This window comes from Pyrus communis, chromosome 12, assembly GCF_041283825.1.
Source record: "Pyrus communis isolate YQ-2024b chromosome 12, ASM4128382v1, whole genome shotgun sequence".
Taxonomy (NCBI): Eukaryota; Viridiplantae; Streptophyta; class Magnoliopsida; order Rosales; family Rosaceae; genus Pyrus; species Pyrus communis.
Genome location: NC_142576.1, coordinates 13,463,444 through 13,535,532, shown reverse-complemented (window position 1 = coordinate 13,535,532; position 72,089 = coordinate 13,463,444). Strand labels below are relative to the sequence as shown.

General features: G+C 36.0%; 6 protein-coding genes and 1 pseudogene across 13 annotated transcripts; 3 read left to right on the top strand and 4 right to left on the bottom strand.

Moving 5' to 3' along the window:
- Positions 1-13,957: 13,957 nt before the first annotated feature.
- On the bottom strand, positions 13,958-15,421 carry LOC148692370 (uncharacterized). The gene has a single exon (XM_088680922.1). The coding sequence runs from the start codon at positions 15,419-15,421 to the stop codon at positions 13,958-13,960; it is 1,464 nt and encodes a 487-aa protein (XP_088537048.1).
- A 1,040-nt stretch (positions 15,422-16,461) lies between these two features.
- Positions 16,462-18,473, bottom strand: LOC148692369 (uncharacterized; annotated as a pseudogene).
- Positions 18,474-24,944: 6,471 nt separating this feature from the next.
- LOC137746177 (putative protein S-acyltransferase 1) lies at positions 24,945-28,702 on the top strand. Its single transcript, XM_068486256.2, has 6 exons — positions 24,945-25,349; positions 25,950-26,129; positions 26,267-26,575; positions 26,762-26,983; positions 27,085-27,735; positions 28,512-28,702. Exons 1-5 carry the CDS (start codon positions 25,239-25,241, stop codon positions 27,664-27,666), a joined length of 1,404 nt encoding a protein of 467 aa, XP_068342357.2. The 5' UTR covers positions 24,945-25,238; the 3' UTR covers positions 27,667-27,735; positions 28,512-28,702.
- Positions 28,703-34,933: 6,231 nt separating this feature from the next.
- Positions 34,934-36,115, bottom strand: LOC137744423 (uncharacterized; the record flags this gene model as incomplete). The annotated part of the gene is made up of 5 exons (XM_088680921.1): positions 34,934-35,025; positions 35,224-35,278; positions 35,397-35,553; positions 35,649-35,920; positions 36,002-36,115. Coding segments are annotated over 5 exons (690 nt in total), but the record flags the coding sequence as incomplete, so codon positions are not given.
- A 3,610-nt stretch (positions 36,116-39,725) lies between these two features.
- On the top strand, positions 39,726-44,181 carry LOC137745917 (histone-lysine N-methyltransferase, H3 lysine-9 specific SUVH1). 3 transcript variants are annotated; one of them, XM_088681367.1, is made up of 4 exons: positions 39,734-39,877; positions 40,020-40,042; positions 40,482-42,841; positions 43,897-44,181. In XM_088681367.1, exon 3 carries the CDS (start codon positions 40,676-40,678, stop codon positions 42,788-42,790), a length of 2,115 nt encoding a protein of 704 aa, XP_088537493.1. In that variant the 5' UTR covers positions 39,734-39,877; positions 40,020-40,042; positions 40,482-40,675; the 3' UTR covers positions 42,791-42,841; positions 43,897-44,181. The 3 variants fall into 3 exon arrangements, with proteins under 3 accessions (XP_068342051.2, XP_088537493.1, XP_068342050.2); XM_068485950.2 differs by lacking the exon at positions 40,020-40,042 and having other exon boundaries at positions 39,726-39,877; XM_068485949.2 differs by having other exon boundaries at positions 39,747-40,042.
- Positions 44,182-46,579: 2,398 nt separating this feature from the next.
- Positions 46,580-56,265, top strand: LOC137744708 (alpha-L-arabinofuranosidase 1). 6 transcript variants are annotated; one of them, XM_068484493.2, is made up of 18 exons: positions 46,580-46,989; positions 47,432-47,638; positions 47,729-47,783; positions 48,536-48,747; positions 49,189-49,310; positions 49,417-49,570; positions 50,365-50,434; positions 51,223-51,368; positions 51,465-51,510; positions 51,603-51,655; positions 52,218-52,362; positions 52,605-52,723; positions 52,859-52,930; positions 53,010-53,113; positions 54,502-54,558; positions 54,695-54,893; positions 55,626-55,772; positions 55,913-56,265. In XM_068484493.2, exons 2-18 carry the CDS (start codon positions 47,465-47,467, stop codon positions 56,063-56,065), a joined length of 2,028 nt encoding a protein of 675 aa, XP_068340594.2. In that variant the 5' UTR covers positions 46,580-46,989; positions 47,432-47,464; the 3' UTR covers positions 56,066-56,265. The 6 variants fall into 6 exon arrangements, with proteins under 6 accessions (XP_068340594.2, XP_088537311.1, XP_088537309.1 ...); XM_088681185.1 differs by having other exon boundaries at positions 46,583-46,989; positions 55,844-56,265; XM_068484492.2 differs by having other exon boundaries at positions 46,585-46,989; positions 47,394-47,638.
- LOC137744709 (aladin) lies at positions 56,196-64,166 on the bottom strand. The gene is made up of 14 exons (XM_068484494.2): positions 63,981-64,166; positions 63,848-63,903; positions 63,536-63,697; positions 62,801-62,915; positions 62,610-62,709; positions 62,322-62,501; positions 61,918-61,976; positions 59,788-59,875; positions 59,612-59,687; positions 59,086-59,185; positions 57,869-57,920; positions 56,897-57,034; positions 56,635-56,722; positions 56,196-56,487 (listed from the first exon to the last, which is right to left on the bottom strand). Exons 1-14 carry the CDS (start codon positions 64,036-64,038, stop codon positions 56,425-56,427), a joined length of 1,335 nt encoding a protein of 444 aa, XP_068340595.1. The 5' UTR covers positions 64,039-64,166; the 3' UTR covers positions 56,196-56,424.
- Positions 64,167-72,089: the final 7,923 nt, after the last annotated feature.

Genomic DNA, 72,089 nt, shown 5'->3' with positions numbered 1-72,089 from the left:
AACTTCTTGTAATAACTTCTCATACATTGCTCAAATTGGACAATTGAATATACCAACGTGACCTACACAACCTCAGGATCACACACATATTTTTAGAAAAAATTTTGGACCACGCACGCGCCGGCCAAGGCACGGCCCTACGCGCCCCCACGCGCGGCCACGTGCACTGCACACTGACGGTGTCAACAGACGCCGTCAGGAATATTCCGTTAAATCTAACCAGATTCCGTCACTGCCGTTAGGAATATTCCGTTAGACTTAACGGAATATTCCCCTGTCTTCTCCGGCGAGACGCCGGCGCCGGAAAACTGGGAATTTTTCAAACCTTGTTTTCTCCTTCGTTTTTCAACCAAATTTCACGTTCTTTATACCAAAATGAAGCCTAGGACTAGTAGAACAACGTTAGACTAGTTTTAAGGCCTAAAAATTAAGGAATCTCACCTGTCTTCAAGGTCAAAACTCGGCCAACTTTGCACAGGACGATCGTGACGTCCAATTTCACCCAACGAACTACTCCGAGGCTCCTTGGGACCTCACAAACACATCTACAAGCTTAGAAATTCCAAAAACAAGCTAGATTAGGTTTGCATGAACAGTGCATAATTCGGCCATTGTTGAAACGACGTGAAAACGTTCGAATTCTTACCTGGAATTGGTATGGTTGTGCTCCTCACAACCTCACGAGTTCAATGGTATAATTGGTTTCTTGTTTGGTGAAGATTTGATTAGGTTTGTACGTGTGTCCGTGTGTTTGTATGAAGAAGAAGAGGAATAATGGAGCTCGGGGAGGGAGAGAGAAAGAGAAAGAGAAAGAGAAAGAGAAAGAGAGAGACAGAGTGAGGGAATGAGGGAGAGAATCCTAGGAGAAAAGTGAAGATATGAGTGTGTGAGTGTGTGTGTGGTCCTACAACACCACACTACACAAAACTACACGTACGTTTAACGAACTAGGGGGTAAAATCGTAAATTCACACGTACGTTAAAATGAAATTTGGGACGGGATGTTACAAGTGGAAATTGGCAAATTGATGAGAAAATATTAATACATGAAAGGCAGGAGAAAAGTTTTTCGGTTTGAATGACTAAACAAGAGCGCATTTGCTAATATAATATTTAATATGAAGTAGAAGTAGTATGAAGGTATACTTGAAATTAGATACATATTTTTTTTTTTTTAAAGATAACGCGTGTATATATATTGCAGTCTTCAACTTAACAAACGAATAAACTGACTGGGGGCATATGTCCTCAGTGTGCCTTTATTGGCTCCGTTCATATTTGTAAGTGTAACCATTGTATACTCGTGGAGGAAAGATGCAATCACGAGTGTTTATATATTCTTACACATTTTTCACACTTGGAAATTTGTCTTTTTGGCTATACTAATACTATACTAGTTGACTTTAATTTTGGACAAGAGGTCAAGTAAAATTTATCCTCATAACGATAATAAGAAACTCTCGTAATAAAAATAAATAAATAAATAAAAATTAATTTTTTTAACTTATATAGAATAATAATATAATAATACATATTTAATATACAATATATACACAATGACTATTGCATTTTATAATAAGTTTTTTTTTTTTTAGTAAATAAACTTTTTAAAATTATCAAAATAAATTTTTCTTAACAGGTCGAAACTGGGTTACCCACGGATTTCTTGTGTACCCATTAAGAACCCGTCATTAAATAGTTCTTAATGGGTCACCGAATAACGACCTGATTAGTTATCGTGTTCCCCCGAACCTTGTTATTTTCGTGTTGTGTAAGAAATTGACAGGTCTACCTCAATGCACCTTAAGTGATAAGGTGCTCCACCCAATCCTTAACATGTTATAAGATTGAGCGAGTTCAAGCAATACTTGAACTTCTCTGTTGTTACCGGTTTTATCAAGTAATATGAAACATTCTTCGCTATATGAACCTTCTCGATTGTAACTTCCTTTAATTCTACTCAGTCCTTAATCCGGTGATAATGAGCTACAATATGCTTTCATTTCCCATGAAACACTTGATTCTTTGCTAAGTAGATAACACTCTAACTGACACATCTAATCACCATGGAACTTTGAGCAATTCCAAACTCTCTTTTTAAACTATTAAGCCAAACTGCTTTCTTTCCAGCTTCTACTAGTGCGATATACTTATCTTCAGTAATAGACAATGTCCTCACCCCCCGTTCATCATTGGCCTCGAGTTGTTCCCCACAACTCGCACCCTGACTTCTTTACCACCAACCACCATAGTCCCCGCCATGGATGCGAATCCAAGAGGGTGAGCCGACTAAGGCGAGTGACACCCATGCCACCTCGGTTGTCCCTCCTCAAAGCGTACAAGGCGACGCTTTACCAACGATGAGTCCAATAACAATCGCACCACCACCTAGCTCTACCGTGGCCACCACGTTTGCAGTTGGACAGATTTAATCCGCAAGGATAATAACTTATCTTCAACTTGGCAGTGCAGCTAGGGGTCCCCAAACCTTAACTCACGATGTTTTGCCCTTCATAGGTTTCACCACTTTCGTCCCATCTAATTTGGAAATCCTAAGAGCTTTGGGCCAACCCTCTCGAGGCCTCGTCGACCCCAAGGCATAGACACTCATACCAACTGCTAACGGCAGAACATATGCAAAGCCTTAAGCTTGAACCCATAACACTTTCCAACCCCCTGGTATCTGAAAATAATTGAGATTCCACCATAAAACCAATTGGTAATATGGGGAGTAGCCTAACTTACTTATAAGCATATGCAAGGTCCTTCCTCTCATCAATGTAGGATTCATTCTCAACATGCCCCCTCATGTGTGGCGAATTTTCAAGCCCAACATATAGACAACACAACTCGGGTGACGTGGACCACATTGTGGCCGTTGGGTTTTATACATGGGATAACCTGCTATGATACCATGAAGAAAGTTAAGGTTCCACTATAAATTAATTGGCAATATGGGGAGTAGCCCAACTTACTTATAAGCACATGCAAGGTCCCTCCTCTCATCAATGTGAGATTCATTCTCAACAATATCACGGAAAACATCGATGTGCATGACATGTATTTGAGGGCAAAGGCTGATATGCAATCCACCATGATCAATCACCTCGTTAGCCAGTTCACATGCAAGAGCTCAATTTCGTGCGCACTCAGACACTTTTTGCAATGCCCGCCAAAGGCAATCCGCACACACAGGCCAACGCTTGTCGGCTTGCTGCTAACGTACATTCCCATCTAGGATTAAGGGCCAACACCTTTGAGAGATTTGAGCCTCCAAGAAGCATCTATTCCAGGCTTAGGGAACCCTGAAGCTTTCACTCGAGACTCGGTGCTCAAGTTAGCCATCGTTCCACCACAACCCCTCGCAATAGCATACTGTTTGAACCCAAAATTACACCATTGGCTCGAGCAATCGAGGTTGTTGGATGAGTAGAGTTTTAGACCGTTCGATGACAAAGTGGTTGAGATGATTTTCAATTATTATTGAGGAATAATATTGTGGTTTTAATCATGATATTATCTCTTAATTATATGTTGAATTATCTAAACCTAATATGGTCTATATCCTAGTTGGTGGTTTGTGATGCGAACTAAGTAAGCACACAAATTAAAACCCTCTTGTGACAATTGTAGTATATGAATAAGTAGGGATCGTTCTTAACCGGGGATTAGGAGGGATTGCAAAATCACTTGGAAACTGACTCAAAAACGTAAAACAAACGTTAAAAACACTAAACTAGACTCAAAGAATGCAAAACTAAACAATAAAACACTAAAACAAATCAAAAGACTCAAAGAATACAAAACACTTATAAACACAAACTAAGACACTTTCAACTAAATTAGACACTAAAGTAAAGGGGGATTGAGGTTTTGACGAAATTAAACTAAATGCAACGATTGTAATTTAAAGGCAGAATGTAAATATGAATGTGATGAAAATATGGATGAATGCTAGCTAGAAGGTTCTTCTCCACACATGTCACACTTGCATACAATTTGATTTTCAGTTGGTCTTTCGATAAATTATGAAACTCAACACCCCGGGTTAATTAGGTCCGCTTAAATTAACCGTCAAGTTTTCCTTAAGTTACTGAATTGGATGGGTTAGCGCAACGCAATTCAAAACATTCTCCAAAAGTCCTTTACATGAAAAGCACAATATAGATACAATCAAAGATCATTAAGCATCATGAAAACTATAAGTGTTGACGAGGCATTCGTTACTATGATGAGCATGAAACTAGTGCCAAGAATTCATTTAACGCGATTGTTTATAAGCAACCTCCACTACTTGTGAATATAAGTTCATAACTATTAGGTGAAATTCACTAATATTCTAGCGTCATATTCATGCATGAAAATTAAGCGTGCACTCTCAATCAACATACATAAATAAGTTATCGATCAAGCAGTTAAACAAATTGAATTCACCATTCATGAAATTCCAACCAAAAGTAATCAAATCATATTGCAAGCATAAACATGGTTTCGAATCACCCCCTAGCTAAATAGGAATTTAGCCTTTCATGTTCACAACAAGAAAAATAAAATTGAATTTAAACATAAAGCACAAAGGATTGATTACACCTAGAACGCCCAACGAATCCACTTGAATTTCTGCGCGTCTAAGTCCCTCTTTCTTCTTCTCCTTGCTGCGGCAGTGAGGTTTAGGGAATTTCTGGATGTTATTTTGGGTTGTGGATGGATTTAGGGTGGTAAAGATGTGCGGCAAGATTGTGGAGTGATGGAGGAAGGTGTGTAAGGTGGCTGTAATGGTGGAGGAAGGGTAGAGTGGTTGCGGCAAGGCTTGGAAGTGGCTGGAATGGGGGAGGAAGGCTGCGGCTGTTGGGAGAATATGGGATGGTGGCAGCACGGCAAAGGGAAAAATGGGAGAGAATGATGGCTATAGGTTGCTGCTGTTAAGAATATTAAAGAGTGAATGAGGAATGGGGACCACGGCTAGAAGAATAATAAAAAAATGGGATATGTTGCTGCGGCAGCAGGGATTTTATTAGGTTTTTATGCGGCTGCATGATATGGTTTTTGTGAATGATAGGATGCACGGGTTTTTTGGGAGAATATGGATGGAATGGCCACGGCTTAGGGTGGAAAGTAATATGGAAGGCTGGCTGCAGCTGTGATGTAAAATTAGTGGCTGAAAAATAAGAAGAATAAAAAAATATGGTGCGGCTGCATGGGAAAATAGGGTGATTAGGGTGAGTGATGAATGTGGCAGCTTGAGAAGTGAATGAAGAATCCCCCAAAGTTAGGAAAAAGGTGCGGCTTTATGGTTTTGTGAATGAAATATATGTTTAAACCTAGGGTGCGGCTAAATGGTGGAAACCCTAAGGTTTTAGAAATTCAAACCCAAGTTTATTTTTATTAACTAAAATTCACATAAAGGCTGCTAGAATTAGGGAATAAAATCAGAAATTAAGAGGGAATAATTAAAGGGTGCGGCTAGGGTTAGGTTAGGAGAGGGAAATAGGGTTTAATTGCACAACATTGGACAAAAGTGCCCCCCTTGCACGGCAAGGTTGTGTAATTGGGCTAGGGCCTTGATTTTGTGTCCTAAAGTGCCTACAAGGCCTTCAAAGTGGCTAGAAAATACGGATGTTTAAGTTTAGGAAAGGTTACCAAAACGGGAAACCTAGGGTTAACTTTCCTACTTCAAGTAGGAAACCTTGTTTGAATAGGAATTCTCGTTTTGGTAGGAATTCATCGTTGGAGTAGGAATTCATCGTTTCTTCAAGTCTTCACTCGTTCATTCCTCTTTCGCTCCAAAAGACTCCAATTTGCATCTTCTTGCACACTTTGGCCTTATAATCTGAAAATACACAAAAGAGGCCTTAAACACTAAAATAGCTAAGTAAACACAACATAAATGCACGAGAACAAGCTAATTAAGTCGCATGAATATGCTCCTATCAGTTTGAAGATGAGATGGTATTGCAATTAAACTGCAATTGGGATAAAGAGCAAACAAGATCAGTATTTAACTCAAGTTGGATTGTTATGTGGCATATTCTCCTATCCATACAATCCTTTTTTTTTTTTGCTAGTAGATGAATGATGACGCATTTGATTGATGTGGTTTATTTTGTATGGGATTCCATGCATGCAACGTGCAAGGTGTGGGTCAACAGATTATAACTCAACACATATCTTTATCATCTACGAAATCAGAGGTTTAGACTTGCTGACTACAGGTTTGGAGTATAGTTTGAGATGAACATGGTCTCTTTTGGGGCATGCAAAAGATAAGAATTGAGAATAATTAAATGATGATATCTCCAGTGATATTGCAATTAAATTGAAATTTGCCTTGTGTGCATATGGACATATGTGGTGGAAGAAGAAAGTTTATAGTTGCATTAGGAGTCTTGACTTTGAGTGACAATTTTGGATGGGATAAGGTAAGACTTCTGATGGGATTAGTATGCAAAGTCTTCACGAGGTCTTCAATAGCATGGAATAATCTCCACTTGTCATTCAAGCATGTGGTCTCGATTTCGCAAACAAATTCAAGAGGATGGCAATCCCTAAGGTTATTAAAGATAATATTCTGAGGAATACTATTTTTGATTGCTTTGGTGCCGCGACAAATAATCTTTCATCATGATCAGCAAGCAAATAGTGCTATCAATACATGAGGTTGTGCAACGTGAAGTTTCTCTTCAAATCAACACACAAATTGCCATGCGTAAAGCTTTTCAACAACCTTGAGATTTTTTCCTTTCCTCCTTTCTTCTCGCCAACACATTTTCAATTTGGATAGATAGCATTGTGAAGGCAATCGGTGACATCTTCAGTTTGGCTAAACAGCACTGGAGCTGTAGAATCAGCTGACCGAGAAGCACCTTCAGTTTGGATAGACAACACTGCTTCGAGACCGACTGGTTATTTATCCAAGTCTCAGTTAACAAAGATTTCTAAGTCCTTGTTAGTAGAGGTCATCTCATTAGCTTTCTCGACAAAGTGAGTGGTTACCAGGTTACTAAGCTTGGCACATTGAAAGCCGAGTTTTATTTTATGATTGGATATTCGCAAGTACATTTTAGAGTTCGGCATTTCAATGGTCGAACCACATTTACAGTCAAGAAATTTATCTCTTTCGAGTATTTGTGTCCGTACAATCTAGTACCAGTTCGGTGTACTTATACTCTCACAAATATAATTACCGAGATGGAACCCGGCGTCGACGATTTGTGAACTTCGAAGAAACTAGTAGCCTTGTCTTCATGCTCTAGAACTCGAAGGCTGAGACGTGTTCCTTCCTCGGCCGCAGTCGCCAGATCAAGAAGTTAGCAGCGCGCCCAACATCACATCAGCATATTTTACTCCCCTGCCGAACTCGACCAACAAGTTGCCACGCCCCGCACACAACCGAATGACGTAGTTAGCTTATTAGTTACTCGGCATACGCGCCACGTAGGCTTGGTAGTTTTTGGTGTCAACACATACAATCAAGGCTTCGTTAGCTGGGTGCTCCTCGCCAACCTGAACATCGTGCTGAGCCCACCAGACAAGAATAAGATGACCATTCTAAGGAAAACTCCTCTTATCCTGCCCCATATGAATAAACACATAATGTGCTACTAGGACCATAAGAATGAGTACTCAAACAATCAAAAGCCTAATGGGTGTCAAAAGTACCTAGTTTTTCTATTTGGAGTGTATTTAGACAGATTTCGACATTCATGAGATCAAATGAGCGGGCGTCTAACACCCTTTGGAACTTAAGCAAATAAACACATATAATGCACTACTAGGACCATAAGAATGAGTACTCAAAAGATAAAAACTTATTGGGTGTCAAAAGTGCACAGTTTTTCTTATAGAGTGTATTTGGACTGTTTTCGGCATTCATGGGATAAAACAGCCATGTGTTTGACACCTCTTGGAACTTGAGCAAATAAACACATATAAATCATAGTAGGACCATAAGAATGAGAACTCAAAAGATTAAAAGCTTATTAGGCTTCAAAAGTACACAGTTTTTCTATTTGGAGTATATTTGGACTATTTTCGACATTCATGGGATCGAAAGATCGTGCGAATTTATTTTCCAGCTCAATTAAGGATTCTAAAAAGGATGCAATCTCCATCTTAACTTGGGAATCATGATAGAGATCAATTTACTCAATCTTATTAAAAGGAAGATCAATTTCCTGATATTTTCATATTTGCACCTCCTTGGGATTCTTACGTCATGCCAAGAAGCTGTGGAGCATTTGTTAGGGCATAAATTTTGAAATTGTAGAGCATGCCATGTGTATTATCATTATTATCAGCTCAATTGACTGTTTTTCCTTTGGCAGACCGTGCTAACGTTATCCATCCCTTAATGGGCTTACGAGCCTCTATTTCATAGAACGACCAAGAAGCCTGATGCGAGATTTATACGCACACAAATTAAACCCTCTTTTTGTCGATTTGTAGTATAAGTATAAGTAGGGATCGTTCTGGACCGGGGATTAGGAGGGATTGCAAATCTCTTGGAAACTGACTCAAAAACGTAAAATAAAGTTTAAAACACTAAGACAAACCAAAAACTCAAAATGCTTTAAAAACACAAACTAAATTGAATTCTAACTAAAATGAACATTAAAGCAAAAGGGGGATTGAGGTTTTTACGAAAATTGAAATAACGAAACAAGTTAATAAACTAGACAGAATGTAAATATGAAATTTATGGATGAATGCTAGCTAAGGGGTTCATCTCCATACATGTTACACTTGCATACAAGATTGATTCTCAGTTGGTCTTTCGATAAATTATGAAACTCAACGCCCCGGGTTAATTAGGTCCGCTTAAATTAACCGTCAAGTTTTCCTTAAGTTAATGAATTGGATGGGTTAGCGCAACGCAATTCACCACATTCTCCAAAAGTCCTTTACGTGAACAGCACAATAAAGATACGATCAAAGATCATTAAGCATTATGAAAACTATAAGTGTTGACGAGGCATTCGTTACTATGATGAGCATGAAACTCGTGCCAAGAATTCGTTTAACGCGATTGTTTATAAGCAACCTCCACTACTTGTGAATATAAGTTCATAACGATTAGGTGAAATTCACTTATATTCTAGCGTCATATTTATGCATGAAAATTAAGCGCGCATTCTTAATAAACATTCATAAATAAATTATCAATCAAACGGTTAAACAAATTGAATTCAAAACTTATGAAATTCCAACGAAAGGTAATCAAATCAAAATGCAAGTATAAACATTTATTTCGAATCACCCCCTAGCTAAAGGGGGGTTTATTTCCTCATAACTTTGAAATTAAAGAAACACCTAAACATTCCAACAACTCAAACTTGAATTGTATGAACGTTTAGGCACTCTTCTCTTCCATTCCTTATACGTACAAAACAAAGAGAATTAAAATGAAACATTGAAATCAAAGAATCGCCTAAACATTCCAACAACTCAAACTTGAATTGTATGAACGTTTAGGTCCTCTTCTCTTCCTCGTTGTTGTAGCATATGGTTCTAAGGATAGTTGGTTTGGGGGAATGGAAGTGTGGAATGGAGTGAGGAGTGATGGAAATGGAAAGATGGTTTTTGGATTACAAGGGAACTCACGGCAAAGAGAAAGAATGGAAGTGTTTGTGGTGTGTTGTGTATGAAAATGAGATGTCTTGAATGATGGGAATGCAAGGGTATTTATAGGAGGAGTGGAGATGTATATGGCTATTTGTTTAAGGTGTTTGTGTGGAGGAATGATGGAGAATTGCATGTGGAATGGCTGCAATGATGAAGAATGAAAGCTGGAAAATAAAAGGGAAAGCTGGAAATCTGAAAATGCAAATGGGAATCCTGAAATGCAAAGGTGGCCACGGTTTTGATTGTGTTTTGTGTTGGAAATGCATGTGAATGCATGTGAATGTTGTTTGTGTGAAGTGTGTGTGGGTTAAAGAGTGAATGGTGGTGTAATGATGAAGTGTGATGGCTGAAAATGTCAAGGGAAATGCATGTGATTGCATGGCAAAGAATTGATTATGGATGCATGTGTTGAATGATTTCTTGGTGAGGGATGTGGAGTGGTTGAATGTGGTGCAATGATAATGTTTTGTGGCTGAATTGGTGGTGGAATTATGATGGGAGTGCATATGATTAAAGAGTGGGAGTACATGTGGGTGAATGTGAAGGGAATGCATGTGTTGATGACTAGGTTAGTGGGTGGAAATCTGAAAATGGCATAAGGGAATGGGAGCTCACGGTTTTGAGTTGTTTGTTTGTGTGAAGTGTGTGTGAATGCATGTGAAGATGCTAATAAATAATGCATGTAGGGTTAGGAAATAAAATCATAACTTAAAGGGAGATGATTAAAGGGTGTTGAAAGGTTTGAAATGCATGTGTTGAATTGGTGGTTGAATGATGAAAGAATAAGTGAATGATTATGATAAGTGATAAGTGAATGATTATGATAAGTGTATGATATGTTAAGTGATAAATGAATGATATGTTAAGTGATAAATGAATGATATGTGGTGATAAATGAATGATATGTGGTGAGTGATAAGTGAATGGAAGTGATAAGTGATAAGTGAATGGAAGTGATAAGTGAATGATATGATAAATGAATGCTTTAAGTGTTTAAAATAGGGAACAAAGCCCTTCCTTGCATGGCAAGGAAGGGAGACACAAGGAAACACACGACAATGTCCTAAGGTTGCAAGGAATGTTGTTTTTGTGTTCTAAAATGCGTAGGAGTCTTCAATGATGCTTAAACATGAGGTCTTTTAGGATTTAACTTTCCTACTTCAAGTCTTTAATTTCGTCCATCCTCTTGGCTCCAAGCATATGATATCCATTCCAATCTCTAATTTGCTCCAAAAGGCATCCTTTTGCATACCTTGCCCTTAGAACCTGAAAACACACAAGAGAAGCATAAAGGACTAAAATAACTAGAGAAACATAACGTAAATGCACGAGAACAAGCCATTTAAGTCGCATGAATATGCTCCTATCAAAGCCCACAATAATCAGGCATCAATGCCTATCTCGCCTCCGAACTACCTTAATGTGAGTGACCTTGATAAACTATCGGTCCATCTGTCAATCCATGCACTTGATAGGAACCGCCGAAGCGTATCCAAGAAGTTTGCGGGGGAGCATCCTCTGCAACAACCTAGCAAAAAGCTTACAGGTATCTCGTCAATTCAACCGCACTGGAAATTTGCACAAAAAAATTGAATTATTCATTGAGAGTTTGGAAATAATCTGGATTTGCTCTTCCTTTGAGCCAAATTTCAAATCCCCAATTTCATTTTATAGGGAAATTAGCCATTATAGAAGGAAAGCAATAGGCTTTTGCTGAACTAGAAATTTTTTTTTTCCCACCTTGCTACTATAGAATTTAGAGGGTGCGAAAAGACGTAAGATACCATACTTATAAGCCATCATAGAGCAATTTTCCTTAAATTCGTCTCTTGCTTTCCTCTCTATGTGATTCACTTCTCATCTATGCTTCTTGTTTATTTATGGAATTCGTCCCTGCTTCTGAATTTTTTTTTGTCTCTATGGAGAGCCCAGGTTGATTGAAAGTCCAAAGTCATTTTTTTCTTTGGTTTCCTTCATTTGTATTATTGTTGTTCTAAAATAAAGAACTGATTTCTTATTATCACCTCATGTTGAAGCAGGGCCGTTCCGAGCTTTTTGAGGCCTTGAGCAACACTGAAAAATATGTCATATCATAACTTCACGTAAAATAATTATTTGTCTTAGCATCGTACTAGCCTCCATGCACGCGCTTACGTGTGTGCAGAAGACATTTTTTGCATCACGGTGTGCTACGCACGATTTACATGTTTTAAATGTATTTATTAATGTAGATGGAAATGAATAATAAATACATTTAATAAAAGCGGTCTTTTAACTAATCAAGGCAACTGAATCCATATTAATAAAAGCGGTCTTTCAATTTCCATCTGCATTTTATTGAATTTACACTAAAAAATAATATTTAGTATAGATAAAATCGTTTGTTAAAAAAAAAAAAAATGATCATTTGACAACTAATTCAATCACATTATTATGCGCGTGCGAGAGACTTTTTTATAATTGGCACTACGCACCTCTTAAGTGTTTAAAAATTGAGAAATAATACTTAATAAACAACCGCGTGCAAAAGGCATTTTTTTGAATCACAACGCGCTATGTGGGACTTAGATATTTTTAATGTATTTATAAGCGTGAATTGCTTCAATATTTTTTTTTCTTTTTTTCTTTTTTTATCACCAGCGATACGCGCCTCGTAAGATGTTTTGAACACAATATTCATGATTTTTCTTATTTTTTATTTTATTTGTCTTCCCCATCACGTGGGTACCATCAACTTTGTCATTTGTTTTTTTTTTCTCTCTCCCCATTTATATTTATATTATATTCTATGATGACCAAATTACTAAATTACCCTTGCATGATTTGATATATTATACTGGGTTGCTTTTGAATTTTTTTGGCTGATGGGCAATTTGGTTCTAATATTTTTGTTGAAGCTATGACACCAAAACAGCCTTCCAGCTTTATATATAATAGATGTAGTACATCAAATATTAAAGAAAATGTTTTTTTTTTCACATTATGGACCTTTTTGACAAATGATAGGATAATCTACACTAAACTCATCAAAACTACGGTGAGAAAATTCGAACACGAGACCTTGAGTGCAAAGGTGAACACTCTTAACTAACCGATATACAAGGCACTGCACATTAGAAACTTCTGAAATGAATTTTCATATTTAAAATCTCTAATTTTAATACGTAAGCAATAAATGAAAACGAAAATTGCTACTACCAAAAGCCACATATAGTAATTCAACTACTATTTGTTTGTTTGTTTTTTTTTTTTTTTCTTTTTTATTTTTTATTTTTTTTTTTTGAGCTTTCATTAAAGGTTGCGGTTCATTCCAAATATATAAAATCACAAGGGAAAAATTATACAAAAAAGTGTAGGATGATATTTTTTGGAATGTCAACGAAAAAATTTTATTCTATGAAAAAAAAATAACAACACTTTATTACTAACACATGAAAAAATTATCAATAGATTAAAAAAACAAAAAAAAAAGGAAAACTAAAGAAAGAAGCTTGAAAACTTTGAGTTTTAACGATAAAGACAAAATAAAGGGTAAAGTGAATAATATCAGGATTGACTTTTTAGTGTAAAAATGTGGTTTTTCGTTAAAGTTCCCTTAAAAAAACCCTGATATATATTTAGCTAAACTTGTGCACGATTTTGCAAATAAATTTAAATTGAAAACAAAAAACCACTACTAGAAATGCCACATTTTATAATCTAACTAGCCTCTCCGCACGCACGTTCATTTTTGCATAACGGGCGCTACGCGCCCCTAAAGGTGTATTGTGTTAGTTTTTCCCATTGTAATTGTCAAGATATACTTTAAATGTATTGTGCAAAGATGAACTTTTTTTTTTTTTTTTTATCATGCACGTCCTAAAAATTTGTCATGTTTTTCGTTTTTACTTTGTGTAAAGTAATGATTTAAATGTTATTCATGCACTTATCAAACAACATACGATTTTAGATGCAAGTTCCTACCTAAAGCCCATGAACAATAGCAAGTATATGTAAATAAAAAAAAAGAAGTAGATGACAACAGTAAGTACTCGTAGCAAAATACAAAACAATTTAAATGTCAAAATATAAATCCTACATAACAATATGTACATTATTCACAATACTCATAGAGTCTATATGTCACTGTTTCTTTTGAAAAGAAAGTTTACATATTGACATCAATGCTACAATTTCCACCCATTTGTTCATGATTGATGCTTCAAATTTTCATTGCCAATCTATAAACGATAGTGAGAAAATTAAAAATCAAATAAAAAGAGTTAATTGATAAGTGAGAAATGCATACTGAAAGGTTATCGTTAATAAAGTTGTTACCTATTAGGAATCACCATAATTAGCTGGAATGAAGCAAGACTTCTTTGTATACTACATTCCGTGTAAATACACCTTGTTGGCCTACTATGGAGCCACTTTTTACTAACACGGTTGTGGTTGACTTTGAGACCCCGCTCGATAAAGCCACATATAATTGTCCATGGATGAAGACATGATCTGGAAGGTAAACGCCTACATGTGGTATTGTCTGACCTTGAGATTTGTTTATAGTGATAGAGAAACTTAGTTTCACTTGAAACTTCTTTCTTGTAAGTTCAAATGGAAACCCAGCAGTATCAGTACTTTTGAGAGGGATTCTTGGTAAGCAAACTCTGGATCCGGCAAATTGTCCGGTTAGAATTTCAGCATCAATAAGATTTCGGTAAGAACCACGACACAATAATCTTGTACCATTACACAATCCCAATTTCGGATCAATATTCCTTAAAAGCATAATTGGAGCACCTTTTTTCAGAGTTAACTTGTGCGGAGGCAAACCACCAAGTGAGATTGAATTCAAGAACTCTGGGTGATACAAATTCCTTGCGTCATCCTCAACTGAATCAAATGAATACATTGTCTCTTCTAAACCCGGAAACATATTGATTATCTTTTCATTCAACATATCAACGTCTTCATTTGTAGAAGTTACCACTACCCTTTCCACCATGTAGGTTGCATCATTTATATGATCCTCTAAGTCAGGGAAGATTTTGGCAATTAATTGATTAATGGAATGCTCACTCTCCCATGGTATTACCATGCATTCAGGTAGTTTTACCATATCATCCATAATAACATCTTCATTCCCATCACCAACACGAAGTAAAAATTCTGAAAATTCACAATCATTTATGGATCTCATGTTTTGTTTGAGTTTTAAAATCTTTACTTGTGACCAAAATGATGCCTTAACAACACTTGCTTGGATTAGTTCGGACTTGGTTCCTTTTCGGATAACAGGAAGAACTTGTCGAAAATCTCCCCCAAATATCATTATCTTCCCCCCAAATGGTAAGTCAATATCTATTAAGTCTCTGAACATTCGATCGAGTGCTTTAAATGCATGACGATGCGTCATTGTTGCTTCGTCCCAAATAATTGCCTTTGTCTTTTGTATTAGCTTTGCTAAATCAGATTGTTTACCGATCGAACACATCGATGATGCATCAAGACTAAGTGGTATCTTGAATTTAGAATGTGTTGTCCTGCCACCAAGCAATATTGTAGCTGTTATTCCAGATGATGCTGTTGCTAATACTATGTGCCCCAACCTTCTCAAGCTTGCTAACAATGCGCGATATAAGTAAGTTTTTCCAGTTCCACCGGGACCATCCACAAAAAAAGTTGCATTATCCGATTGTTGAACTGCACCCATTATTATGTTAAACGCATTTTTTTGGTCATCATTTAAGCGTTCAATTGCATCAAGATCTTGTTGTGGAATATGTATGGATATTTCATCTTCAATACATCCTGTCATTCCTGAACTTGATTCATTTCCTCTTGTCATTTGGGGCAAATCAAACTCGTTTATACTCTTATTAAATTGAACCAAAAGTATGTTCAACTCACGCAAGAGTATGTTGGTAGCAAGTGTGGGAGTTACGTTAGTCATGGAAACATAATCTTCGATCATGAATGGATAAAACTCATCCCATAACTCTCGAACACCAATTGGTGCACAATATACCAATATGGTGACGAATAATCTTCTTAAAGCCGACGGCATCTGAATTGTGGAGGCCTCTAACAAACATTGTCGAATACTGTCATCTCTTTCCAACAAACCTCGTTGTTCTGCTGCTTGCTTAAATGTTGGATGCAAAACCCCATTAATTGTTCTCAAGTTTGTGAAGGATGTTGGTCCTCTAACATGATTAAGAAGAATCCGAAGGTAAAATTTTTCGCCTTCAGCAGGTGAAACTGCATATATTCACCCAATAACCTTGTTACGATTCATTCTTTTAGACCACTTTCTTTGAGCTTGAATCCATCTGTAATGTGATGGTATCTCCATGTATAAATAATGTCGCGCTTCTGCATCCACATGATTAAGTGTAAAACATTCAGTCAACATTGTCTTTCTTGTACTCTCATCATGTAGAATATTTGTTATGCTCTCATCGGCACGAAACTGAACTTGGTGCATATTAGGAAGATGTATTTGCATTCGCTCAATAGATGGGTAAATTCGATTAATAATGAACTTGAATATCTTCCATAATGCCTCTGGTGCGCAAACCCATCGTGCATCCTGAAACTGCTTTATTCATCGTATTGAGGGTCTGATTGCACTTCAACTGTCACTCTGTCTGGGCCTTTGTAAACATACTTATATAAGTACTTGACACTTTTTATGCTTGCACAAATTTCAATATTGATGTGACAATCATACCTTAACAGCAACCATGGATTATATGGAATGACCCAACTATTATCAACCATTATGTTTCCTTGTCGATTAAGTGAGACGGGCAATCGATTTCCTCGCCTTTGATAAATTGGATATGAATCATTCCCTTAAACGGTGACTGGTGCAAATGGTTTGAGAAACTTTCTCTTACAACTCCCATTTTTCATACATGGAGATTGAGGATTATGAATCCCGCACGGGCCATGAATCATATGCTTTAACACCATATTATAAAGTTGAGGCTCTACTTCTTCATTTGGTAATTCTGCTTTAACAATTCGGTCATACTTATCTGGGTTATTGATCTTATCATTTTCATCTAACACCACCACCACCATATGCACATGTGGAAGACCACGTTTCTGAAACTCTGTATGCGTAAGCAACAACACTGCCCAATACCCCATTTTCAATGATGTCTTCTTTTAGTTGCTCAAGTTTTGCAGGAAATACTCTAGTGAGTAAGTCAGGGCGATCTTATGGAGTTTGTCCAGCGAGTAATTCGCTTTTGATTTCTTCCCAACTTGGGTTACATGTCATGGTAATAAAAAGATCTGGCTTTCCGAATCTTTGAACCAAAGTCATTGCGTCTTGATATCGTTGGTACATGTCACGTGGGCTTCCAACAAATGATGATGGTAAAATAATTCTACGCCCGATGCTACCTAATAATTTTTTATTTTCAATTAGCTATATATATTGTACACAGTTTAAACAAAGTTATATTTCTAAATAACGATGACTAAAATGATATATATACCTGCATTATGTTGACCTGCATTTAGAGAGTCTTCAAGTCCTTTGTAGAGATCCGCTCTAACTGTGGCTTGATTAGAATGCAACCATCTAAGTTTTTGTGATTCAATTTTAATGTAGTTATCTACAGCATATTGTTGCAAGAGACGTCCACCTCAAAGCAAAAGTGATGATCCATTATGGCGTATCTGCAAAAGCAAATTTCATATATTGCTTTTAATATAGGAATCATCATTCATCTATATATACCGGGAAATAAATTATGTTATTAGTACAAACCTGTAACATATAAGCATAATAGTCGCAACATGTTATTGCTCTTCCACCATCATCACGACTGTTAACATCCCATCCATATGTACCGTAAGGTATCAATAGTGGATATTGTAAGGGATCATAAAATCCAAAATAGTCTCGGACGTGAGAAAGTCTTCCACTAATTGTCTCCACCATGATATCCCTTCCATTTGCAATTGTGGCATTATCTCCATCTATTATAATTGCCGCAACTTGTGATGCTAATGGTAGAGTATACTGACGCCGATCTATTGGTTGTTCTTTTAGGATCAACTTGCAATTCGGCAAATCTTGGCATTGTCCGAGGCTTCGCAATGTATGAACAAAAGGATTATGGTTGTTCAACATATGTTGTATCTTTTCAACCACACGTTTATCTAAAACTTCACTTTCACACATTCGGTTTTCAACTTCATGCTCAGTGTCATATATATAAGCTTGTAAAAATCACGGTATGTTCCCTTCATTTGGTAAAAGTCCACCAATCTTATGATATAATGCACCTTGAGCACGAAATGTGTAAATCCCACGACCACCAATATTAATTCTTTCATCCACGTGTACTCCCATTGAAGTGAATGCAAATGCATGATTGTAAGCTCGAATATTTTGCCTGAAGTGTCTACCTTCATTTGTTTGGTCAGAGAAAAGAGCAACCATTTCTGGTGGGGACTGTATTGGGGGTAAAGCAATTCTTCCTTTCAAGCAACATATATTCAAAGTTTCTCGAGCAAACAATTGTGCATAGCAGTACGGACATATGGTTGGAGCAGATAATTGGCAGCCTAGGATACCCCGATTCTCATTATAATTTCTAGCACAATTGTGGTTTCTTCTTCCTCTGGTTTGGCGCACATGACAATTGGTTCTATTTGCATGTTCTTCTTCTGATATTTTTACATGAATATCCAACATTCAATATAAGAATTTTCTTTGTAACTAATCATATATGTATATAAAGATAGAATTATATACTAAGCTCACCATTGGGGGGAGGAATTGAGAGCATCCCATAAGATATTTGTGACCTATTTGAATGTGCCAACTGTCCCATATGAGTACGCATTCTAGTAGAAGTTTGGTCATCACGATTTATGATATTTGACAAAACCCTTGAATTCGCGCTTTCATGCTCAATTTGTTCTAATAAATAGACCACATTATAATACGATTAGTTAAAATTTTTGTGTTTAATAATTAATATATTTAGTTGTGAGTCTAATATTTCGTAAGACTACCACTAAAAATAACTACAACATTGAGATCAATATGAGAGTATTGAACAAAAGAATAAAATGAGATTTCAATTCACAAAATTTTGTTCTTAAAAAATTACCTAATTTTTTAAGTGTGAAACAAATACAAATAAAGAAATTGAAATAAATACCAGGAATTTGTTGTTCTATATTACTGGGGTCAACCTCAACATCATAGTTAGCCAACTAAACTTGTTCTTGTATATTACTGGGACCTACTTGTTGCATAGTTAAAAGAAAAATTACAAATTAGATTTTTTTTATTTGTTTGCATTAGTATGGGTTAAAGAAAAAGGAATATGAAATAAATACCAGGAATTTCTTGTTGTATGTTACTGGGGGATGTCAGAGTATGACCATCATATAGAGTTGGAATTTATTGTCTTTTTTCTTGTGCTATTAGACGTCGTCGAGCTAGATATCTTTGATGTTCTTCAGGACTCAATGATTGACGCCATTGTCTTGCACGACTTTGACCACGCTCCATGGAAAAATTTATCTATAAAATTTAAAAAAATAAATGAACCTAAATTGAATACAAATTCTGTGACATTCCATAAATACGAAAAAGTCTACATATATGTCTATGAGCAGAAGAAGAAAAAACATTTATCTACACATCACTATAATACAAAAGAACAAAATAAAATGATCACAAAATACTTTTGAAGCGTAATAATTATTAGTGCAAGGAAATGACGGGCCTATATACACTTCTCAGTTGGTGTTAGGACTTGGATATGATTTAGCTTTCATGTTTTTTTTTTTTATATAAATTAGCATCGTTTATAGAGTTTTAATTTTTATGTCAGCTGGATGAGTAGAATTTTAAACTTTTTTAATACCCCTAAACCCTATCATAAATGACGGATGTGGGCTGGACATAATATAAAAAGTTTTTAGAAATGTGTAACCCGTAATAAGAGGCTAAAAAGACTGCCACATGACAAAGAAGAATTTGTATTCAATGTAGGTTCATTATATTTATTAGTTTGCTCTAATAACTCAACAATGCACATATAAGCTCTAAAATGTTATGATATCCTTAAAATTTTAGTAATTTTGGTCTCTTAGTTATTATGTTTATTAGTAATTTTGGTTCATTAGTTTAAGGATATGATCTTCAATAATTTGTGATCAACACATGTTAAGAAATTTTGGGGTCCTTTGTTGGTCGTTGGGGTGCGGGATGGGGATGGGATGATTCGGTTCAAATGGATAAAAAAAAAAAACAATGTATGTACGCAAGGTTCCTTAACAAAATCATAATTATGAATAACTGTTATGATATTCAAAATTCTTCTCGAACCCCGCTGGTGTTTAGAGATGATATTGGACTACATGGATATTTGAGATTATGAAGAAGATTATGAATAAATAAACATGGGTCAAAATTTTATTTGTTAGAGGACAGCAATTGTTCATAATTGGTTTGATCTTGGACATAATAACAGGTACGAATTTTTGTTTTCTTCATAACTGAAATGTTGATCACATTATCTTCTCGAATTGGGGTTGAACATTAGAAGTTCTTTTGTCAAGTCTCAACATTCAGCAAAATGAAGAAAACAAAAGGCCAAAAGCAAAAAGCCACCTCTTCCGCTGTTATCACCTTCCCTTTTCTTCAATGCTCACTGCCAACAGAAAATCTATGGCAAGAATACACTTTCCCCCCCTTTCTTTTTCTTCGAGCCTCAACAAATGGGTCTACAACCAAAACAAAGTAAAGGGAGAGAGCTCCGATTCCAAAACAGAATTTTTTAGGGCTTCCACTTTGTAGTCCCAATCTTGTTCATGAATCTGCAAGGAACAAAGAAAATGAAAAAGTGAACAATCAGAACTGCAATTGGGGATTTTCCCTACCTAAATATCATAAACCATATTCTGCAACCAAAGGAATGGAGTCCAAAATTTTATACTTTGGGTCACAAATGAGTGTCATAAAGAAATCCAGTAAAAGACCACGAAAATCAAAGGGCAGCATTCTTTTTTCTTCACTAAAGCACAAAACTACCATACACTTTAATACATTAGATAAACCGAAATCCGCCAAAACTTTCCTATGTACATATAATTTATTTTCCAAAAGAATTACCACTGTGTTTTGGTTTGCTTCTAAATTCCAAGCATGTAGCACCTAATTAGAGCAGTAAACAATCTCCAATTTTCTTAGCACCAAAATGTAATTGACTTACACGTTCAACCTATCGAAACTAATTTCCGAAATCATAACCAAGTACAATATCGCTTTCCGTCATTGTTACTACGAGATTACCAAAACTTAAACAAATTTGAGCTTCATATAATCAATGTAAATGCGCACAAATACAAAATTTGATTACCTGAGTGAGTGTTGTCAGTTTGCAACCAGTGCCGAAAGCCTCAGTATTTGATAATTCAATGAGCATCGAGATTTTAGATGATGAACAACAGTACCACACCAAGTATGGACATGTAGAAACACCAAAAAAGAAAATCATTGTTAATGCAATACAAACAATGTTGACATAGTTTTAAGTATTTAACACAACAAAAAGATATCAACTTCCAAAAATTTCAGTAGACACAATGTAATTAAATTTACTTCCTGCATCTACTCCAAAACCACAGATGAAAGGCGCATTTCTGTCAATGTGGGTGGGACCCAATAAGTACAAAACAATCAAATTTATTTGCCAGCCAGTAACCCAATTTTCCCAGCAACCAAACAATAATTATAAAATATCAACAAATTGCTTTTTGGGAAAAGAGAATAATAAAAAATAATTCACATTTTTTACCTTTTACTTTTGCTTGCCTTTCCGATCTCCTCCTCTACTTCTTAGTCTTTGATTTTCCGATCTCCTCCCCTACAATAAACTCAAAACCCATTAAAAATTGGAACAAACCAAAAAAACCAAGGAAAGCACATAAAATATGAGAGTGAGTATTAGAGAAAATGCTTACCAGATCGTCCTTGAAAGTTAGAATTTATGGGTTTTTAGTCTAAAAGAATGTGTGTATTCTTCATCAATGCAATGTTTGTGTGTGAGAGAGAGAGAGAGAGAGAGTGATGGAAGGTACCTAAGGCCACAGAACGAAAAATTGAAAAAATAGTGTGCAAATGATGGGACAACAACAAAACGGAAATTGAATAAAGAGGGGGAAATACTCACCAATTTGTGTGAATCCTAGCGTTTATTTTCTAGATTGCCAGTTTCAGATGAAGAAATCATACAGAAAAGGCGTGGAGGAGGGGGTTTTGTAGGGAAGGCAAAAGTGAGTTTGAGAAAATCATCCAATTTTCCCTTTTGTATGCTCTGTGGGGATCGAGAACGTGCGATAAATGGCAATTCCATGTCCGGTCTATCAACCGCTGCAACTACGGCTCTGAATGTGCGATAGATGGTTTCCCTCTTTCTATTTGGAGTGTTTCTTCAGATAGGATGTGATGTAGCAGTTGTGGAATAATTGATCTAAAGGGTGGAAATGAATTTTAAGTGTGAGTATGATGTGAAATATTCTAACACTCAAATTAAAACCCTATGATTGTAGTATATGAAAGTAGGGATCGTTTTAGGCCGGGGATTAGAAGGGATGCTAATCAACACAATTAAGACTCAAAAACACTAAACTAGACTCTATAGACTCTAAACTAACTTAAAACACTCAAAACAGCGACAAACACTCAAAAAGACTCAATTTTAGACCTAACATGTTTTGGACGAAAATAGGACTTGACTTGACTCAAAAGACTCAAGGAAAACAAGTTTTGACTCAAATATGAAGACTAAATAACATGGGGATTGTTTTTGACGAATTTTAGACTCAAAACCAAAACTTTGTAGAAAACACTTTTGAAAAACGAATTTAAGTAAAATAAATGGGTGGAAGGCTAGTTAGAGGGTCCTTCTCCACACATGATATATGTATACGAACCAATTTCCAGTTATTATTCCTTTAGACTATGAATGACAACGCCCCAAGTTAGTTGCATCGCACAACTAACCATCAGATTTTCCTTATTTCATTGAATTAGATGGAATACGCATCTAAACCAAATTATCTTTCTCAAGTTCCCTATATGAAACGCATGATAGAGATACATGTCAAAAGTCATTAAGTTCTATGAAAATCATAAGCATTGACAAGGCATTCATCACTATGAAACGCATGAGACTCATACCAAGGATTTACTTAACACGATTGTGACTAGCAACCTCCACTACTTGTGAATATAAGTGAATAACTCTTACGTGAAACCCCCTTATACTCTAGCATCAAATCCATGCATGCAAATTAAGTGTCGACCCCCAACCCACATACATAAACAAGTTTTAATAACTTAGATAAGCAAATCACGTTCATGCCTTAAGAAACAATAACTGGACGTAATCAATTCATATAAAACATATAATCATAGCTTCGAATTCACCTCTAACTAAAAAGAAGTTAGTTCCACATGTTCACAAAACAAAGATAACTAAACTTAAACATTAAAAACAAAGATAGAATACAAAGATAGAATACACCTAGAAACACTCCAGGTGGCTCCTCCTTCCTTCCTTGCTACCAACAATGGGGATTTGTGTGAATTTAGGCTCTTGAGGTGTGGTGGATGGTGTGGTGTGAATTTGTGGTAGAGGGTGGTGGTTTTTGAGTGTTGTGGCATCAAGTATTTATAGGGTGAAGGGGAGGCACGAATTTGGGCTGAAAATGAGAGGAATTAGGACTCCAAATCACCAAAGAACAAGGATACTTTCAATTAGATTCCAAGGAGGACAAGGAATGGTCCTTGTGGCAGATTCTAGAACTTCTAGAAGGGTTACAGGTGGCATAAACTTAATGCACGAAAATAGGGCTTCTAGAACTTGATATTTAGGTGATTTAATGTGAAAAGGAGTCCTCTTTGAAGTTGGAATTAAGGTAGGAAAAGATTAGGATAGGATAAGATAAGATAAGGTTGGATGAGGTTTGGATAAGATAAGGAAATTTGGATAAGGTTCCTCATTTCTTGCTATTTCCTTATCTTCTTTGCATTTGGACTTCTTTCTTCATATTTGTAGCCTTTCCTAGCTCGCCTTGACTTCAATTTCGTCCATCCACATTGCTCCATAGTTAAGCTATCCAATACATGCCCAAAACTGCTCCAAATAGCCTCAAAATGCATTTTCTTGCTCCTTTTGCCATTAGGACCTTAAAACATACGAAAATAGCTTAAAAGACTAAAATAGATAGTAATTAAGTAACTAAATGCAAGGAAACAACATAACTAAGTAGCATAAATATGCTCCTATCAGAGTATCTTATCCAACGGTTGTGAATTAATGTCATTGAGAATTCGGGATTATTACGTTTTTAACCCTATTTTTTTGACAGTTTTTTTTTTTTGTTTTTTGTGTACGAAGTGAGGGCTTTGTTGGCATTTCTGAATGCTTCACCAAACTGGGATTCTCACTTTATATATATAGATTACTGTTTCTTTGTTATTTAAAGTAGACATGACAAAAAATGAAAAAAAAAAAACAAAAATTACCATCTTTGTGGTGAGAGAAGGAATTGAACCTGGGTGGGAAAGGAAACAAAAATCAAACAAAACCATGCTGGCAACTCATATATACTATTATGTATTATGAACATTTATTATGTATCTAAGCAAAACAAAACCATATGTATGTATGTATGTATGTATGTATGAACCAACGCAATTTTTTTGGGTACCCCTCATTTTTTTGGGCCCCGAGCAGTTGCAGCGGGTTAGGACCGGCCCTGGTTGAAGTCACATTAAGCATGCACCAAACCCTCTTGATAGGTGCGTAGCAAACCACAATTGCTTCTCATATAAAAAACAATATCGTGAATAAATATACAACATAGAGACAATATACTCACATTATAGTACATATCGTATAAACAATACCTACATCAGCTCAATACAATATATGCAGTATTTCAACATTATTGATATTGTAACAAATTTATCTCAATACAATATGGTTAAAGAATCCTATCAATACGTTATAATTGGCATCTATATTTCTATTTTTGCTAAACACCTTTGAAATCAGTGTATGATGACTAATTTCCCTATATTATATACATAGGTGCAGTTGAATGAATGAAGGGTAGGTGCAAGCGCAAAAGTAATGTTGGTTTTGGGCGCGAAAAAAGCGGTAGGGTTGGGAAGCCAGCAAGTTTGTTGGAGAGGGGTTGTAAGACAGGTGCGGGTGAGAAAATTGTGAATACGGGGGAGCACCGGCACAGGCAGCTGTGCTTTGACCCAAAACAGGTAATAAAATCATAAACTTTCAAATTAAAACAAATAAATAAATAAATAAAAAGGAAACAGAGAGAGAGAGAGAGAGAGAGAGAGAGGGAGGAAGCCACAAGCCTAACCCAGATGATAATGTAAAGAGAGCATCCTCCTGCAACCCCAGCTGTGTTTTTAATCTCATTTCATTCGCTTATTACCCAGCAGATCAAAAAATGGTTCTATCGATATCATTTTGATGCGGGTATATATGCGAATAAAGGGAGATTATTTGTTGAAGAAACCATAAAAAATCAAAACTAAAATTAAAAGAAAAAAACAAGAAATGAGCAGGAGAAAGAACCAAGTCTGGGATGCTCCCTCCGACGACACAGCCGCGGCGGCCCCTCCTCCCCCTGAAAGAGAAAGGCTATACCTTGTGTGGCAGGGTAACAATGTACGTATGATTATTATCTCTTATCTTGTGCTTGTTTTAATTAATCTGTTGCTCTCATAGGATAGAACCTTGTAGTTAGCTAGAGAGAGATCTTGTTTATGCAGACCGAATCATTCGTTTGGTTTTTGTAACAAACTGATCCCCTTTTGATGCCTCTTCTTATGATTAATTTCATCAACTATTTACCCATTTGGATGTATGATTTTACGAATTTATATATGATCGAGGTGATAAACTGGAATTAATTAATAATTTTGTCTTCCTAATGACCTGCAAAAAGCAGTACTAATCAAGGATGAATATAAATATGTTATTCTGAGGCACGTACAATGATTATCAATCATTTCTTTTTCATGCAATATTGTTCTTTCAAACTACTATAAAGGCAACTAAAGCTAACTTCAAAATTAATTGTACAATGTAGTTCATGGATATCGATGTCAAAAGTTTGTGCATACCTAGCTGCGTACAAGTACGTACGTAGAATAAACAAATGAAGTCATTAATAAATTTCACACTTGATTGTCATATATATACATATATAATTATATATATATATATATGGACTAACACTAGTGGAAAACTTGAACGTGTTGTCAGAAATTTTTGTGCGGTGGAAGAATTGTGTTTGGTCATGACGCTGCATCGCTGTTTCTAACAAGCTTTTTGATTGGATGTCCTGCACTAGCATTCTGCATAAGAATGCTTGTAATGATGAGACGACAAGATGGACACTATGACTATCCCGTACTAATTGGGGGAATAATCCTCACTGTTTTGGTTGGTAAATTGTAATTTAATTTATTTAGTTAATTCCTCCTAGATTATTTTATAAATGAAGGAAATTAATCTAGCAAATTAACCCAATCTGAATTGGTTCAAGGAAGGTTTTATATTATATATTCTTATGCATGCAGGATTTCATTTTTCTATACTTGACATCCGGTAGAGATCCTGGTATTATTCCGCGGAACGCACGACCACCAGAATCAAACGAGGCATATGACGGTCCTACCCCTTCAATGGAGTGGGTCAGTAGCAAATCCTCCAGTTTGAGAATACCCCGAATAAAGGATGTAATGGTCAATGGCCATACAGTGAAGGTCAAATTTTGTGACACTTGTTTGCTGTATCGTCCACCACGTGCCTCTCATTGTTCCATCTGCAACAACTGTGTTCAGAAATTTGATCACCATTGTCCATGGGTGGGCCAGTGTATTGGATTAGTAAGTCTACTACTTGTGTCTAGCACCACTACTAGTTACTATACTCTCGTCTGCATGCATGCATATGTGCGTGTACATGCTAATCAAATGTTAATTTTTTTAATAAAAACATTATTTTTACTCTAAACTATACTAAGTGATATCACCTAATTTTGTTGTAACTCGACTTGTTTGGGTTGTTTGCAGCGTAACTATCCGTTTTTCATTTGTTTTATTTCGTCCTCAACGTTGCTGTGCATATATGTGTTTGTGTTTTCGTGGATCAACCTTGTTCGACAAGGAGGCAATCTATGGAGGGCCATGGCGCGTGACATCGTATCAGTTATTCTAATAGTGTACTGCTTTGTAGCAGTCTGGTTTGTTGGTGGCCTTACAGTTTTCCATATCTATCTGATTTGCACAAACCAGGTATTTCTTGTTCTTTGTGTTCTTGGATCCCCAGTTCTTAATCTGTGTGTATATATTCTAACCACTAGCTAGCTGCTTGGTTTAATTTCTGATTTAAACAGACAACATATGAGAATTTCCGATACCGCTACGATAAGAACGAAAACCCCTACACAAAGGGACTGCCGGGAAACCTGAAAGAAGTGTTCTGCTCAAGGATTCCTCCCTCGATGGTTAACTTCAGAGAATGGGTTTCGGTTAAGGACATCAACGACGTCGACATAGGAATGGCATCCATCGCTTCAGAGAGCAATAGAGGCTTCATCGCCTCCAAAGAGAAATTTGACATAGAAAAGGGAAATAAGTTTGGAAAGGATCCTGGCGGCAATATCATTGTTCCAAGTATTCTGCAGAAATTGGACTACAGTGGCATTGATGATGGTAACATGAAGAAGAAAAGGAACAATAATAATTTGAGTGGCGGTGGCTTTAACGATAATAATCTAAAGAAAGAGACGGCAGCAGAAGACGGTGATGTTGGACCTGCTGCTGCTGGATTCAAACCTTTTTTGTTTCCTAATAACAATACCGGTCAAGAAGAAAAAACAAATTTAGATGATCATCGGGGGATGAAGAGTAGTTCCGACCTAGGATCAGTTAATTCATCTACTAATGGTAATGAAAAGAGGACTACTCATCAGTAGTAGTTCCAATGCAATTGGACTCCATCCATCCATCAATCACTAGCATGCTTGTTTTCCAGACAAATTAAGGTAGTGTTTCTCGATCTTTTTCTCTGTATAATTTTCCATCAAGAATTCAAGGTTGATCAAGATATATGTTAACTGATATCAAAATTCCTCATCGGACTACTATATATATATATATATATGTATGTATGTATATACATACATATACACACGCATTTAGTGTTATCTTGTGGCTAGCTAGGATACTTAATTTATTCATAGTAATTAAAAGTTGGATCAGTGACCTTTAGTTTAATCTAATGTGAGTTTGTTTGTTTCATAGGAAACTTAATGTAATTTACCACAATGATTCAATGCTAGCAACTTCTCGTTCTATCTTCTCAACTCTCCTTCTTATCCTGCTATGTTGCTTGATGACCAGAACCAACTACTTTCTAAACCAACTCACAAAAAATCAACCAAATAAAAAACCGTTTAATTATCTGATTAACGTTGTCAAACTTTTAGTGTTTAAAAGAGAAACTTGGTTCATCTAGTTATTGGATACCTATTAGATGACTAAACAATTCTGAAATTGGTTAATCTTTTGCATAGTTGATTTTAAAGAGATCTAGAAAATAAACGATTCTAGTCATTAAGCAACAATATGGAAGAAGGAGAGCTGAGAAGGTTCAAATGAAAAAGTTGCTAATATTCATTGTAGTTACGAATTGGGAATTGCTGTTTCGCCCCTTGCACGTCCAGATAAATCCACCTTATTGAATGTCTGAAATTAATGTTATACATGCATGCATACTAATACATAAATGAGTTTACCATGTCTTACTGCTTTTATTCAGGTTTTGCTGGAGAAAATTTTTCTCGGTGCATGTGTGCCAAAAAACATATTGACTCAACTTGATGGGGGGCTTAAAATGCTAAATTACTTAGACTCGAAGTCAAATTTGAAGATCAATGATGTAATTATATGATTGATGGAATGTAGAAAATGAAATTGATTCATTCTTAAGCACATTCTTGTGTGTTTAAACTGGCCCAAACACCTACTTTATCCTACTTAATTCAATACGTACTCCAACTGCAAAACTACTGTGATCTGGCACAAACAAGTCCAGTAAATAATTAAAATAATGAAGCTGCTACATAAATATTAAAATTAAAAAGAAATTTGTTTCACAGAGTTAAGTTATTTTATTTTTAGCTTTTAGGAACTATGTAATTTATTGTTTTTTTTTCCCCTTTTGGGATTAAAAATGGGGCACGCAATAAACACGCTTTACATGTTAACTGGATTAGTGGACTTCACTAATGAAAATGATCATGCTACCTTACAAAGAATCCAATCTCGATTGTTACAAGGCTACATGCTAAGTTACAAAGAATATTGGCATATGGTTTCACAACTTTAATGGTCCTTAAAATTGAGACCCTTTGTCATTTTGATGATTGAAATTGAAGACGATTAATATATGTCATCTTTAAAGTTAATTACCACACATCAATGTCGCCTTTACATTTGGTTTATGTTCAAACCTCCGTTAGTTACAAAATGTGTGCTCTAAAAGTCAATTACTAATTTTAGAAATTGATAACTCTTAGAAAAAATACAAATGATTAATCTATAATCTAATAATGGGGCAAGACCACTAGCCAAGGATAACAACTAACAAACATAAGAAGAACTGAAGAAGTAATCTGAAGATGTTAGGTTAGAGCTTTTCTTCTTATATCCTAAACTTTTTCCTGGTTGAGGGATTATTAGGTGGATATCAATAATTCAGTAAGATTGGTACATACTATTTTTAATCAATTGGCAAAATGGTAATTCAGTAAGATTGGTACATACTATTTTTAATCAATTGGCAAAATGGTTTGCCTCAGGCCATTTATGTAGAGGACACTAAGAGAAGTATGTAGATGCTCAATAGAGGGCGAGTACAATAAATACGATAAGAAAAATAATTCTTACATGAAATTCTTATTGGAAATGTGCCCTAAATCCAATCATATGATGATACTTTACGGACATTTCACATGTTAAACTAAAATAGTTTAATATAAGGGCAAAGATTATTGTTTAAAGCCGTCTCATATAAATGTTATATGCTTACACGATACGTCCAAGGAATATTTAATTAGGAGAATGTGATCTAAAGAAGTTAGATTCATGAGACCATTCTCTTCTGTATACATATCCTATATGTTCTTGATCATAGGATTGCCAATTGGGCATTGACGATCAATTAAGATCAATACATGCTATGTCTTCTCTTTGGGTGAGTGACTGTTCTTGAGTCATTGATGCGATTGACATCAAGACAAGAATGTAGGTGCTCAATAGAGAATGAATCCACTGAACGCGATCAACAAGGAGTTCTCATACTCATGTCACATGAGAACTCATGGTTGGGATAATGCAAAGTAGTCCTTTGACTTGAGGCATCATAGTTGTCTTATGGTTAGGTCATTGATCTTTGACTATGCCAAAGGCACTCCGTCGGTGTCCACGACATAGTTGGGTTAAGCCACTTAGCCATGGAGGCAAGTGCAGACGTAACAAGGGATCTCTAACCTTCAAAGTATTGAGGGAGAATACTTTATGATATGATTAAGAATCTCTGGTTAGAGTATGAATGAAATTTAGGAAGTCGTTCCAAATCACATTCAAGGTAATCATATAAGTAAGAGATCACGTTGGATGGTAGACATGAATAAACTATCTAACCAAATAATGTGGTCAAAAGTATTGTATTAGAGAAAAACCGTATTGCATTTGTAATCCCAAATTGAATACGTTCTCCAACCTCTTATGATTAGCTTGGGTAGTCATGACATACTGCTAGGTGTCACTCATGGTTTATGGAAGCCCTGAAGATGTATAATCACTAAAGGGAGAATTGAAAGTAAGTCTCAATTCACACTTGATTAGAAAGAGTTTTTAATTGCCCACTGCCTCGCTAAAAGAAACCTAATGGACCACACACCGTGTAAGGTAATAATTGAAGAAAATAACGAAGATTAGTAAGGACAATTAAATAGTTTAATTGTACATGACAATGATTAATTAAAATTTAATTAATCATAGGAAAGGTGCATATCAGGCTTTAAGTAAGTTTCGAGTTTCGGGACCTAAAATGAGTTTTGGTCCACAAGACCCATTGAGTTTAAGCTGTAAGATAACTAAAACAAAATGGGAATTAACTCAAATCCAACTAGACAAAACTGGCCAAATGGAGAGGGAGTGGTGGTTCACTTATTACAAGTTTGCCACACACTTATGTCGAGTAAAAAGGCAACTTAATAAGGTTTCTTTGAGGAAGGATGAGAGAACACAAGCTCTCTCTATCTCTCTAGGAGGCTAGCCTTGTGGGAGGAAGATACTAGCATCTTCTTCCTCCCACATCACTCATCATCTTCCTTCCACTCATCCTTGGTGTTGAACTTAGGGATCTCAAACTTTGGAGACTTTTTGAGAATCCATTCCTCCATCCAAATCCAAGAAGATACGGAGCCAAGAAGCAAAGTTCTTCTATCCACATCCATGGACCCAAGGAGTAAGGAGACAAAGGAAAGAAGGCCCTCACATGGGTAAATACCATTTGCTAAGCAAAGAGATGCTTCAAACGTATAAAAGTTTCTCAACTCACTTTGTTTTTTAGTTGCGTCTTGGTTCACCACAACTACTAGGCTTAGAATTTCATGGTTTAAGTTTGGTTTTAAAGTGCATAGAAACATGCTTCTGCCATTTATTTGTTAAATGCATGTATTATGTTGCTTAATGAACTTAGTTTTTCAAATATTTTCCTTCAACTGGTATCAGAGCCTAGGTCTTGTAGTTTGTGAACCTTTTTGGGTTTTGTTGTTCAATCTTTTGATTTGAATGTTGTAATGGTTACAAGCATGTTCTTACTTCTTTGAATGTAAATTTGGTTTGAAAATTTTCCATCTCAAATATTGTAGATGTAGTTTATATGAGCATGAAATTTTGGATCTAAAATTTGGTGCCCTTAGTTTGGGGAACTTCAGCCAAATCCATGGGTGGGTTTTTTTTTTGTTCTTGCTTGTCTTGTTAAAAGTTTTTTAAAGTGACATTAGGAATCCCTAAGTACCCTAGTATGTTAATATGTTATATATTTCCTTTAAGTTTGAGAGGTTTTGGGGTGCCTTTGGGTGAAAAATGTTGATGGAGCTCTTATGGGTTTCATGGATGTTCTTCAATGTTCTTCTTATGTTCTTCATGTTTATAACAAGAACATAAAGATTTGGGTTTTTGATTCAAAATTGTTTTTTAATTTTATTTAAAATTTGTTTGTAATAGTTGATGTAAATTGATTGACATTATTCACTTCACTATTCACATCATCACCTTACCTATCACCTTACCAATCACTTTTGTTTATTTTATGAAACTTACAAAAAAATATTTAGACACCATCCCTCTCACCAAAACCAGCCATCCTACAAGTAGGATACTTTTGGGGTTTTTATGCAATTACATAAAGTTTTGATACTTTTGTGTATTTGTACTTTGACCTAAAAGTTTACGTTTTTTCGTAAAGGCCCAAAATCACTAAAGGACAAATGGTTTTACTCCTTTAATGAAGTTTTTGTAATTGTTGAAATTTTCTTATTCTAGTTTTAATTACATGAAGTAGTGGACTTTTGTAATTTTACTAAGTGACCCCAAAAGGTAGTGTTTTGTATTTATAACCCAAAAGTTGAGGTTATTGCATTTTGGCCCAAATTAGGTTGGGAAGAAAATAATTTTGCCTCTTTAAATGAGAATTGAATTTTCATTTCATTTAACTCTATTTAAATCAATTTTATGGATACAAAAACCAAATGACATTGTTGCATTCTAGTTTAATTTGTTAAAATGTTAATTCATTAAAGAAATGGTGATTATGAACCTAAGTCTACGATAATTAAGTTATGTGATAGGCCGTCTTTTAAACTTGTTTGAACCATGGGAATGTGTAGATTAGATTTTGGTTGTAATTTGATTTGATCAAATGTTGTAAAAGAGTATAAGCTCTTCTTTACTTTATAAGTACTCCTCTTATGTTTTATTTGATATGCATGAAGTTGGAGTAGTTAAGTCCAACGCCCACTAGGAAAACACACCTTAATATGATTAAACACGTAAGTAAAATCAATCACCATCCCTAGACCAAGATCCAACACTATACTTATGTTGGATCAAATTAAAGGTTCATAGTCATCCTAAGACCCTAAGGTAACTATATAGTCCATTGATGAATGCAAAGCTTATGTTAGTAGTATCATATACTCTTACTTTAAAAACGTTTTATAAGCATAGTGGGAGTATCATATGCTACTAAATCAATCACATGGACAAAAGTTCAATAGGACCAAATTGTTTTAATGTGATTAAAATGCATGCTTATTTGTGATGAGACCTAAAACCCTCAACCAAAGCGATATTAAGTTGACAAGTGTGAGAGTGCTTTGAACACTTTTTCATGGCCTTCCACCGTGGTAGGCTCTGATCATCTGTGATTGATACATCGACTTCACCTTATCATGGGGGACTACAAAGTATGTGCTAATACTCAGGAGAAGTTCTATATGCATACATGATGTTGTGAAAGTAGGCAACAAGAATGACTAATATCATATCATTGTGAGGTTGTTCTTGAACCCTTACACAAATTTTCATGGTGCGAATGACTTAACTAAGTGTAATGGAGCCAATATCATATCATTGTGAGGCAACATTCTCTAGATGCTAAATAAGATAGGTACTTACATGAGGTGTATGCTGGAAGTATGCCCATAAAGCCACTCATTTGATGTAATAGCTTTTGGAATACTCATTATGTTAAACTTTTATTTGTTAAATAAAGGGCAAAACTTATTGTTAATCACTGTTTATTGTATCATGTGTTTAAGCAATAGGGAAATCCAAGGAATGTATTCGATCTAAGAGAGAAGTGATCAAAGTAAGTTAGATTAACAAGACCTCTCTCTTATGTTCATTTATAAAACGCTCCTCATCATAGGATTGACAATGGGGCATTGACAATCTATTAAGGTTAGTATATGTTATGTTGACTCAAGTGTGAGTATGACTAGTCTCAAATCATTTAGTGTTGGACACTAAGATAAACACATAGGTGCTCAAAAGGGTAATCGAGTACACTGAACAATAATCAAATGCGAGTTCGAACATACATGTCATGTAAGAACTCATCAGTTGCAATTGCCAAGTAGTCATTTGACCTGAGGCATCATACTTGTCTGATGGTTAGGTTGTTGATCTTTGACTATGTCAAAGGCATTCCATTGAGAGTGTCCACTGCATTGTTAGGGTTAAGCTATCTAGTCATCTAGGCATGTGAATGCATAACAAGGGAACTCTAAGATATGATTCAGGAGTCTTGGTCAAAGCATATGAATATGACTTAATGTTCCAAACCATATTCAATTGAATCATATAGAGAAGTATCAAATTGGATAGTAGACATGGAAACCAACGATCACTTGAACAATGTGATCAAGAGTATTGTATTAGAGAATGACTGTATTGCATTGTCGTTGTAACTGGATAAGTTCTCCAACCACTTCTGCTTAGTTTGGGTAGCCATGACATACTGTTAGGTGTCACTCATGTTTGTGGAAGCCTTGAAGATTAGTAAACATTAATTTTCATCAAAGGGAAAATTGAAATGTGGTTTCAATTCACAATTGATAGTTAAGAGTAACAATCGCCCACTACCTCGCTAAATGGAAGCGTGGATTGTACACCGAGTAATGATGAACATGAAGAAATATAAATGAGATGGATAATCAATTAAATAGTTTAATTGAGAATGATTAAGATTAATTAATTAGTTAACTAATTATGCAAAAGGTTTGTATTGGGCCTTTAAGTTAGTTTCAAGTTTCGAGGTCCATAGTACCAAAATTGACTTTTTAGTGTAAAAATATGGTTTTTCATTAAAGTGAACAATACTGGAAGCTTTTCATTAAAGTTCCCTATTATAATCAATATGCACTAGCACTGGATGTTATAAGCATCATCACTGGAATAAATAAGCACCAGCATTGGAAAGTGAATGTTGTGATTCAGCTTAGGTTTTTTATTTTTTGTTTTTTTTTAATTTTATATATATTAAAATAAATAGGTAAATGGGTACCAGTTTATAACCGCACTGTTCATTTAAATTTCATGTGTAAATAGTTACACCCATAACTATTTAATTATCTAAACGATTACCCATAACTATAATCGTGAAATTTAAATGGGTGGGTAACCGCGGTTACTCATAACTAATGGGTATTTGCCCATCCCTGCTTCCTCCTTATCTTCATTTTGTTTCAATTGTCTAGCTGGAAATCCAGACATCACTTTTGAAAAGAAAAGAATAAGAAAAGTTAATTGCTTATTGTAAATAGGCAAACAACCCAATAATAGATTTGCTCAAAACTTCTATTAAAGCCGACATCTTTCCACCAAATTGAAAACCAAATAACATACTTACAATAACTACAATATACGCTAGTTACAATAATTTTCAACATACTTACAATAGCCAATTACAATATTATCATTCAAAATGAGATCCCTATGATTCACAAAAAGCTAGTCAACAAACCAAAATATTCACAGTGTAAGGCTAAGAAGCCACAACCTAAGGTTATACGATTAGCAAAATAGAATCCACACCAAAAGGTACCCCATAATATTATCATGCACTTACTTTGTCACTTAGAAGCTTTTGGACGAACATTTTTTTGTGTTCGGAATCAATTGACCTAAACACTCCCACATTTTGTGCTTTTTCCAAAATAAAAGTCAGTCCATCAATTTGATCGATAGGAGAAAAACCCATTTCTTTAAGTTCGTTAGCTATATAACTATGATCTGCAATACCTCAAAATATAACTTTAGTTACCATTTATGTCATTTTCTTACATTCAACATAATATTCTTTTAGTCCATTGATAATTACCTTGGTTCCATCATTTGAACTTCCCGTGCCTCTTTTCCTCTTTCTTTGACTATTGCAGATTGGTTGCTTTGTTGGTTTAGCTGGTTCACTGGAGAAACATCATTTTCAGCTCCAATATCACATGTATCAACCCTAATATGGCTTTGCTCCTCCATCACTTTAGTAGGGGTTCTGCCAACATTACTTGTAGCACGATCATTTCCAAATATATACGCAAATGTATCATATAATGGAAAAAGTTTGCTTCTCCATCCTTCGACATCTTTATTTTTCTAAGATTATATTAACATAGCAATATTAAAAAATATAGCTACAAGAATATAACTAATCAATTAATAATATAGGATATGAACATGCACATAAGTTTGCCATGCTTCATCACTATCAACTTCAATGCACTTTTTGACATCATTCCATGCAAATACACTTGTGTTTATCATGTCAAGGACTAAACTATATGTTTTTTTTTATACATCTCTTCAACTTTGACTTAATATATGGACTTGCCTTTATATTCACATTAAGACATAAAACATTGACAGCTTTTGCAACTTTAATCAAAGGACTTTGTTTGGAAGCATCTGTGTCACCTTGGAACTTCCTAGTAATAAAATCCTCAAGAACGGATAGAATGATTCTTCTTCAAATGCTTCCCATTTATGCCTCTTTCCTTTTGGCTTTTGAACAATATTCAGATTATTGTAACTATCCATACATAAACAATAAACATTTGAAAGTACTAAAGCATACAAATCAATTTGCATACAATCCGATCAATAAAACGAATTACATTCAATGGTTTGCAATCCACTTATTTTGCATAATATTCAATCAATAAAACAAATTACATTCAATAATTTGCAATCCAATCATTTTGCATAATATCAAGCATATGCATAAAAAAAAAAAAAAAAAATAAAAAGGATAACTAAAACAAATTTTTATCATTACTACATATATTTGGTTCAGTTGTTGGTTCCTAATTACTCTCCACCCATTATACATTTCCTGAGCCATGACATTCCTCTTTGCAGTCTACTGGTTAGATGCTCCAATAGTACTGATATATTCACCTTCTTTCGTATTTTGTCCATCTTCTATTACTGGCAAATTCTCCATTGGATCTATAAAGATCTCTTGCCTAATAAGATTGTGTAGAAGACAACAAGCAGTAATTACTCGACTCTGTGTCCTTATCGAATAGAAAGATAGACTCTTTAGTATCGCCCACCTTCCCTTTAGCAAGCCAAAATAGTGCTCAATTACATTCCTCGCCTTGAGATGCTTCATGTTAAAATACTCTTTCTTATTGGAAGGTGTTTGTTCCTCCCATTTGGATAAATGATAAAGTATTCCTCTATATGGTGCAAGGAATCCTTCACTATTTGTGTAACCAACAACTACAATGTAATAATAACCTAATAACCAAAACAAACAGACCCTATTAGTGTTTTACAGTTCAACTAGACCTGACTTTACAAATTTGAGACTAACTAATGGTCTTACCCGTTGGTACCAATAATCCATTGGGCCTAGTAATTTCATCATGTAGCATTTTAGAGTTTGATGCAGAGTCTTCCTATCCTGAAAACACATATATGAACTACATATTACCTGAACATAATGAGTTGCAACTCAACCCTTTTCTTGTCTGGTATCTTGATTTGTCAATTTCAAGTACATGCATATCAATGTGCGTTCCATCTAATGCTCCCAAGCAATTCTAAACAAAAAAAAAAAAGCTTTTGTCAGTTTATACAAAGGGAATATCTAGTTAGAGTTTAGGGAAAACGAAAATAGTACTAATATGCCTTAGAACATCGCCACCAATGATCCATAGAATCACTAGGCACAGGCTAATAGGCTTTTATTAGGATACCTTGTAATTGCAAAATTCCTTGCAACACACTATTGATCTACTTATAGTCTCTTCCAACCTATAAAATCTACACCAATAGTACGATTCTTAGTATGATGTAATAGTATGTGTAAGGTCATACACACCTACTCCTCTAGAGACACCAAACCATCCTTTTTAACTCTCTTATCTTGACGAAGTAAGTCACATAATATACCAAAAGTCCTTATATCCATTCTCAATCCGTTGACGCATTCAATGTCACTATTCCCTATTATACCATCCCGATAACACAAACTAATATCTTGTCTACCAAGTGAACGATTAGTCAATGCGTGTCTTTCAGCATGTCTCTGTTTGGCCTTTAGCATCATCAACACAAGAATCGTACAAACGCAAATTGCCTCTAAATGAGACTTCTCTAACAATAAAATCAATAAAAGCTTCCTTCGATCCATATCTATTCAAACTAAATATATATATAATCACTGTTATTAAGGGCATTGACAAAAGAAGTAATTATGTTATAAAATGAACTTGATCAAACGAATTCATGATATAAAGAGAACCAAAACAACAAATAGCAACAACAAAAATAAAACATCAAACAACAGAAAAGAAAATAAAACAGAGTAGAGTTGAGTATCTTTATTTGTCTCTTTGTCAAGAACTTAGAGCCATGGCCCTAAATGCTAACTTACATACGGCATGCAACACTATTTTTATAAATCTCGTATGAAACTTTTTATAGGAATTTTGTGATTGGATTCTCAATACTTGGTTAAGAATTTGGTGATCAGACTTGACATAATTTGTATGTAACTTTTCATTTATCAGGTTTTTTTTTTTTTTTTTCAATAATTGGTATGTAACTTTTCATTTATCAGATTTTTTTTGCCAAGTTCTACAACTAACTTGTAGGTTCTTCATTGACTTTGATGGAGACTAAACATACAAAACTGACTAATAAAATGAAGAAAGTTAGATCTAACTAATAAAGGAAAAAAAACTAAAAATACGAAACTGAAACCATCATTTGCCTACACCAAGACAATTGCAAAATACATCCATGAGAACACCAAAACAATTAACAAACAATAGCAATTCCAATTTCAAAAAAAACAAAAAAACAAAAAACAAAAAACAACCACTATAGACTTAAGCTTTTAGAAAATAAAATGAGCTAGATGCATAGGCAGCAACAACAGAGAACCAATTAGAACATGCTCCATCAGAGCCAAGGGAAGGAAGAGAACAAAGCACAACTATAAGCGAAGCTAAAGTCGAATCTGAAACTCAACCCCACCTTAGCCGATCAGGGAAAGTTAAGAGGGCGGGGGATCCTATCTTTTGAAATTTATATCAAATCCAATTCATGACAAATATTAGAGATCAGGAGGTGTTAGTCATGACAAAAAAAAAAAAAAAAAACTTGATAAAAGTTAGATGGAGTCCTCAAATAGAGATCAGGTGTCGATCATTTGTCAAGTATCTCCTTGAAAAAATTCAGAAATGTTGGAATTTGAAAACTCCAAATTCTAATCTCAATTTGAACCTAAAAATCAAAACCCTAACTTTTTTTTTTTTTTTTTTGTCAGTGCACAGGTCTATTATTGAAAATTTCTCAAACCCAAAACAACAAAATCAAACAAAGCCAGTAAATTCACGATATGCAAAACAAAATCATAGAAAAAAAAACCTCGGATTTGAAATTTACCAGACAAGGAGCAGATAAGGGCGAGCAGGATATAGATGAGGGTGAGGAAGACGAGGATGAGGGAGCTAGGCAAGGAGCAAGTAGGGCGAGAAGCAAACAAGACATGCGAAGGCTCTGTCTCGCAAGATGAGCGACGATTCTCTCTTTCTCACATGAGGGTCTTACGAGTCCGGTGAAATTTAGGGATTTTGACTAAGAACTCCCAACTAAGGAGATAATCCAAGCAAGTCGTATGCAATCTCATTATGCCTAATCCTTATGCATACCAAATATGGAACTACACTAGTAATTAGTTTAATCTAATCCAGTCCCATCTAAGAAAGTGAAACAAACACACCCTAACTTTTTTTCACATAACCGTTCCTAAGGTAACTCTTTGATAAATTTGGAAATAAGATCCGAATCCTGTGTGTAGGTTTTTAATTTACAATTTTAATTTAATATATTTAATCTATATGCCGTGTCACCACATAATTTAAAGGACCATAACTGTATTTAGATTAAAGTGAAGGGCATTACAACAATTTTCTCAAATAGGAACTACGTGAGAAAGTTACAGCTCAATCCAAAAGAGTTGTGCGACTTCTGACAGCAAAACAAGATCTCGAAGTAGTTCTCGGAAAAAAAGAAAAAAAGAAAGAAAGAAAAAACCAGGTATGTCGATGTCGATGTCGATGTCAGGATTTTCATTGAAGCAGTTTCTTGTTTTAGATCTTTTAGACAGATAGCATCTTCTGCATTTCGTTCCAATAAATAATCAATTTTCCCTTACTGGTTCTCTCCGATTTCATTCCAGGACTTTTCATTTTTGAATTAGAGGTAACTTTTCTCACTTAGTTTCACGTTATACCCCATATCCTGTGTTTGGTTGCTGAGAAAATTTTTGAAAAGTAAGAGTCTTAAACTTGAATTTCTTGTTGCATGAAATCTTAGCTTTGATTTCATTTTCTCATTTTACAACTTAATTGAAGGTAATTTTTCACTTCTGGGAAATTAAAGTGAAAACTGGGAAATGACAAGAAGTTTAGTTGAGTGATGTGTTGCATGTGGTTTCTGGGTTCGGATGAGCAAAATCCTTGTGTCAACATAGCTTAAACTTCAAGCGAGTTACTATTTCGATTTACTATATTTTCCACCAACAAAATAGTGTAGTAGTTGGATTTACCTCTTTCATTTTGCCCTATGAAAATATAATAATTTTGGGTAGATTTTAGCTTTCATTGTCTCTCTAATTTGTTTAAAACCTTGCATGTTGCAGGAGATTGGTCAACGTTGTACTTTCAAGAACTCTGCAAAGATTACTACTTATTTTGCAATGAGCTCTGGTTGAAATGGTTGCAATTTGATTCTGTGACCGGATTATGTTGCAGCTGCTTTCGTAGCGGAGGCAGTCTCTCTTTCTTACCAGATTTATCGTAGCTGAAAAGTGTGCTTCTTGCCTGAAACAATTTAATGGAACAAAGTTTAGGTCAAGAGTCCGTTCCTGGTTTTGGATCATTTGACAAGTCTAAGGTTTTAGATGTAAGGCCTTTGAGGCGTCTTGTTCCGTTGTTCCCGTCAGCTTCTAATAATTCTTCATTTTCAACTCCACAAGGTGCTGCTCCTTTTGTTTGTGTTTCTCCTGCTGGCCCTTTCCCACCCGAGGTTGCCCCGTTTTTTCCGTTCTTCATTTCTCCAGAGTCGCAAAGGCCACTAGAACAAAATCTGCAAACACCAATATCAAATGCAGTCCCAATTAATTCATATAGGACGCCTCCATCCGCAGAAGCTAATGGAGATACTAGGGCAGCAAGAAGGCTTAATCGAAGTCGTGGTCAGCCACAATCCCTAAGTGGGAATGCAGAGGAAGATGGTTTGGATGGAGACAATACAAGGAAGGTGGGGAGGCCAAGGAGTAAGTTCCGGTCTCAGAAGAGGACAAGGGCTGGCCAGGACATTAATGTTGCTTTGCCTGATGTTGACATTGATGCAATAATTGATAATGTTCTTACAACATTTACCAATACATTCCAACAAACTGATAGTGACAGGGAATCGGTTGGATATGCACTCACGTGTTATGACTTGGTGCGAAGAAGGATTACACAAGTTGAAGAGATGAAGGAAAGAATACCAGGAGCCCCAAGAACAGGACGCCCTGATCTAAGGGCAGGAACACTCTTCATGAATAAGGGAATTAGGACAAATGCCAAGAGGAGGATTGGTGCAGTGCCCGGTGTTGAAGTCGGGGATATCTACTTTTTCCGAATGGAATTGTGCTTGGTTGGGTTACATGCTCCAACGATGGGTGGAATTGATTACCTGGGAGTCAAGAACAGTACAGAGGAAGAGCCCTTAGCATTGAGCATCGTTTCTTCTGGAGGATATGAGGATTCTGTGGAGGATTCGAATGTGTTGATATACAGTGGCCAAGGTGGTAATGCTAGCAATGATTTCAGGAGAGGTAAGGAACTGAAGGATCAGAAGCTTGAAAGGGGTAATCTCGCTTTGGAGAAAAGCTTGCACCGGGGTAATGATGTCAGAGTAATTCGAGGTTTAAAGGATATATCTAATCCAACTGGGAAGGTATATGTCTATGATGGTCTATATAAAATTCACGAATCATGGGTGGACAAAGGGAACAGTGGTTGCAATGTATTTAAGTATAAATTGGTAAGGTTACCTGGCCAGCCTGAAGCATTTACCATTTGGAAATCAATTGAACAGTGGAAAGAAGAAACTACTACTACGAGAGTTGGACTTATATTGCCTGACCTTACTTCAGGAGCTGAAAATTTACCTGTTTCTCTGGTAAATGATGTTGATGGCGAGAAAGGCCCTGCACACTTCACATATATTTCTAGCCTGCAGTATTCTAAACTGGTGAATCTTACAGAACCTGCTGATGGATGTCTCTGTATTGGTGGGTGTCTCCCTGGTAACTCCAATTGCTCATGCATTAAGAAAAATGGAGATTTTCTCCCGTATACTGCAAGTGGGCTTCTTGTGAACCAAAAATCCTTACTTCATGAATGTGGTCCATCCTGTCAGTGCCCTCCTAATTGTCGGAATCGAGTGTCTCAAAGTGGCCTGAAAGTTCGTCTGGAGGTGTTTAAAACTAAGGATAAAGGTTGGGGTCTGCGGTCACTGGATCCCATCCGCGCTGGTTCTTTCTTATGTGAATATGCAGGACAAGTTCTTAATATTTCTGGGGTAGAAGAAATGGGGAGTGATTATGAAGACGATTACATTTTTGATGCTACTCGTACCTGTCAGCCACTCGGAGTTTTGCCTGGTGATTCTAAGGAGACTTCAAAGGCTCCATTTCCTCTAATTATAAGTGGAAATACTGCTGGAAATGTTGCTCGTTTTATGAATCATAGCTGTTCTCCAAATATACTTTGGCAGCCAGTTTTACGAGAAACTAAAAATGAGGCTGACCTCCATATTGCGTTTTATGCGGTTGGACACATTCCTCCTATGACGGAGTTGACATATGATTATGGGGTGGTCCCTCAAGAGAAAGCATACCATAGGAAGAAAGTGTGCCTTTGCGGGTCAATAAAGTGCAGAAGCTTCTTTTACTAATGGGTGTATCAGATGAGGATGAACTTTGATGAATTATGCATCTAGAAGAAGGTTAGAGGCTTTCAGTTTCCTGACTGAGTTTATTTCTTACTATGATACGTTTTCTGTTTGTCTTGTTTTTTGTTTCATCGTATAAATGCTTCTTAAATTAACCGGACTTTAAAGAATGATTAAATCTTGAACGAAGCATGTATGATAATGAAAAAGTTTATGTTTGGTAATTAGTAGCTTTTTTACGGTTCATGTGTTATCAATATGAAACATGTGATATGTTATCATGAAATATGTTGATTTTGCGTGAATATCTCGCCTGTTTGAAGTCAAATATGTGGAAGGGACATTCTTTTGATAAAATGTTGGTTCAGAAAATGTGTAAAGAATTCTATTGTGCATGTTGTGTGTTTGTTGAATCAATTTTTGTCTCAAATTCCAAAGGAAGAGTTTGTCATAAATGCCAGTCAAGCTTTTGGCATTCCCTTGGGTCCTGTTTATCCCATGATCCGTCTCTATTGTATATCTACATACATGCCACTTTCAGGGCAGCAATCCTTATTGTTATTGTTAAATCCTGTATTTTAATAGTTCAATGCCATAGTCACCCATGCATCAAATTTTCATTGAGCTGTTTTCACTTAGTTCGCATCGCATGGTGAGAAGTGAGAATATCAAAAGCCAGACGCAGAAAAATAACACTAGGTACAGCCCATGTGGGATTGATTTATTTGCGATAAGTTTTAGAGACAATGGGTTTGAGTGGAACTAACTAATGAGTGCAGGTATCCATCCTTATGATTAGTGAAATGCCATTTGGATCATTAATCATGTCCATAAATATGAACGGTGTATCATAATTTAATGTTAGCATGATTACTGAATTTTTCCTTAAACTTAAGCTAAGTCATGAATGCCTTCTCGATTAACTCTCGACTACTTTTTGTGAGGATCTTGTATCGAATTATGTGGGCCTTGTGAACTTATATAATGTAACTCTGTTGCTCTATTTCTGTACTGATCCTTTTCAGTGTCCAAATATTTATACGTGACTTCATATTTTTTCTATTTAAGTGAAGTTCTTACCCTTTCATATTGCCCTGTCCCTTGTGCAGGTTTGTATTACTTGGCGGAAAGAAGAGGGTGATGCAGTATGTGTGTCCCGTTTTCTGTTTTCTTTATCTTGGAAGGCATCTGGTTTCACAGGTATTGAGGAACATCATACTTCCCCCTTGTGACTTTAGTTAATGGGCACATGCGAGATCCGTTCTCAGCATTGTCAATGTACTATTAATGTATGAAGTTGTAACATTAAAATCCTAGGAGATTTCCTGTGGATTAGTTTATTTTCTTCTGTGTGGTATCGGTTTTAGTGGAAAAGTAGGTTTCTTTGTTGTTTATTAACGACTTGCTTTGTGGAATGGGAGGACCTAAACCCTATGTGCATTTGCACAGGGTTATAAGTGCATTTTCTCTAGGGCTTGCACTGGCTTCCATCTGTGCGTGTGGGTTTGTGTTTTCCTTGAGGCCCCAGGCTTGTTGGAAAAAATGGTTTTTGAGTGTTGTAGACCGGAGACTGGGGACTGTTTTGAAGTTATTTTATTGTACAAAATCATATTGTCCATTAGTCCATCTTTGAGAGTGCATAATTTAGGTTCGTAGTTGTGGTTTGTAGAGCTTCTTGTGGAGGAGGTAGTGACTTGTACCCTAGGAGGAGGAGGACTAGTTAGGCATTTGTCCAACTAGGTCTGCCTTAGGCGGCTGGTTTCGTACACTCCGGTACGTTTTAATGTTAGTGGACTGATAGAATGATTTTTGTGTTTTGCTTGGCCTTAAATCTCTCTCTAGTTATACGGTATGCCCCCAGTTTCAGTAAGTTTCGCTGATTGGGGGAAACTAGAGTAGCAGAAATTTTGTATGAGTTATTTTCCTTGGAAATGATGCATCTACATGTTGCATTCTCATTTATCAAACGAAGGTTATGCCTCGCCAAATTCCAATGGGAGAGCAACGTATTGAAATCCCAAAACCCACGTCTTCTTTCGGGTGCTTCTCTCATAGGAACCGTTAGTTTATTTGCACTACGAATGGAGAATGATTGACACGACACCAGTATACTAATAAGGTGAAGAAAAAATATTAGGACTCTCTCCTCATTTCTCTTCCCTTCCCTCCTCTTATATTTGAATGGTTACATTTAAGTCATGTTAATATTTTATATCGATTTTTTAATAGAGACAAAATGATAAAAAGTAAAGTGGGAGAGGAGGGGAGAGAAGGAGAAGGGAAAATAAGGGGAGAGAATTCGAGTGCTTGTTTCATTGGTTTGGGACAACACCATACTGTGGTGGTCGTCCAACTAATGGCGTCCAACTAATGGCTATGAAAATTGTCTTTGCATTGAATCGAATGGGTCCCTTAAATTCGACAAAAAGGAGAAAAGAATGGGTCCCCTAAAACCAAATTTCAAAAGAACGTGACACCTCTTATCATATAGTGAACGAACAACCCCTGAAAAAGGGTGCTTCACGAGATAAACTCTCCGATCCGATCCGATCCGATCCGATCAGGTTATTTTGTTACGTACAAAAGCAAACTAAAGATGAAAAGGACAAAAAAGACAGCGTCTTTTTTTTTTTTTTTGAACAAACGATAATATACATGTTAAGGGATGAGCTTAACCTTATAATGAATAGCAATAATGTGGTTCAAATTCGAACAAACAATACTACCTACACCAATGGAGTGAGTTCAAATTCACTTTTGATAAAAAAATAAACTTAAAATTCCTCACTTACAAGTAAAAAAGAATAGTACTAAATAGTAGTACTAAGCGGCAAACAAACACTGATTTTATTTATTTTGGTTGGAAAGGACTAGGGACAAATTAATTGTATCCCAAATCCATAAACGATGAGGATGAGGGGGAATGTTCCATCTACGGCAGGTGCCTGCGCGCCTACCTTCATACGTCAGGCGGATGAATGTTTGTTGGGGAAGTTAGGTGGGGCAGCAGATTTTTCTATGTATGTGTTAGAAACACGAGTCGATACATTATCAATATTTATTTGACTTGCACTTCTACATGCCTTTCACACTATGACAGAAAAAATGAATTATGTCCAACATATTAACTTCATGAGTATAATATCAATATATGAATCACATTACTATAGCAATAGTGTTATAAGTATTAAAAATAAATTGTCTGTTGAAAGAATACATTTTTCAATGGCTATTTTCAGAGTAACATTGGATTTATTATTTGGGAGCATTTTTGCGCACCGACATTATTATGATGTATGTTCATCATACATCTAATCATTTGTCACGTGTCATTCACCTAACTCTAGTTAACTTTTACATTAAATGTTATTTTTTTAATTTTGAAAAAATTAACAAAAATTAATTAAAAAGACACTTGATAGATGATTAGATGCATAGTGAATACACACCAAAATTTAGAATGATAAGCAAAAATGCATCCATATTATTTTCTCTCGGGTGGGACCGTGCTAGTGAGACACACAAGATTTCGAACAAGACTTGGCTACTGAATTTTCAGCAGCCACTCCTCCTTACACTCAACACGTGTTCAAGTTTTGATTTTTTTAAAGGAAAAACTAATAAAAAAAAGTTTGAAAACTTTGAGTTTTAATGATAAGGATAAAATAAAGGGTAAAATGAATAGTACCAAGATTGACTTTTTAGTATAAAAATATGATTTTTCATTAAAGTGGACAGCACCATGGGTTTTTCGTTAAAATTCCTGTTTTTTAATCAAAACACTCTGGATTAGATGTAAGCAGGGTGGCTGCTCTTTGGTTTTGGTTTTGCTTGTAATCCACTTCCACTCCCACTTCTGCTTCCGCACATGGGCAGGGCAGCCACTGAGCCTGGCTAGCTTCATTGCTTGCTTGCTTTTGCTTGATGGCCTCTGCTTACGTGAAAGCAAGGCAAACCCCCTGATACTCCTCTCTCTCTCTCTCTCTCTCTCTCTCTCTATATATATATATAGATATATATATATATGTATAGCACCAGATAAGAAAACACAGACCAAGTCACCGAGTGAACACACTCTTCTTGGCACTTTTCTGCATGCCTCTTGGAAATATCGATTTTATAAACCAATCTTTCTTACTTTCATTGGAGCTTGGAGTCTTGGAGACCAACAGCAAGAAAAAAAGCCACAAGAGATTATTCAGGTAATTTGTTTGCAGAGTTTTTGAAATGAAATCCACCATCCTTGTGGGTATTCTGTTGGGTTTTTTTATTTTAATTTAAACAAAAATATATTTATATATAGACTAGTTTGAGTTGAATAAATCAATGGTTGTTGGAAGAAATTGTCCTTGATCAGTTCAGTTGGTCAACACTGCATTGCTGTTGCTTAATTCCTGTTAATTGTATTAGTTTGTTTGGGCTTCTGTGTATAGTATAGCTGCATTGCCTTAATTATATCTAATTACCTGAATGCGAGCGCAGTGGCGTTCTAGGATTCATGTACCCGACCTCACTTAGTGGGATAAGGCTTTATTGTTGCTGTAAACGTGAAACACCATTTTGCACTTTCTGATTCTTGTTTCTTTCTGTTTAATTAATTGATCAGATGTAACTGAATTCTCTCGGTTATCGATACTTTATTAGGCTCTAGTCAGTATTTGGTGTGGAAAGTGAGCAATGGACTCTTGCAAATCCCCTCACATTGTTCTTCTGCTATATCTCTTGCTTTGCTTCTTCTATCATTGTTTTGCCATTGGAGTTGATACGGACCAGACAGCAAACCTGCTTGTCGATGCTTCTCAAGCATCCGCACGCCCAATATCTGACACGCTGTTTGGAATTTTCTTTGAGGTTCCATTGCTCATCTTTGGTTTCAGTTCCAACAATTTTAATTTAAAAATTGTGCAGAATTATCAGATTTCTAAAAATTGTTCACTGCAGGAGATTAATCACGCTGGTGCTGGCGGGGTGTGGGCTGAGCTTGTAAGCAACAGAGGTTACTTCCAAATTCTCTGAATTCCAGCTAAATATAAAAGTGAAATTATAGCAAATATAGGAAACTGTTCGCTCGTCAAACTGTCTAGCAACATAAGATGCTTATTATTCTGTTGCTAGGTTGTAAATGTAGACCATGATTAGGTTATTGCGGCATGAATGTGTGGTTCAAAATCAGTCTGGTGACGTGAGCATCTTTTTGACTAGCAAGAGAGCATTGCCAAATTATATAGTCAGCTTCTTAGAAAGGATCCCCTCCTTGCAAGATGTCTCAGAGCATTTGAGCAGTCAAGCTCTGAGATATCTAGCGAAGACGAGATCCAGTCTGAAAATACAAGATTTTATGTGTCTGTCAGCTGACACTTCAATGTGCAATTAGAGATGGACTAGGCTGTACTTCACGGAAGTCAATTTTCTTGTGTGAGTGTGGTTGGGGCACAATCGAAAATTTTTCTCCTTTTTTGTACGACACTGATTTCCATCTTTATCTATTTCACTGTCTGCATTGAATACGTACTACCAGATCCCTCTTTTTTTCAACCCTTCAATTTTTCACCATGTTGTCAGTTTTAAGTTTGTCGAAGTTTATGAATGGCTTTGAATTATTCAGCATGAGGTTACAAGTTTTTCGTTTGAATTATATCAAATGCAGAGTGTACTGTAGCTAAATATCAAATACTACATGAGCTATACCGGTTCGTTATGTTAACAGGCTGTTTTAAAGCTGGGTTTCTCAATAACTTTTTCCCACAGGTTTTGAAGCTGGGGGACCTAACACTCCTTCTAACATTGATCCTTGGGCTATAATTGGGAATGAGTCCTCTTTGATTGTGTCAACAGACCGTTCATCATGCTTTGACCGCAATAAGGTTGCACTCCGAATGGAGGTGCTATGTGACAGCGAAGGCGCCAATAGCTGCCCTGCTGGGGGTGTTGGAATTTATAACCCTGGGTTCTGGGGCATGGTATGAACTTTTACACCTTGTCTGAATGGGTTCAGTTTTCCATATTTCTTTTTCCTTCCTTCCTATGCGTTGCAGTTCTCCCATTTAAAAGTTGTGAAAGTTTTCCCCTCTGTCCATTTGAGTGGGATTTTTTTGTTTTGCACACTAAAGTTATTCGCTGTAATGCCTAACTTTTGCAACCTACACACACACGTATGGAAATGTTGTCGTGGCAGACTGGCTGGCAACATAAGCTGTGAATATGACCATACATCAAGTCGATTTTTGCCAGAATTTCTGGTCCATGTTCATCGTTTAGCAACATGGCCATTTTTATGGCAAGATAACTTTACTCCACACACAAGAATAATAACAGCCCCACAGACTCATATTTATATATTTTCTGTATTTGTTCCTTCTGGCTCTTTGGTACGGTCCTTTTATTTATGATTTTTTGTTCAGAATATAGAAAAGGGGAAGACCTACAGTGTTGCGCTTTATGTTCGTTCATCTGGATCAATCAATGTATCCCTATCACTGACGGGCTTAGATGGGTTGCAGAAACTTGCTGCTGCTAACATTATGTGCGCATCCTCTGTTCTGTTGATATTTTGCAATCAAACGTTCCTTACTAAAACACTTTTATTCTGAATTCAAGATTTAACTTTTGTATTTTCATTCCATATGCAGCGCTTCTGGTTCAGAAGTTTCAAACTGGACAAAATTCCAGATTCAAATGGAAGCCCAAGGAACAAATCCTAATTCAAGACTGCAATTGACAACAAATAGTAAAGGGGTGATATGGTTTGATCAAGTGTCGGCCATTCCCTTGGATACACATAAGGTACCTTTTTTCTCCCTGAATTCATGCATGCTTGTGGCTTGAGATTGTGTCATCTCACTATTTAGATGTGTTTAATCACCTGATCCTTGTTTTTCGAGGTTAGTACAATTATGTGTACACACACACACACACACACACACACACACACACACACATATATTCTTGGGAATTGATTTTTGCACACCGCTTATTTTTAAGCCATTGGATTGAACAAGGGGAGAATATAGGACCCAAATTAAGAGGTGGATTCTGGTCAGGATTATGGGAAAATACATGAAGTTGTAGCCAAGACAAATGAAAATGAAATTTCTTGAGGCAATTAGCGAAAAAAATCCACATCAAATAAGTCATGAAAAGCTAATCTTGAGTCCACAGTTCACCTCTTTATTCGTTGTCTGGTGGCTTGGGAGTCATGGAAAAAGTTGTGTGAGGAAGGAAATGTTAGTTAGGTGCGCCAGGTATCTGTGGTACTTTACTTGGAGAGAAAGAAATCCATTCTCTCTTGAGGTACTTTTAGTAATAAAATTATGTTCTTATAACTAAAGTAAGAAGCAGAATATTCTGGATTCTGGAATGTTATAAAAACATTTTATTGAAAAACAATCGAACTTAGATTTTACATTTTTCCTTTTTTCGGAAATTTGGTCATGTAATCTGGTGTTGCTCAAAGTTTATGCCCATGTATATTGATTTGCCAACTTTCGACATGCTTACTTGTAAAGAACTTATTGATATTCTGATACATGCATTACTTATGTGTTGTTACCCATTAAGAATCAATTGATTTGGCTCAGGGACATGGATTTCGGAAGGACCTTGTCCAAATGTTGGCTGATTTAAAACCTCGGTTTTTCAGATTTCCAGGTAAATCAGGAATTACAACTTAATACTTGACTGCTGCTAAACTTGAGCTTTTCATATATAATTCTCCCTTGAAATATATGGAAGCTGAAATATGCAAGCTGTGGTGAGGCCATCTTGCCCTCACAGTTTTTAAAAAGAAACTTTTGTATATGTACTTATTTTGTGTTTCTATGTGGTTAATATTCCTAATTTTAGTTGATAAACAATTCATAATTTATACTATTGATATATGATTTAGTAGTGAATTTTCAAGGTTGGAAAGGATTAACAATCTGACAGAAATATATCGTTGATGAAGAAATAAACATGATGTATTTATTAGCTTATTACTTGGAAATTAGTTACAATCGTACTAAAAGGATGTATTTTCTATGAATAGCATGAAGTGAATGTCTATGCTATGGCAGGCAAATAGATGAACTTAGCTATGTACATTGAATATGTACATATGTATCTTTGTGTGTGTGTGTGTGTGTGTGTGATCGAAAAGTTACTATGCAACACTTCTCAAATTTAAAAACTTGTACTTATCAAATAGATTATTTTAAATGCTGATGTTTCTGTATGTATTTGGACATGAAATTTGTTTTCCTTATTCCGGAACCTTTGTGCTTGCTGTCCTGACCTCTTGGACAAAAAAAAAAAAAATCTAGGGACACTTTTAAATTCCAATCAGTGCTAAAATCCTTGATTTTTAGGTTAATAGATAATTATGTAAGCCTTATATGTCCACTGTTTCCTCAGAATTCAACCTAATACACTTAGGTTTCATTTTTGTGTTCGGTTAGGTGGCTGTTTCGTTGAAGGTGAATGGTTACGAAATGCATTTCGTTGGAAAGAAACAATTGGACCCTGGGAAGAGAGACCTGGACACTTTGGTGATGTTTGGATGTACTGGACTGACGATGGACTTGGTTATTTTGAGTTTCTCCAAGTAGGTATCTTGTTGTTGTTGAGGAGTGATTGGGGCTCCCAGTATAATGCTGGTACTGTATGTAAACCATTATTAAAAAACCTTTTGTTTCTGCAGCTATCAGAGGACCTTGGCGCATTGCCAATATGGGTGTTCAATAATGGTACACTTTTTCTCAACGCTTTGCCTGTACTTTCTATAATCATGTTTTTATGTTAATTTATATATGTCATTGTTAACTTTCTCAATTTGTAGGAATCAGTCACAATGATCAAGTTGATACTTCCAATGTCTTACCATTTGTACAGGTATGCCTGATAGCTGACCATTTCTCCGTAGATAATGGGTAACTGGCTTACTGTTACTAAAATTGATGTATCATTGAAGCAAATACATGCCGATGACACTTAAGTTTTTCAAAAAAATATGCTTAACCCGTGAAATCTATGACTTAGCTTTGTGTGCTTTGGTGTACAACACAAAAGATTTACCAAATATGGGTGTCAAGTGACTTCAGTGTTCTCAAAGCAAAACTTCATTATTCTCATTAGAGGATATGCACCGCTTAAAATGTAGCGTCTCTTCTGTAGCCAAGTTGGGTTGCTCTGGTGAGGGTAGGGTAGAGCTTCCAGCGGCAAATTGCCACTCGAGGAATACATCAAACATTGTGACAAACTGCAGTACGGTGCATTGGTCACTACTAGGAATCTCTGCATTAGGCTCTAACTTCTCAAACATAAAATAAATGGTTTTGGTGTCGATATCAAATTTATTGGATAACTTTTTTATTCAATTCTTAATCTTGTTATTATGCACGGTAGCTGATAAATCTCAAATTGATTGATTACCTTTCACATTTCTTGTTTATAGGAAGCTCTTGATGGTATTGAATTTGCTAGAGGCAGTCCTAATTCTACATGGGGTTCTCTTCGTGCTAAAATGGGACACCCAGAACCTTTTGACTTGAGATATGTTGCTATTGGGAATGAGGATTGCCAAAAAACGAACTACCTAGGTTTGTATATTTTGTAGTTCATGTTTCTTATTTAGAATATATACCTGATGTGGAATTTTGCTCTCGCAACACACGTTAACACCTGCTTGCATGTGACTGAGCCAATCATTTTTAACCCGTTGGAAACGGGAAGAGGGACCTTGGATTTTCAATATTGTGATTCGATGTATCTAACATTCTTCTTTTTAAAATTTATTTTAACTCTCACCAAGACTTATGCTTTCCCTCTTTCTCTTGACCAGGAAATTACCTTAAGTTCTATAGTGCTATAAGAAAAGCCTATCCTGACATCAAGATGATTTCAAACTGTGACGGTTCTTCTCAAAAGTTGAATCATCCAGCTGATATGTATGATTTTCATGTAAGTATCATAACACCGCTACTTGTATTCCACTTGACAATAATCATCTTTACCATACAACGTATGGGGCCATTGAAGATTTGGCGACATGGATGACATTTGCGATAATACTCTTACCCTCTGTTTTTTGTTTAGATCTATACATCTTCCAGCGACTTGTTTTCTATGGCTAATCATTTTGATCACACATCACGTGATGGTCCCAAGGTAGTTCACAAGCCCTCGTATGATTTAACCTGCTCGAGTTCCTACCTATTTTTCTTTCTTATATTTCAATATGATCCAGGCTTTTGTGAGCGAGTATGCCGTGACTGGAAAAGATGCCGGAACAGGAAGTCTTCTAGCAGCATTAGCTGAAGCCGGATTTCTTATTGGACTGGAGAAAAACAGGTGTGTTGTACATCTACGCATAATTTTATATTCTACTACTTTATAATATGATATATTTGCAAATACAGTATTTCTTCTCAAAGAAGTTAATTTCATTCCTGCATTTCTGCATGTCACAACCATGTAGTGTGTTACAACATCTGTGTGTGTAAGACCAGCTGCACATCTGTTTATTGTCAATCGAAGAGTTCTGTTATTCCCAATCCCATAGAAATATTACTAGACTAAAGATGGCCTGTGCTTGAAGGTGGTCCAGGAATCTGATAAAGAAAGATGGTATTCATTAAATAGTTCCTCTCAGTGGCATGGATTATTGAGTAAAGTTAAAGTTGGAGGTCTCCCGATATACTTGTAGCATAGGAATGCTTTGGCAATTAGAAATTCTAATGTTTTTTCGTTGTTCAGATTAGAAATTCGAGTGTTTAAACAAGAGTTCATCAGGATATTGGGGAGCTTTTATTATTTTAACGGATTGTAGGGATGAAGGCATCCAGATAATATCCATTTGTTACAGGTTGTCTTGATATTAACTCTAGCAGTAAATTGCATAATGAACTACTAAAACATGTAGAAATCGCAGTTTGTCATCATAATTTCACCTAATGCTATAGGCAAAGAGATAGGGGTGAGGATTGGAGTTTAGGAAGTACCAAAAAGTGAATGCTTTTGTTACCTTGGATCTATCTTGCAAAAGAACGGAGAATTGGATGGAGATCTCAACCATAGAATACAAGCTGGATGGATGAAGTGCAACGGGTGTGCTGTGCAACCATCGTATGCCAATAAAGCTTAAGGGAAAATTTTATAGGACGGCAATAAGGCCAACAATGCTTTATGGCATAGAATGTTGGGCGGTCAAGCATCAACATGGGCAAAAAATGAGTGTAGTGGAGATGAGAATGCTTCGTTGGATGTGTGGGCAGACAAGAAAGGACAAGATTAAGAATGAGGATATACGAGGTAAAGTAGGGGTGGCCGCAATTGAAGATAAGATGAGAGAAAATCAGTTAAGGTGGTTTGGACAAGTGAACTGAAAACCTACAGGTGCTCTAGTTAGAAAATGCAAATACGAGCTAGGGCCTCAGGGCAAAAGGGGTATTGGAAGACCTAGGAACAGTTGGAAAGAGACTTTAAGAAAAGAAATGCAGTACTTGGAGCTAACAGGAAATTTGGCTCTCTGGGATTCATACAGCCAACCCCATTTAGCGGGATAGGCTTTGTTGTTGTTGTTGTTGTTGTGGTTTTTCAATACAGTGCCCTACCCTAAGTGTTTTCTTATGTACATGGGGATTCTGGGGTTGTCACCTTTACATCTAATTTAAGCAAAAATATTTCTATAATTGTTAAAATGGGCAGCTACTGAGTATTTTTTTTGTCTACAAATGCAGTGATGTTGTTGAGATGGCAAGTTATGCACCGCTCTTTGTCAATACCCATGACAGACGGTATACTTCTGTGCTCGTTCCTTTTGTCTAATTTCAATTTTATATATTAAGGTGGTTTTCAATGCTGTTTTCAAGTTTTCAAAAGAGGATCGATGCTGTTTAGTTATTACTAAATTGAAACTTGTCCGTCATCAAGGTGGAATCCGGATGCAATTGTCTTTGACTCCGCACAGCTTTACGGGACTCCTAGCTACTGGGTGCAAAGTCTTTTCAACGAATCTAGCGGAGCAACTATTTACAACACAACACTCCAAACAAATTCTTCTACTTCACTTCTTGCATCTGCAATTTCGTGGAAAAACTCAGAAAACGAGAATACTTACCTAAGAATAAAGGTATTATTTTTTTTTATGCTTAGTTGAGATCGGTCATCCAACCTTTTCTTTTTTCTATGAACAACTTATAACATGTCAATACCCTTAAAGTGTTTATAGCCATCTAATACGTAGTTGGACGGCCTAGAATGGAAACAAGCTCATTGATCACATTGTTCTTAAACTAGTATGTCGTTTGTTGCTTCAGAATAACGTATATTATACTTTATCTGGAGCAGTATACTCTTTATTTTCATTGTAAATACTGTCCATTCTCTTTGAATTTGATCCTTAATAATTTAGCCCGTAAGTGTTGTTCATTCCTAAACCCTAAACCCTCAATATTCTTCATTTTCTGCTCAATTTTGGAATTCCATACGTATCTTGTCTGAAGCAACTACATGTTTAAACTGTAGCTATAATAGGAATCTTTAAAAAACTATATGAGTACGTCGAACATCCTCCAAGGAAAAGAAAATAAATTATGAAAAATCATATTGCTCAGGGCACGTCAGTAATCCATCAACTTTTTCTTAGAGATGTTATATTTCGATAGTACAGTAGTGTCTTCATGCAAATACATTAACATTTCTTGGAGAAGTGTCAATAGAGTGAATGGTCATTTACGCAGTCATCCATTGTTTCTGTTTCGGCTTCTTTTTATCACCGAGTTGAAAAACGGTTTCTACCAATATGGTGCATGTCGTATTCTGTGACGTTTCATTAATTTGTGATGATTATTGCCTTGTGCAGGTTGTGAACTTGGGAACCAACACAGTGAATCTGAAGGTTTCTGTGAACGGTTTGGAGCCAAATTCTATTAGTCCATCTGGATCAACAAAAACAGTGCTTACATCAAACAACTTGATGGATGAGAATTCCTTCAATGAACCAAAGAAGGTAACTGAATCAACTTTGTATCGTTAATATTTTCCTTTCGTGTCCTAAACGGTTAAATTCGTGGGAACCAGTGTTGCCTGCATATTAGGATCAGAAATCAAGAAAGATGACAGTTCTGTGGGCAATGTAACTGAATGCAGGTGATACCGAAACGGAGCTTGCTGGAGTCGGCTGGTGAGGAAATGGAAGTTGTAATCTCTCCGCAGTCTTTCACCTCAATCGATTTGTTACTGGAATCAAGCCTTTACGTCGGGACGGATGGAGCGGATTCTCTCTTTGTTTCTTCTATGTAAAAGTTAGGGATGAACATTGTATCGTGTCAATTAAGTCAAGTAAAATAACCAGTTGCCAGTCCCAGTGTAATCGTAGGCAATAATCCAGTGTAATTATATGAAATAACCTCCCTAAAACAGCGTTTCTCAGTTGCGGCGGGCACGTATATTTATTTGTAAATGTTCTGCGCAGTTCGAATTGACAAAACCGGTTTCTGTAATTCATTGTTGGAACCCTTAAATAACCTAATCATACCTTACAATAAACTTCCCTTTCAACATTGAAAAAAAAAAGTGAACTGAAATGCTTCGTCGAACGGTATTCAACTTCACAATATAAGCTACAAAGTCTCGTCACTGGAAACTCGGGCGGTAACAAACTAGGGAAGAACATGGGAACGAAATATGAGAGGGTAGGTACAGCATAATCCACTACTCCAACACTGCAAAAGTAAAAGCACTCGTTAGTCTAAAATTTCTTCATTTATTTTCGAGAAATCGATACAGAGATACTTAAATGGATTATAGGCAAGGGTTCCAAGTACATGGGGTAAAGCATACAACATTTGAGTACTAGGACTCAGACTTACCACAAAAAGCAATGGTCCCTGTTTAAACTTGTCATGAAATGAAAATGCCACTGGTTTTGGATTGTCTCCGGGACCTCTAATAAACCCACTGAATTCACATCATGGTAAATCGTTAGTAACACAAGGATTGATATCCCGTTTTTCAGCAAAATTAATTCAATGAACGTGTATAGACAGAAAAAATTCATCATTCAGCCAACGTTTTAGAGAAAGAAAAAAAGTACGGTAACTACAATACAAGCAATAAGAATAATCAACTCACATCAATGATGCAGATATTAGAGGGGTCCTCCTAACATCGTAAATGGCAATAAGACCCCAGTATAAGTCACCGCCATCTTTAAAAGATATAGCCAGTCGCTCTCCTGAAGCATCCCAAGCTATCTTCTCAATGCCTTGACTGAAGGAGATAACAACAAATCAGAATTGTTTTGGACAAACATTACAATGTGCAAGGGTTAATAAATTGAGAATATCTACCCCGATGTTTATTGCAATGCAACTATAATGTGAAATAATAAACCGTAAAGCTTTTCTGAAATTATTAGTTTGAGGACTGTTTAGTCCAATCAAATATCCAATCCTCATAAAGAATGTTTAATCTCTTGTCCAAACTGAAACAGAAAGTCCAGGCAGGAACATAATACGAAGGAAAGAAGAGCAGAAGGATGACCTCAAATCTATTCATTTACATATCAGGCAATATGAATAGCATAACCACGTCTACTTTAGTAACTACTTCTTTTCTTTCCTTTTCATTTTTTTGACTTTTTCATTTGTTTTCAGACGGCAATAGTAGCAAATGCATTGTCTTTGCGTACAGGAGTACATGGCAGCACACAGCACCGTGATCACATGGTGAGGGACGGTAAACATGATGGGTGAATGACAAAGATTTAATGCAGTAAGCATTATAAGCACTCCGAAACAGAAATGTTGAAAACCTGACTTCACCTCTGACTACCTAATTAAGGCAGCTGGCCCTCATACTAGACATTTCAGGAATTAAGAAAATTAATGGGTACCATAAAATATTAAAAAAAAAGAAAGAAAAAAAAAAAAGTCTCAAATTAACTCGATTACAACATCCAGCTTATCAAGAAATAATAAGAATAAAATTGTCTTTTCCAATCAACTCATGAAGACAGCCCATTAAATGATATGTCGTTGATCAAACACTCATAAAGCAATCCAAATAGTGAAAAATAAACAATAAAAATGAATTAATGTATACCTATTTGTTAAGGACATCATCTCTGGTAGTTCAACAGGTAATAAGTGCGCATCTGCAAAATTCAAACATCACTTTACCAGTGAGATTCAGAAATAAAATTCAAGCATCACTTCAACAGGTAATAAGTGCACATATCAAAAACTGTTATTTGTCATGACACCGTTGACAATCAAATTTCACAAGTTCTTTTTCCTCATGACAACCATCACATTACCAATCTGTCAAAAGGAACACAGTCTACATGAAAATGCTTCTTTAAAAAAATAAGTCAATATTAGCTCCCAAGGTTACACTGCTCCCACTAAGCAAGGAAATGTATTCAGAGAATTTTTATTCTTTTGAAATAAAGAAATCCTCGTATTGAGGGATATCACGGTGCAGATTGGACAGGTTCTCCAACAAAGAGAAAATCACGAGCCTACACACTAAAGTGGCATCAGAAAAGGTTTTGACTCATTTATCCCACTGAAAAGTATTTTGTTGACATCTTCACTAGGCATATCACAAGATTCATTCTACTTGCACCAAGCTGAGAGTCAGGTTCTATGCTCAAACTTCAGGAGTGTTGTTAAAGTAGGAAATTATAACTAAATTGCTTGATTTACGCTCCTGATTTCTTAAGTTAAAAGTCATTGTAATTGCTTGTTAGCTTAATTTACGGATTGAAATTCTACAGCAGATTTTCAGAGAGATTTGATCCTATATTTTTTTAATAGCTCGTGAATTCCATTCATTGCAATACAATAAATAGATTGTTCTCCCTTTCTGAAGTTTTCCTTTTCAACAGAGAATCTGAGATCATAAAGACAAATGCAATTTTCAATCTTTGGATGTCTTAATAACACTAGACAATACCCAAGTACTACCTCAAGTAATATAGATATCAGTTTAAGATTAAAAGCTTCCTCCAAAACACTAAACTATTGTTGCTAAGCTTTTTTCTCAAATTTCATATTCTATATCCACAGTTTTACTTTCTTTCCGAGATTTCTCGAACTATTTTCCACTAGAAAGAGGAGAACCTTAATTCTTATTCAAAACATCTTATATGTTAACTTATTATTCAAAATATCTTATATGCCTGTTGTTAGGTTTCCAACAATGTTTTCATGTCGATAAGTTGAAAAAAAAAAAAAAAAAAATAGACAATAAATAGGGATAAAAAGGCAATAGATGTTCAATGCACTCAAACATAACTTTCATCTAAGCTCACATACCAAGTGATGGAGGCTTTGAAGCAAAGTGAATTGAACCCATGGTTGAAGATTTAGAGAAAGCGAGAAGTATCATACGCCCATCAGGATCCCATGATGCTCCCTAGTATAACAAGACACAATGAGTATAAGTATAAATAAAAAAGTAAAAACTTCAACCAATAAAGTACTTTCGGTTATGGAAATGTGCCATTAAATGCGATTCAAGAGTAAGTAATTAGTCATATGGAAGAGAGAGAGAGAGAGAGAGAGAGGTGCAAAAGGTGGGGGTAACCTAAACTTAAAAAATCTTGCAACGAATTTGAACTGAACACTATAGAATTTCTATGCAGCACAAAATGGACAAAAAATAAAATAAAATAAAACAGGAGAAAAGAAAAGAAAATACAGAATAATGGCCCACAGGCCGAGACCTCAATCATCAAAATGTTTTTATAGCAGTATGTAAGGGTCATCAATTTAGAAAATAGAAAATCAAGACAAAAAATTGTGTGCAACAACAAATTAGTTAGATGTCAATTTTGTTTACCTTGACGAAGCCACTAGTTGAAGACCATGGTTCAGATGTCCATGTGTTTGTCTCCCAAAGATAAAATGTTCCATCACTGAAAAAGAATAGAATGATCATCTTGTTCATCCAAAACTGCCCATTTTCAACTAAGATTAAGAAATATAAAAGTGCAACTGGTCAAATGATGAAAGTACAATTTTGCCGAAAAAAAGTAATCCCCTGTTGGCGACCACTTCAGCATTGAAATGCCACCTAGTCCTCGTCTAATAGGTGTCCCAAGCCCTGAGAAACCAGTTAAGGAAATGAAATCATCAGTTTCAAAATAAGAGTGTACTTTTTCTGCTTCAAGAAATAAAACCATCTTATCACTAATCAGAAAAAATTTAAAATTTAAAATAATAGATCCTGGCTAGAGTGGTTTGGGGGCAGAGAAAGATCCATAAATATTCACTAAGTAATGCCAGTCCGCTCGACCATAAGCCGCTTTTAGAAGGCACTTCCTATAATGTTTTGTAAAAGCACCAAAAACACAGCATAAGCACAAGAAAAAGAATCTAGGCAATATACCAAATAATTCATTCCTTTTTTAAAAGAAAAGCAAATGCCAGCTTTTAAAAGCAGTATCAAATGAAGTCTTTGCCTTTTGTTGTTTTTGCCCAATCTTCTGAGTATCTACCAAATCATTCATTGAAAGGGATTCATTAGTAGTTTACTAACCAGTCTTCCTTTTGTCATTTCTCCATCAGTATATGCAACTTTTTTACGATTAAGTCGCAAATACTTGAGGTTTAAGTTGAGTAAAAGTAAACCAGATCAAGTTATTTTGACAGAAAAACGAAATCAATAAATTAGCTACAATCTGTCCCTTTACAGCATGGATGTTTTAACTTGAGTGTGTGTGTGTGTGTTGTTAAGAAAGAGACAATTTAAAGCTAACAAACAAGAAAAAACTACAAAGAGTGTGTTGTCAAGAAGACGACAACAACAACAAAGCCTAATCCCAACATTCAATGAAGCATTCTCATCTTCACTACACTCATTTTTTGCATGTGTTGATGCTTGACCGCCCAACATTCCTGCCATAAAGCATTGATGGCCTTATTTCCATCCTATAAAATTTTCCCTTGAGCTTTAGTGGCATAAAATGGTCGCACAACACACTCGATGCACTCTTCCACTCATCCATCCAGCTTGAATTCTGTTGTCAAGAAGACCACTACAGAAAAACAAAAAGAAAAGCCAGCAAAGAAACAACAGAACAAAAAGACTCTCCCAGGGCAGAACAAAAACAGATAGCTGAGATAGATCAACCACCGAACTCATTGGATAGACAGCCCATAGCATGGACCAAAACTGAATTTTTTCTTAAAGCTCCTTACCCAACTTATTTTCATATCACTGAACAGCTTATGCCAAGGTGACGTCAAAGGGAAATGATGGAAAGTATAAACAACCAATTCCATATTCTTCTTACATATTAGCACACCAATTGGGGACAAAATAGAATTTGGCCTTCTTCTTTGGACCATGTCACAAGTATTCACCTTATTGTGAGCCACAAGCCAAGACAGAATATTAACCCTAGAAAGAGCTCTAGATTTCCTGATCAAACCATAGGCATGAAACGAGGCGCTGAGCCTGAATTACAAAATTCAGAGAAATAAGACGTGCTGGGAATCTAGTGAATCAATCCTTGAGAGTGAATGGCAACATTTTCAGGAACATCCAATACAGAAGATGACTCTTCCACCCAAGCCTCATTCAAGTTTCTCCTCAAACCAAAAGTCCAGTTCCTCAAACTACTAGAATAGTCGACGATGCTAGAAATGTCTTTATTAGGAAACCTGGGCATATTTTCAAGCCTGAGAAACAGAACATTCAGAACATTTCCCCAACCACACATCTTCCCAAAACTTATTTCTTCCTCCGTTTCCTGAAACAAACTGGGAGCAGCGTGAGAAAGGAGCATGCCTGTGGGAAATATCTTTCCATGGGTTATGACTAGAGCCATGTACCATAATCACACCACTTTAACATGAATCCTTTATTGAAGTTTCAATACAATGAAAGAATAAAGATGGTGGAAGGGTCAAAGGAGTATCTATCACTTATCACTAATAATTCTAGAATGGTTGTTGTAATGTAGTAACTAACGTGCTAAAGATGATTAATGAAACATTAAATAACACAGAAAACACACAACAATTTCATGTAATAGCCAACAAAGTCATTCAGAAAACTTGAGAACACTTTTGACAGTGAGCATCCAAAAGAGAACACATAGATGTTAGTAGCAATCAAAGCGGGTGATATATGATGAATACCTTGAGAAACATCCCATATGGTAAATGATGAGCTCTCATAAGAGCCAGATGCCAAATATGTAGGTACACATCAAGGAAATCTCATATAGCACGACTGAACAAAGTAAGTGTGAAATTAATCTGAAAATAAAGGCTCTTTTCCTGCTTGAGAATATCCCTATGTATAAAATGAAAATTGATGCCACAACATAATACTGTAGAAAAAGTAATTTTTTTTTGTGGAAAATGGCAATACAATGCAAAAGGAAAACAAAAATATAAAGTTTTGTCAAAACATTTGATAAAGTTTGCAGATATGGATGACAGTGATAAATTGCAGGAAAGCCTCCATATTCATGTAATGTAGTGTAGAGTCTCCAAAGTTTAACCACAATTGAAAATCAGAATAGAGATTGTTTGGATATCTTCCATCAGGACTCCATGACAACGCACTAATCTGTTCCTCGTTATGAGTTCGAAGAAAATCCACCAAAGTATATCGAATTCCAGAACCTCTGGAGAGAGTGCCCAGGAAGGAAGAAGACCCAGATCTGATAGATGCTGCACTTCCCGGGAAAGAAGCAGCCCAAATGCAAATTCCACCTCTGAAATCAAACACATGCAACGAGAGAAATTCAGTCTTACAACTTACAGCCTGTCTAAATATATAAAATGTAGATATAGATCTTGAGCAGCAAAATTGAGGTACTTGCTTGCATGCTACAGCAAGTTGTCTCCCACTGTTTGGCCTCCACTCAAGTACTTTGACCTCTCTCTGGGATTCATTGGCCAAAATGCATGGCTCCTTCCCTTCTGTTAAAGTATAAATTGCATTGGCAAGCCAACAAAATTACCAGACAAAAAACTTAAATAATTGAAAGCAGTAAATAGTTAAGCATCTAACCTAAATCCTCGAAATCACGAATTATAACTTGATTGGGGCCAGATATAAGCGCTACGACATGTTTATGTTGGTGCCAGCTCACACCTTGAAGATCAACTTCTGGTAATAAATTTACCTGCAAGTTAAGTAAGGATGTTTAAGAAGCCTTTATCACTTCCTCAATTGTAAGTCTTTTTTAAATTGCTTCACAAATGTTGTCTCTCATATTATGCTTATTGCTATCCAAGGGTTAAAGTCATGTCTTTGGCCCATCCTACAAGCCTTCTAATGTACCGATAACACAATGTATTCGTAGTTGTAGCACCAACTCTATGAATTTATGATACGGTTAAGGCAAGGAATTTCAACATTTACTTATCAGGTGTCTGGATAATTAGGGTCAACTTGTAATTCAATGGTCACATCAACATTCAATGAATTTTTACGAGGACATGTCTTAACACCAACGGACACCTGGACAGTGGCACTAAATGAAATCCCAATTTAAAGAATACTGGATACCACATTTGGATTATTTGCAAGTCTTGCCCAATAATTCTCATGCTCAAGATGATACGTGCAGTGTTATTTAGATAACCCCAAACTCGATTCCCACAGTAATCACTCAGCCCAAAGGAACATACACTAATTCAACAACCATTCATGCAATGTAGCTGCAATTCTGTTATATCATTGAAAAAACAGTTTAAAATTAATTGGGTAATTAGTAAATGTAGAAAAGAAAATGTATCATACATGATTAGGGCGGAAGAGAGGAGTGAGGTTAATAATCCCCTGCAAATTTTTTAGAAATCCCCTTGTTGGAGATGCGGTTACAACCTGCTCGGCATCATAGTCGGGACTAGGGGGCTGCACCAGCTGATCCGATTGAAACGGAAGTGGGCTGAATACCATTCCCTGCACACCGAGAAACTCCAATGTCACATCAACGGCCAATGTATACGACCCACCCAACATAAATTAAATAGATACATATGTGTATATATATATAGAGAGAGAGAGAGAGAGAGAGAGAGAGAGAGAGAGAGAATTTGTAGGTTTACTAACAAGAATCTTTCCATAAGTGTCCTTGGCTACATCGTCCGAGAGGCTCTCAGCAGTGACTGCAGATAGTTATGCAGCAATATCAGTATGTTTGTGTGTGTGTGTGTGTGTGTGTAGAGAAAGAGATGGTACTGACTGAGGTCGCGATTGATTTCGCAAATGGTGACAGAACCGGGATGAGGAAAGGAAGGCATTCGTGGTCCTCTTGGAGGAGATGAGCAGTAGAGTAGGGTTTTGCCCTCTTTCGATTCCTCTGAAATGCTTAACCCCTAAATTGCAATGGCCACTATCTTTTTCTGCCCTCCCGCTCAATCCACCTCGTCATGGTTTGGTTTTGATTCCATTTTACCCTAAGGTCAACTTGAACCGAAAACTGGCCAAATGGCTCGTTTTAACCCTCTGTCTCTTTAAAAAATTAAAATTTTAATGAACAATACATGACAATATTTGTCTCTAACTCCAATCGAGTGCCAAAGGGTCCATCCGAGAGCCAAAGGATCATAGGGCTCGTTTTAGCCCTGTCATAAAAAACCGTCTCTAACCGAGAATCAAAAAATCATAGAATCAAACATAATTTATTATTTAAATTTAATGTTATTTAATTATGTTTCACATTACTTAATTTAATTTAATATTGTATAATGGCTTAGGAAGTTATAGGAAAAAAAATAGAATTTAAAAAAACTATGAAACAAATTTTGTAAAATAAAAGCCATAGGAAAAAAAATAAAATTTAAAAAATATATGAAACACATATAAATTATAGGAAAATAAAAATAAAACTGTAAAAAAAAAAAGAATTGTTATTGGCACTCCAAAAATCTCATTCTACACTCTAAAATTTCTATATTTGGAGGAAAAAAAATACACTTTTGAGGAGTGTATAATGAGATTTTTGGAGTGCCAATAACACTTCCCAAAAAAAATTCAAAAATAACGGCTAGTTAACGTCAGCTAGCGTTGCATTTGAAATTTTGGTCTAGCATTCTTGTCGGATATAACCGATAGGAATATACATATTCCTGTCGGTTATATCCGACAAGAATGCTCACATTTCTGGCCAGTTCGGGGCTGGCTGGTTGGTTGGATTGGGCCAGCCCTTTGGCCTTTTCAGATTTCGTGGGGCCCATGAGCCCTCTGGCCTAACTCTCGGTTGGAGACGGTTTTCAAGCGTTTTTCGGACCTCTGAACCCTTCGATTGGAGATGGTCTTACTATTTTAGACGAATAGGATAAATAGTGTTGGATAGTACTGACTAAATTAATCGGACGTTTGATACAGTATCGGACTAATGATTGTATTAAGAGGTCGGCCTATATATATACACACACACACATATACATATTAGCATTTGTTTACACACTTTATGTATATAAACACATTTTTTTAGAAAATGAGAATGAGAGATAACGTGGGGGGAGTGGGAGGTTTTTTTTTTTTTTTGGTTTTTTCTTTTTTTTTTTTAATATTGGAGGTATTTTAACATCATCTATAGGTAAGGCTACAATAAAAAAAATAGTAAAATTTGAATATGTGAAATTACATTATTGCCCATCATTTTTTTTTGTGTTATAGAAAACTAATTTGTCTTTTCATACTCTTTTGGTTGACAAAGAGGGTTTTATTAATTAGTAGATGTTGATTGGCAATGTTGAAACCGTTGGCAGCTTAATGAATACCCACATAGTTTTTTCAATACCCACACAAAGTAATGTAGACTTTGGAAATAAAGGTGATCGTATTTTCAAAGTTACATGCTGTAAATTTCAAAATGTAAGAATATGTTTGTATGGAGTTGCTCTATAAATAGAGCACTCCGACTACTGTAAAAAAATTAAAAAATAAAAAAAGAACAGATAGAGCAAGAAAGATCAATAACATTATCTATCCCGCCCTCTTTTATTTATCATCCCTTGATTTATAGTACAGTGTGATATTTTACCACTATTTCGCTCTTGTTATTAGTAAAGGTTATCTCTTTAACTTTTACCTATTTATAACACGTTATCAACACGACTCTCTAAAATCTAAAGATTTTACTGTTCATCTTCTTCCTCTGCCTCAACTGCTGGATATACCATTGTGAAGAACTATTTGCATCATGCTTGCTTTTAGTTCTCAACCTAACAATTACATATATCTTTGATTTCTTGTTAGGTGTAGATCTTGATTACTAACCCATATTTTATTTATGTTAATTTTACTGCAATCCAAAATGGTGCGGTACAATCGCCTATCTTGAACTGCAAATTTAATCTTACTGCAATCCAAGATGGTGCAGTATCATTACCTATCTTGGACTGCAGATCTAATTTACTGCAAATTTTAGGTGGAGCGGTATAATCGCCCACCCTACCCTACGTATTTAAATTTGCCCGCTGTTTAATTTCATTGCAATTTTAGATGGTGCGGTATAATCGGCCACTCTGCTCTGCGTATTTAAATTTTCCTATTACTTGAGTGATGCGGAATAATTGCCCATCCTATGTTATGAGAATGGTAATATACAATCCCCCTCCTCATTCATTATGTAAATCTCGAGCCTAAAGTTTCGAGTGTTTATCATTTTGGCCTGAAGATCAAAATGAAAAATTTGTAAAAACCAAAAGTTTTAACACTACATACCTCCAGAATACATATTATTTCAAGTTCTTACACATCTCATTTTTCTTTCAAAAAAATGGTAAAATTGGCAAAACTTGATTTTGTTGCCCTGGACATTACTGGGAATAACTATCTTACCAGGGTAGTGGATACCAAGATCCATTTGGAGGCAGGGAATCTTGGAGAAACAATCAACAAGGAGAACAGTGCATCTTCTCGAGATCGGGCGAAGACCATGATCTTTATCTATCGCCACCTTGATGAAGCACTAAAAAACAAGTACCTAACAGTTAAAGATTTGTTAGCTCTCTAGAAGACATTGAGAAACAGATACAATCACCAAAAAATGATGATTCTTCCAAGAGCTCGTTATGAGTGGACTCACCTAAGGATCCAGGATTTCAAGTCAGTAGCTGAGTACAATTATGCGATGTTCAGAATTAGCTCCCAGATAAAACTCTGTGAAGAAACCATCATTGAGGAAGATACGCTAGAAAAGACTTTCAACACCTTTCATGCCTCAAACGTGCTTCTGCAGCAGCAGTATAGAGAATGAGGTTTCACTGAATACAACTAGCTGATATCTGTGCTCCTGGTAGCTAAACAAAACAATGAGCTCCTGATAAAATATATCAGTCCTGACCTATTGGATCTGCACCATTCCCAGAAATGAATGCTGCTTCCCTTGAAGTGAACGCCACATCCTCTGGTGGCAATAATCATAAACGAGGACGTAGCCACAGGTAAGGACAGTGGAACGGGAAAGGCGAGAATCATGGTGTCCAGTTTCACAACCAGGTTCCACGGTATAATTCAAGCCTGAGCTTTAAAAATGTGAATCTCCATAAAGGCAAAGCTCATATGAACAATGCTCCCAGAAACTCTGAAAGAGCCTGCCATAGGTATGGTGGCAATGGGCATTGAGAGCGGACTTGTCGTACCCCAAAACATCTGGTGGATCTATATCAAGCCTCTATCAAGGAAAAAGGTGTTGAGACCAATTTTCTCAACCAGGCTAAACCAATGGATATACCTGATCCAGTGTGTGACTTATCAGGGCAGTTGAACACAACCCACCTAAATATCTCAGATTTTATTGTGGAAAAGGGGAATAAAGTAGACCAGTCTAACTAAATCGTTTATGTTTGATGTACTAAACTTGTAGTTCAAAACTAGCATTTCAAATTCAATAAAAGTTGTGTTTAAATTTCCTGTTATAACTTGCTTTTAACTATGATTCCCTTACTCAAAGAGAATGGATAAAAACTATAGTCATTCTCAAAACATGAGAAATGGCGGAGATATTTGTCATGCAGACTGTACAACCACACATACAATACTTCGAGATCGAAAGTATTTCTCAAGATTGATGCTTATAAAAGTAAGGGTAACAACAATATCAGGCCCTTCAGATGTAATTGAAGGCTCAGGGAAAGCCCAGATTATGTTACCAAATGGAACAATATTGTCCATACAAAATGCATTGTACGCTACTCAATCTACTCGAAATTTGTTGAGTTTCAGAGACATACGTTTAAATGGATACCACATTGAAACGAATAGTGCAGAAAATGTGGAGTATCTATGCATTATCTCCAATGATACCCAGAAGCGTATATTGGAAAAGTTGCATTGTTTGACGAGTGGATTGTATTATACATACATAAAGACAGTTGAATCACATACTATCATGAACCATAAGTTCATTGATTCAAAAGTTTACATGTTTTGGCATGACCGTCTGGATCACCCAGGATCTACCATAATGCTTAGAATCATTATTAACTCTAATGGACATCCATTATTAAGTGGACACATTGCTATCTCAAATGATAACCCTTGCAAGGCTTGTTCTCAAGGGAAGTTGGTAATTAGACCATCACAACTAAAGATTGATGCTAAATCCCCATCATTTCTGCAAAGAATTCAAGGGGATGTTTGTGGTCCTATTCAACTATCATGTGGACCATTCCAATATTTTATTGTTTTGGTTGATGCATCTACATAATGGTCACATGTTTGACTCTTATCTACTCAGAATGTAGCTTTTGCGAGACTTCTTACTCAGATAATTAAGTTGCGAGCACAGTTCCCAGATTACCCCATTAAGTCAATCTGAATTTTTAACGCTGTTGAATTTATATCTCAAACGTTTAATGATTACTGCATGACATTGGGCATTGATGTTAAACACCCTGTTCCTCATGTCCATACTCAAAATGGTTTAGCAGAAGCATTGATCAAGCGGCTTCAGTTAATAGCCCGCACTCTGCTCATGAAAACAAAATTGTTAGTCTCTACATGGGGACATGTCATCTTACATGTTGCATCATTAGTTTGATTAAGACCTATAGCCAACCACCAATACCCCTCAGTACAACTTGTGTTTGGAAATTAGCCAACCATTTCACATTTACAAGTTTTTGGTTGTGCTGTTTATGTACTTATTGCACCACCACAATGCACTAAAATGGGACCTTAGCGACGACTGGGAATTTATGTGAGTTTTGATTCACCATCTATCATTAGATATGTGGAACCCTTGACAGGTGATATGTTTACAGCTCGTTTTGTTGATTGTCACTTTGAAGAGACAGTCTTCTCATCATTAGAGGGAGAAAAGACCGTTCCAGAAGAACGGCAAGAACTGACATGAGTTGTTCCCACCTTATCTCATTTTGATCCTCGAAGCATTCAATGTGAAAATGAAGTAAAAATGATCGTTCATCTTCAAAGTATTGCCAATCAAATGCCAAATGCATTTAATATGCTATGAAAGTGACAAAATCACATATACTAACTGCAAATGCACCTGTAAGAATTGATGTCCCTGTTGGACAAAATAAAGTGGCAGCGAATGATTCATCTAGTGCACGCCTAAAGCGTGGTAGATCTTCAGATTCAAAAGATTCAGCCCTTTGAAAGACAAAGGCACAACTGAATCCAAATGAAATCATTCAAGAAGAGAAAATGAATGACAAATCCACAATTCATGATTTTGTACTTTCAGAAAAAGAAAATGTCCTTGATGAGACATATGTACCCGAAGAAATAGAGGTACATGAAAGCAAAGAAATCTCCATAAATTATGCTTGTACTAATGAATTGTGGGATCAGAATGAAATAATCATCGACGACATGTTCGCATTCGTAGTAGCCAATGAAATCATATTAAGTGATAATCTTGAGCCCCATTCTGTTGATGAATGCAAATAGAGACAAGATTGGCCTAAGTGGAAAGATACAATCCAGGCATAATTAAATTCCTTAGAAAGGTGAAATGATTTTAGACCAGTAGTCAAAACTCTGCCTGGTGTAAACCCCATGGGTGACAAATGGGTATTCATAAGAAAACGCAATGAAAAAAATGAGATTGTAAGATATAAAGCATGACTCGTTGCACAAGGTTTTTCGCAAAGACCTGGAATTGATCATGAGGAGACATACTCTCCTGTAATGGACGCAATTATGTTCCGTTACTTAATAAGTTTAGTGGTTTCAGAAAAACTTGACATGCGACTTATGAATGTCATCACCGCGTATCTATATGGAGAATTAGATACTGACATATATATGAAAGTCCCAGAAGGACTTAAGTTGCATGAAACAACTAATAAACCACGAGGTATGCTCTCAATCAAATTAAGGCGATCATTTTATGGGCTGAAACAATTTGGACAAATGTGGTATAATCGTCTCAGTGAGTATTTGATCAAAGAAGGGTATATCAACAATGTCATTTGCCCTTGTGTGTTCATTCAGAAATCCAACTCTGGATTTGCTATAGTGGTAGTGTATGTTGATGATATGAACCTAGTTGGAACCCCTAAAGAGCTCAATAAAACTACTGAATATTTGAAAAGCATTTGAAATGAAAGACCTTGGAAAAACAAAATTTTGTCTCGACCTACAGATCGAGCATTATGCTAGTGGAATTTTGGTCCACCAATCAGCTTGCATTGAAAAAATCCTGAAGTAATTTGGCATGGACAAGGCTTATCCACTCAGCACACCAATGGTCATTCGTTCTCTGGACATTAAGAAATATCCATTCCGTCCAAAAGAAGATGATGAACTGGTCCTTGGTCTAGTGATAGGAGCATATTTATGCGACTTTGTTAGCTTGTGTCTTTACATTTAGTGAGTTAGTTTCTATTTATTATAGTGATTTAAGCTATTTTTGTGTGTTTGTAGGTCCAATTGGCAAAGGTGACAAGAAATGGCAATTTGGAGCATTTTAGAGCAGTTTTGGGCTTATATTGGATAACATGTATATGGAGCAAGGTGGATGGACGTTTTTGAAGTTCAAATGAGGCTAGGAATGTGCTGAAGAGATGGAGAAACTAATTCAAGACATAGAAGATAAAGAATCAGCTAAAAGGAAGGAACATTATCCAAAACCTTATCAAAACCTTATCCAAACCAACCTTATCTTATCTTATCCTATCATAATCTTATCTTACCTTAATTCCAGCTGTAAGGAGGAATCAATTTCACATTAAATCACCTAAATATCTGGTTCTAGAAGCCCTATCCTTTGCCTTAGATTTGTGCTGCACAAGCTAACCCTTTTCCCCTAGGAATCTGCCACAGCACCTTAGTCCTTTTCCTTCTTGGTTTGTTTTGTGTAATCCTTCTCTTTGACAACCTTTGTCGTGCCCCCTGGCCCTATAAATACACCACACATCTGTCGCATAAATGGAGGAGTTTTAGAGAAAAAACATATAGTGCCGCAACTTGCAAGGAATGAGAGCTTGGAGCCATGCCTGCCATCCAAGGCTTTTGGATTGCTGGAGCGTTTCTAGGTGTATTCTATCCTTAGTTTTAGTCTCAATATTTAAATTAGATTGTTTTTATTTAGTTATGATAGACATGTGGAACTAATTTCGTTTTAGTTAGAGGTGAATTCAAAGCCATGAACATATGTATGATATGAATTGATTACATCCAGTTATTGTTTCATAAATCGTGAATGCAATGTACTTATCTGTTGATTGATAACTTATTCTTGTATGTTGATTAAGGAGGCCTACTTAGTTTGCATGCATGAATTTGATACTAAAATATAAGGGAATTTCACCTAATAGTTATGAACTTATATTTATAAGTAGTGGAAATCACTAGTCATGATTGTGTTAAGTAAATTCCTAGCAGGAGTATCATGATTTTCATAGTTACGAATGTCATGTCAATGCTTATGATTTTCATAGAACGTAATGATCTTTGATATGTATCTCTATCATGCAGTTCATATAGGGAACTTGATAAGAATAATTTGATTGCATCGCTGAGTCCAATTCAATGAATTTAGGAAAATCTGATGGTTAATTTGTGCAGTTCACGGTTAACTTGGGGCATTGCAATTCATCATTTATAGGAATAATAACTGGAAATTTATTTATGTTGCATATGTGTCATGTGTGGAGTAGAACCCTCTAGCTAGCCTTTCACCCCCTTCATTCACCCCAATTTAGTATCAATTAGTTTGTTTTATGCAAGTTACTTAGTTTTAGTTTTAAATTTCGTTCAAACATGTCCCCCATTAGTGTTTTGAGTCAAGTTAAATCTAGAATTCATCTAAATCACCCTTTAGTTCCTATTTTGAGTTAGTCTGGTCAATTTTGAGTCATTAGAATCTAGT

Coding starts and splice junctions, on each gene's coding strand:
- LOC137746177 (XM_068486256.2), top strand. CDS start 25,239: ATGAGCAGGAGAAAGAACCAAGTCTGGGATGCTCCCTCCGACGACACA. Junction 26,130..26,266: donor GAATAATCCTCACTGTTTTG/GTTGGTAAATTG, acceptor TTATGCATGCAG/GATTTCATTTTTCTATACTT. Junction 26,576..26,761: donor TGGGCCAGTGTATTGGATTA/GTAAGTCTACTA, acceptor GGTTGTTTGCAG/CGTAACTATCCGTTTTTCAT.
- LOC137744708 (XM_088681183.1), top strand. CDS start 47,465: ATGGACTCTTGCAAATCCCCTCACATTGTTCTTCTGCTATATCTCTTG. Junction 52,363..52,604: donor CCAAAAAACGAACTACCTAG/GTTTGTATATTT, acceptor TCTCTTGACCAG/GAAATTACCTTAAGTTCTAT. Junction 52,724..52,858: donor CTGATATGTATGATTTTCAT/GTAAGTATCATA, acceptor TTTTTTGTTTAG/ATCTATACATCTTCCAGCGA.
- LOC137745917 (XM_068485950.2), top strand. CDS start 40,676: ATGGAACAAAGTTTAGGTCAAGAGTCCGTTCCTGGTTTTGGATCATTT.
- LOC137744709 (XM_068484494.2), bottom strand. CDS start 64,038: ATGCCTTCCTTTCCTCATCCCGGTTCTGTCACCATTTGCGAAATCAAT. Junction 62,502..62,609: donor CAACTTGCTGTAGCATGCAA/GCAAGTACCTCA, acceptor GTTTGATTTCAG/AGGTGGAATTTGCATTTGGG. Junction 56,488..56,634: donor AGGGACCATTGCTTTTTGTG/GTAAGTCTGAGT, acceptor TTACTTTTGCAG/TGTTGGAGTAGTGGATTATG.
- LOC148692370 (XM_088680922.1), bottom strand. CDS start 15,421: ATGACAGGATGTATTGAAGATGAAATATCCATACATATTCCACAACAA.